At 35.7% G+C, this 72,089-nt stretch overlaps 4 protein-coding genes and 1 pseudogene across 4 annotated transcripts; 1 reads left to right on the top strand and 4 right to left on the bottom strand.

The window, feature by feature from the left end:
- Positions 1-22,253: 22,253 nt before the first annotated feature.
- On the bottom strand, positions 22,254-25,489 carry LOC134854504 (STE20-related kinase adapter protein alpha-like). The gene is made up of 4 exons (XM_063870782.1): positions 25,337-25,489; positions 24,251-24,993; positions 23,052-23,240; positions 22,254-22,859 (listed from the first exon to the last, which is right to left on the bottom strand). The coding sequence occupies exons 1-4, from the start codon at positions 25,480-25,482 to the stop codon at positions 22,585-22,587; spliced, it is 1,353 nt and encodes a 450-aa protein (XP_063726852.1). The 5' UTR covers positions 25,483-25,489; the 3' UTR covers positions 22,254-22,584.
- Positions 25,490-29,573: 4,084 nt separating this feature from the next.
- LOC134854503 (uncharacterized) lies at positions 29,574-32,568 on the bottom strand. Its single transcript, XM_063870781.1, has 3 exons — positions 32,383-32,568; positions 31,648-31,969; positions 29,574-29,706 (listed from the first exon to the last, which is right to left on the bottom strand). The coding sequence occupies exons 2-3, from the start codon at positions 31,913-31,915 to the stop codon at positions 29,582-29,584; spliced, it is 393 nt and encodes a 130-aa protein (XP_063726851.1). The 5' UTR covers positions 31,916-31,969; positions 32,383-32,568; the 3' UTR covers positions 29,574-29,581.
- Positions 32,569-35,508: 2,940 nt separating this feature from the next.
- Positions 35,509-36,705, bottom strand: LOC134854303 (uncharacterized). Its single transcript, XM_063870504.1, has one exon. It carries the CDS (start codon positions 36,644-36,646, stop codon positions 35,684-35,686), a length of 963 nt encoding a protein of 320 aa, XP_063726574.1. The 5' UTR covers positions 36,647-36,705; the 3' UTR covers positions 35,509-35,683.
- A 1,478-nt stretch (positions 36,706-38,183) lies between these two features.
- Positions 38,184-44,770, bottom strand: LOC134854495 (uncharacterized). The gene is made up of 3 exons (XM_063870768.1): positions 44,542-44,770; positions 42,087-42,278; positions 38,184-38,598 (listed from the first exon to the last, which is right to left on the bottom strand). Exons 1-3 carry the CDS (start codon positions 44,764-44,766, stop codon positions 38,326-38,328), a joined length of 690 nt encoding a protein of 229 aa, XP_063726838.1. The 5' UTR covers positions 44,767-44,770; the 3' UTR covers positions 38,184-38,325.
- On the top strand, positions 39,091-40,009 carry LOC134853878 (actin-like; annotated as a pseudogene).
- Positions 44,771-72,089: the final 27,319 nt, after the last annotated feature.

Raw genomic sequence — 72,089 nt, 5'->3', positions numbered from 1 at the left:
TACAGACACAAAACTGTGCGCCTATCCATTAGTGCGCAGTTTGGCCTCCTAATGCAATTGTGCTCTTCGATTCATTTAAAAGCGAAGTTGAAAACTTTTTCATAATTTAAATTATATTTAAGAAAAAAGCCAGAGGCTGCAACCTCCGACAAGAACTAGAACTTTTTATGATCTATATCAAAGATATTGAAAAAAGATCAATGCAGGAAGATTGTTTGGCAACTGGTGATTCAATCGGCTGTTCTTTTTAGATTAGATTCCACTTTCTTTTTGACTATAAAAAATTAAAAAATCAAACGGATTTGGTATTTTTGGTTGTTTGTTTTTGTTTTTAGATTGTATTTCTTTTTTGACCAATTTAATTTGATAAGCAATAACCATTTATGCTGAAGGTCAATTGATTGCTTACACTGAATATTTAAATCTGATATATCAACCTGAATATTTACTTATTATAAAAGTATTACAACATTATCTTAGCTGAAAAAAACCTTCTACCTGCTAAATCTTAATTAAAACACTTAAAAACCATTCTACAGCAAAAAATTGATATTGAAAAAGTTATTAGTCCTAAAATGGTCACCTGAAAAAACTACCTACCATTTTTCCATAGCCTATTGCATATACTCAAAAAAAGTGAAAGTCGAAAAGAAAACATTTCTTCTGACGTTTAACAAAAAACAATCTTATATAATAAAAGAATGTCGGAAAGCTCTATGGACGCAATGTTTAACTGAACGAAATGTTTTAGCTTTGTCGAATGCAATGCTTAAATTATTCTTTCTACTTAACGTTCAAGAGAAGGCCAAGAATATTCCTGAGCTCTCAAATTTTCTTAAGTCTGGAATACTCTAGAATATTATTTGAAAAAAAAAAATCGATTCTTTAGACTAGATGAACTGACTTTATTTTCAAGGAAAGACAGTGCCAGTCCATTATTTTCCCCCAAAATTTTGTCTTTTTTGATCAATTTTATTCTAAAAGTTCATCATCTGAATATTTCGCTGAGAAAAACTGAAACTCTCGCCAGTCGATTTGCTCTGTGAAACAACTTGACCAATTTCAAAGTTTCTTCGCATGACTAGCGTTCTCAGAAAACGTTAACTTTTTGCCAACTGATTCGTTCAATGAAGTAACTTGGAATATTTGAGTTTCAGAGATTGAATCGCTTGCTGAGAAAAACTTAAGTTTTTCGCAAAACAATTCGGTCTATGAAAAAGCTTGAAATTTTTCTTGAAAGTTTGGAAAAAAATTTGGTCTTATAAATAACATGCCATCTAACAAGTTTTCATAACTATAGAGTAGCTTGCTAAGAAAAGATTAAAATTTTCGCGAACCGATTCGGTCTATGAATTTACTTGTAAATTTTCTTAGCTTCAATAGCTTTCTTAATAAAAACTTTTTGCGAATTGATTTGATCTATAGAACAACTTGAAATAGTTTGAATTTTCATGGCTAACATTGCATGCTTGAAATGTTCAAATTTTAATAACTAACTTGAAATATTCAAACTTTCATAGCTGCATTAGCTGCAAACTGATTTTCTCTATGAAACTGTTTGAAATAATTCAACGTTTCATCAATTGAAAGGCTTCAATATCAAATTTTAAAGATATTGCAATCCAATTCGCTTCGTGAAGAAACTTTGCTCGAATAGCTTGCTTAGAAAAAAAAATTATTTTCAGCTAACTGTTTTGCTTCATGAAACTGCTTGAAAAGTTTGAGGTTTTTAATGCTGAAATAGCTGGCTTAGGAGAAGTTTTTGGCATCCGCTTCATGCAAAATTTTTCAAAGTTTCAATTAGCTTGCTGAGAAAATCTTGAACTATCGCCATCCGTTTCGCCTCACAAATTTACTTGAATTATTCCACAGTTACTTAACTAATAGCTTGCGGAGAGAAACTTAACTTCTTGTCATCCGACTAGCTCTATGAAATAACTTGAAATGTTCCAAAGTATCATAGCTTGGAGGGCTTCAATCGGAAATATTTTTTTTCAAAACGATTCGGTCTACGGAACAACTTGATATATTTCAATGATTCCTAGTTGGAATAGCTTGCTTATAAAAACTTGAATTTTTCGCTAACCAATTCAAAGGTTTTAAATAACTTGAAAGATTGCTTAGTTTCATAGCTGGAATAGCTTCCTCAAAAAAGGAGAACCGATTCAATCTATAGAATAAGTTGAAAATTTCAATCAAAAGTTCATCTGTTAAATGGTTCCAATAAAGAAAATCTAAATATACCATTTAATTCATGAAATATTTTGAAATATTTTAAGGAATCATATCTTGAATAGCTTGTTCAGAAAAAAAATTGAATTTTTTTTCGAAAACCGATTTGGTCTAGAAAATAACTTGAATTTTTCAAAGTTTCGTCGGTCAGATGGCTCCAATATAAAAACCTATTTTTCGCTATCCGATTTCAAAGTTTTATAGCTGAAACAGTTGAAATTAATTTTTTTTCAAACCCATTTATGATATTGGTTAACTTGAAATTGTTTTGAGTTTTATAGCTTGATAAAAGCAAGTACTACGTTTTGCGAGATAATTGATATGTATTTATGGAGGCAGAGAGAGAGAGAGAGAGAGAGAGAGAGAGCGCGAAAGAGAGAACGAGCTGGGCTCGGAATTTTGGAATTCATCTGGAGTTTCAATATCGGAATTGTTAAATTGTGAGATGGTATGAAAAACTGTGTGTGTGAAATTATCATCAGAAGCATGCGTGGTGAATTAATAGTGTATAATGGCATGGGAGAGGGAATGAGATCAGAGATTGGTATGTTAGGAGAGTGACGTTGGAGATTGGATAGGTAAGAAAGGGAACGGTTGAGGAATCCAATCTCGCGGCTCATCGTGGGCTAAAAAGATGGTTGCTCTAAGAACGGAAGTTAGTGGTATGTGGCTGTTCTGTGATTTGTTCGCATGTGTTTTTTTAATTTGGTTGATGAGCTACTAAATGAGTAACTGGACTTTGTGGGTAGCTATGACTTGTTGAGATGTGCTCTGTTATTGGTGTATTTCTAAAGTTTCGTGGTACTAAAAATAACGGATGGTTAATAAGTAAATTGTGTAATTGTGGTGCAGTAGGTGTTGTTGTTACTTGTGTATTGCGCATGTTTTATAGATTCCTTTCAATAATAGGACGAGAAATCCAAAAAAAAACATTGCGTATAATATAGTCAACCTTTCTAAGATGTAGTAGGACCATCCTAGAACGGCAAGAACTTCGTTTTTTTAAGTTTTCATAACTGAAAATATTAATAAATGAAATATCTTGTGGATGATGTTTTTCACCGTTTAAATAGATGTAATGTTTTATATCTTTAAAATATCCACTGTAGTCTTGTGCATAGATGTCTGAAAATCCTGCGGTGTCTGCAAGTTTTCTTAACTTTTGATCACTGAATTGTCTTTTTTTGTATCCATTTTTGTATGGAATTCTTGAAATTGTTGTGTGGAATATGATGTTTTACATCGAATCTGGAGTGTATACCTATTGATTGTAAATCTATATTTGGGTTTCTAGCAATAGCTCTGATACTTTCTCGTCAAATTTATTTAATGGTGGTAAAAGTGTAGGGTATGGTGTGAGGAGATAATATTTATCTTCATCTGGATTTACCTGTACAGCATTGTGGTTTTTTTAAGTCCACATGGAACGGCTGTATCCCAAAAGTATGTTCGTCTAGAAAGTGTGCCAACAAAATTTACTTTGTTTTTGTAGAAAATAGGGATTCTTTTATAACATCTTTTATCTTCAAAAACATATAAAGGTGATAATTTTTTCGTATATGTAATACCATAATTATTTCCTTTGTTATCTATAAAAATTGATATGTAGCTTGATTATAAATATCCCGCGAAAGTTATTTCGCGTAAACGTGTCAATTTGTTTTCTATTTTTTTGACATTGTTATAGCAATTTTTGTTTGTCGGATTTTTTCAGGGTTTACTTTATCATAAGGAATGGATTGCATAAATTTTTTTGGATGAAATTTCATCATTCTTGCGTGTATTCTTGCAACTTGAATAATGGTACATGTGTATTCGGGGAACCAAACAATAGTTGCTTGTGTTCTTGTTGTCGGATTGCAACAACCTTGGTAAATTTTGCAAAGTAATCGTATTCCTTGATAAATAATTATGTCGTCTTTTGAATCTCATGTTAGTTGTAATTTTTCTAATTGGATTTCCCAATCAAAAAACCTTATTTCGTGATATCCTTTGTTTTTTGTTTCTGTTTTTCAATCAGAATGTGTGTTTATTCCAATGTGTGCTATCCAATTTTTTCGTGGATATCATAAGTTAATTGTCCGTGTGCGCCGTGACACTAGTTTTTATTGTCTAATTTTATTTGACCTCGGTATCTTTCAAGTTCTGCTTTATGTACAGAAACTTGAAAAACTTGAAAACTTACCAATTTTTGGTTTCTGCCTTTATTTGTAGTTAAATTCAATCATCGTGATCGATTCTATTTTTGTTTCCATTTGAGACTCGGGAACAATGTACTTTTTTCTCTAAAAACGTTGCAGTGACTTTATATCCTGTTAAGGTTGTAGCTCGGGCTTTTGAATAAAGTGTTGCTACTATATTCGTTGTTTCTATTTCTTGTGGTTCGGATTCGCACTGAGTTACTTGGTTTATGACGTATTTATGTAGTGCATTTTCTTCACAATCATAGTCTGTGGCTACTAAAATTCGAGGTCCTGTTCGAGGGGAAGGGTTTTTATGGGTTGTTGGTTCTGAAAAAATAAGAGGAGGGAGGGTTTGGAGGAAAAAGATTAATAAAATATACATGTGTAGGATCGTCCCGAATATGGGTTATAGAATGTGATCTATCCAAGTGTCTTTTTTGTATATCTATCGTAATTATAGATAATTTCTGTGGTGATAAATGAGGGAGGTAATGATTGAGCTGTTTTTTTGGTGGAGGTAAGGGGAGAGGGTGATGTACTAAGTTATTTAATTTTACTGTTATTTCAAATTTAAGTGTTAAATTGTCTAGTGTAAGTATTTGTATGTTGTGTTCCTGTATGTTTTTGTGAATATCGTATCTGTATTGTAATCTGTTGAGTGCCCAAATATGTAATCTGTTGCTATCACGATGTTGAACAAATAAGGGAGCGGGTGCTACGAATGTATTCCAGATTAATCATAGGGGTATATTTTTGGTTGAATGTTCTCTATATCTATCGTCTAAATTTGTAGGTAAATTTAGAGGAAAGGTTGTTGTTGGGGTTTGACTTATTGCCGAAGGAGTTGAAGGTAGTGATAAGGTTTCTGGTACTGACAAAGATGTATCCGTTGAGATATCTGTAGGGTCGTTTACCAAGTTTGGTTCACCTTTAGTGAAAACTTGTGTCATCCAATGCGGGAGACGTTGTGTTGTCAAAGGAAGGTTAAAAGGATTTTCACGAGTTTGTTCGGATGTGGGGGTTGATCCTAAGTAATTCGATGATATGTTGGTAGCGTTTTGTTGTGAAGTAGATTTTAAGGGTGGAGGGGTACTTTTAATTATGTTACTGAAAGATCTAAAGGATTTGGGGTTGGTGATTAGGGTATATTATATTGAACTCTGAGAGTTGTTAAATTTCTATTTTGTCTTGGATGTTTGATTTGTCTTTTGGTTTTGGTTTTGACTAGGGTGTCTTGTTCTATTCACATCTTGTTGGAGAGAAGGGTATATATTGTATATTGGTTCGTATTGTAGTTCGCCTAGAGGTGCGTGGTGAACTACGGGTATCAAAGGTTCTGATAATAATGCGTGTCTTTCGTCAACTGTTAATTGGTTTTCTTGAAAAGAAATTCGTATTGATGATTGGGGATGATTTGTTTGACTAGACGTTGGTGTTGTTGGAGATTCCTGGGATGTCGTAGTCGGTGGGGACTGTTGTGTTGATTGTTGATTAGCATTTTTGAAAAATGATTTATTTTTTATTCATGAAGAAAATTTATGTTGATTAAAAAATACTTTATTATGAAAATGATTAAAAGTTTTGAGATTGTTATTTTGAGGAGTTGAACTGATCGAGAAAGAATCATTTGAGAAATGGTTCGTTTTTGCCGAATTAGTTTTTATTTTTTGAGGCCAAATTTGAGTGTGGTCGGATTATTTATTGATTTTTGACAAGTGGGTTGGATATAGGCAATTGGGGAGGGGGGAGTCTGAGCGTCTAGGAATGAGCTTTCTAGTTTTGTTTTCATTCATGGGATGATCGGGGGTAACTAGGGTTTGTTCGTACTTTAGGCTAATTTAATATTTTCGTTAAGGTAAATTTGGAGTGTAAGTTGGGACAATATTGTTGATTTTTGTACCAGTTGATAAGGGAGGGTTGTAATAAATAGATTTTGTTTATTCCGGTTGTCAAATACGAGCTTGCTGCTTATTTTTGACCTGAAGCTCTTTTAGTTATAGTTACATATATGTTTGAAGTTTGCAAAGTGTCGGCTAAAGAAGTGTGTCAGAATGAGGCGATGTTTAGATAGCTTCTGATTGGCTAAAATTGAACTAGTTGTTCAAGAGTGTCAGCATGAATTGAAGAAAAAAGCAGAAAAATTTATTACACTTTTTGAAAATGTAAAATGATTAATTATTTAAACTGGTTTTTGAAATTAAACGTTCTTGAATATTTTAGATTGAGGAATGAAAGTTTTATAATCTTTTCGTGGTTGTATTCTAAGTCGCGATGATTGTCGTTGTTGAGATTTTTCTTTTGTTTCTTGTGATAAAGTTTTTTCTTCTAATTTTCAATTTTTCTTTGTTTTTGAGGTAATTGTTTATTGCTTATTTATTGAGATTGTAGTCGGGTACTTTTTATTTCTTTAGTTTTTGGTTCTAATGATTGTGTTGAACAATTTACTTCATGTGTTTGTTGGTGATAATTGTCTGATTGTCGTTGACAACTTTGAGTCCTGTAAAGGAGTATAAATGTGTTAGTTCCCGAAGAGAGTGTTCTTTTGGGTAGTATGGTAAAAGGTTGTTTCCGTGTTGAACTATTTCTTTTTTATTTGAATCAATAAAATTATATGTTACATCAGTGGGTTTGTCTTTTTCGGATTGGTTTTATGTTTTGGATTTTTTTTTGTGTTACAAAATTTGGTATTAAGACATACGTTCTGATTTTAAAGTTTGTAGCTGGTGTGAATCGTGAATTTTTTTTAGGATTGAACATTCTGTTTTTGTAATAATTTTTTGTCTATTTTTTGATAAATTTTATTGTATTTTTTATCTCTTTTCAAAATTCATTCGGTATGTGTGCCGGAAGCTTGTTTTAAGATTTTTAGGTGATGAAAACGATCTTCATCGTGTGTGTGTAACGGTAAGTTATAACAAATTGATTCTTTTGTAGGTTGGCAAAATTCTTGTGTTTTTTTTGAGGAATTTGCTGTGAACATTATTGGTATAAATGGTTTTTTTGTTGAAAACCATTTCATGAGGTGATAGTCCTAAAGTTGTTGTTATCCGTGAATTATAAGCTAAACGGAATAATTTTACATCTGTTGACCATTCAGTGTATTTTGTATCATTTCCATTTATGATACATTTGAGGTAGTCCTTTAGTGAACGGTTCATTCCTTCGTCCAAACCATTAGTCCATGGTGCATGAGACGTTCGTGGTTTTTATTTAATGTTGTATAGATGGCATAATGTGATGATTTCATTATTTATGAAATCAGTGCCATTATCAATGACAAGGATGATTTCTGGTAATCCAAATTTTGCTATCCAGTGTTTGTAAAGTGTTGTGCATATGCATGATAGGCATTACAATGAGGTACTGGGTTGAGTGCTACATAGTGTGTAAATGCATCAACTAAAACCATAATATATGAGTTTCCTTCTGAAGAGCTTGATATCGGTCTTTTTGTATCAAATGAGATTCTGTTGTTGAAATATAAACTTTGTCCTTTAAAATCTTGTTTTTCTGCTATTTGTTACTGATGTGGGTATGGTTTATTTAACTGACAAATTATGCAATCGTTACATAATACTTTGATCTAAATTGATGTATTTGGAAATTTGAAAAAATTTGGATGAATTTTGGGTACGTTCTTTCTGATCCTTCATGTCCTTTCGTATTTGGGGAATGTGAAATTTGAAATGCTAGGAGTATCAAACTTAATGGTAAACAGGGTACTTTAATTTCAGGAGTTTGGTATTCTTAATTATTGGTTTTCTGGTTTATGGATGTATTATTGATGTAGTAAGTGTTTTGTTTCCTAGAATTGTGATATCTGTTTTTATGGGTTTTGTTTTATATCTGTGCCAAGACTTTAGTTGTTTAATGACTGGGTCAAGGGTTTGGTACTTTTGTAGTAGTTCAGGTGTCAATTTTTCTGTGGTTGGTAGAAATGTTTTTTCCATTTCTGTTTTCGAAAAAGGTTTGTTATCTAGGGGTTCATGTAGGTTAAAAACTTGATTTATTGTGTATTTGGAAACTTTATCTGGAGGTCCTGATAAATTTTTCTTATCAATTAAGTTTTCTTTTTCTATTAAGGGGAATAGGTCTGTCCTATACATTTTTTGTCTTAATGGTTTTTGTTGTGTAATGTTTTTGATCCATGATGAATATGGTCTCTGTTTAAATGTAGAGTTTCCAAATAAGTCTACTTCGTAGTGATTGTTTTGGCAATCTAGATATAATGGAAAGTACTGTAAATTAATGATTTGTGCATGATCAACTTAATATTTTGGGGTGTTTCTACTGTTGTTTTTTTGGTCAGTAATCTAGGTGGTGTATTTCGACTGAGTGTGTCTGGCAATGCAAGATTTTTTCCTGCAGTCCAAATTATATGTAGGTTTGGGATATTCATTAGAACTAATTGTAATCTATAAACTCTATGGTTTGGATGTGATTTTTGTGTAAATAGAAAAAATTTAGGTTTTTGATCTGTGAATAGAACTGTTGGATGTTTTGATCCAAGTATTAAAAATTCATGTTCTGTGAGAGTATATATTAAGGCTGCGCATTCGCTCATAAGTGTAGAGAGTCTAAGTTCAGATTGTGTAAATAGTCATGAGTTTGCTGGAATAAGTTTCTTTTTATTTGTACCACTGGGTGATTGCAACAATGCTGCGCCGATGCCGAAAATTGAGCCGTCGCACATGGCATAAAATGGTCGGTCTGGATCTGGAATGGTATTTGATATTTGTTCATTGAGAAGTGTTTTGATTTCTTCAAATCGTTTTTCATGTTCTGTTGTCCATTCTAAATTATTTTGTTGTCTGAGAATTTTATAAAATGGTTTAAATATAGTTGCTTTTTAAAGACGTATTTAATTTAAAAGTTTAGCATTCCAAGAAATCCATGGTTTTTTTTTGTTTGATCGAGGTTGAAGTTTCATGATTGCGCCTAAGCGAGATTTTATTGGAGTGATTGTATTTCCTTCAGTAAGATGTCCAAGGAATTTTACACGAGTGAGGCAAAATTGTGATTTGTCTGGGGCTGCTTTCATGTTTTGCATGAAAAAATCGTCTAATTTTGTTACATCATATTTCCTGAGAATGAGTGGTCAAAAAATTTTACTCATAAATGCTGAAAATGCTGCTGGTCCTATAGCAATTCCAGAAAAATCTATAAAAATCATATTGTTGATTTCCTATAACAAATTGTGTTAAGCGTCGTGATTGTTCATCTAGTGGCATTTGACTGTATGCGCTGTTCATGTCAGCTGATGTAAAGTATTTTCCATTTATTTTAGTGAGAGTTACTTGAATTGGTTCTACGGGCCAATTACATATAGAATCATTAATGAGGGAATTGAGGTATCTTGCTTCTAAATCGACTTTTAATCTAGAATAAAAACGGGATACATGAATGTGTTTCCTTTTGGTTGTTCTTCTTTATTTACTGGAGAAATGATTTCGTATTGCTCTAATATGTCTAATAATCCATTGACTTTATCTTGTAAGTGAATTGGAATTTTACTTGCTCGTTGTTTTTTGAAAACTGCGTCAGGTTTAAGAGGTAAATGTGGTGGTGAATTTACTTTTCCAACATCGAATTTAGATGTAACGTAAACCATTGGGTATTTATATAGTAGTAGTTCAGCTAGTTGTTCAAACTCTTTTTTTTATAATTTGAGAGTGTTGAAAATTGAAGATTCTAAGGAATTTTTGCTGTTCAATTGTATGTTTCGATATTTGAAATGTTGGTTTTAAAAAAGGTGTTTTTGTAAAGTAGGTAGTATGTGTTTCGTTTTTTATCATGTCTTATTTTATTAATTGATAATTGTTCATTGAGAATTGTTGATTGGCATATATCTGATAATTTCAAGATATTATTTACTCCATATGCTTTTTCTATTGTTAAAGAAATTGTTGCATTTATGTCACATTAACCTAAAAGTCCTAGAGGTAATGTTTTTATTTTATATGAGAATTATTGTAAACATGTAAGGAAATTATATCTGAGATTGCATTTTTTGTGTATTTGTTTAATGAGATTGTTACTCAAAAAAACTTATGAATTGGCTCGAATTCAAGGTCTGACATGTATAGTCCTTGCTTGTTTGTATCATGTTGTATTGGTGGACTTGATTTATTGAGAAGTTATATACATATCCTGCTAATGGTTTCAGGTGTTTTCGTTCTTGGTTATAAATAGGGTAAAATTTAGAGAAAAATGGAGGTTGTTTATTTAATCTCTAAAAGAATGTAAGTGATGTGTTTTTATTTTTTGTATTTTTGTCCTTTATGTGTGTTTTGCTATTTAGGATATTTATAGTGGGAATAATGGTAGTAATTTAGTAATTTAGTAAAATATTTAGTAATTAATGGTATTCTAACATTAATGTGTTTTATATCTGTGATATGGAATGTTTGTTTGAAAGGTTTAGTTAAGAATTTATTTTGTTCCATTGTTCGAGTGGGAACAAGGAGAATTTGAGTTTTTTCAAAATTTGTTAAAATTGATCCTTGTGCTGTAGCTAATTTGCTTGAGGTCTTTGAAGTTAATACATTCGGATGCAAAGTTTGTATTTCTTTCCATGTGGGATTATTTGTATTATATGATTCTGCTCCTGAGTTTATTAAACAATCAATTTCGAAGTCTGGTTATTGATAATCTTTGCTCTTTGGACTTTCTAAGCGAAGTGGATTGTCCAAATTTTTTCTTTTAGTAATTGTACTTCATTTGTTGTTTTTTGATATATATTGTTTGTACTTGAACTTCCTTAAAATTCTTGTTCGGTTTAGTTCGTTATATTTTGGGTATTATCAGAATTTTCAAAATTATTATTGTTTTTGTTTTGTTAATAATTCGAATCGAATGGTGTTTCGTATTCATTTTCAATTTGAAGCATGTTTATTGAAAGCGTGTTTTCTGTTTCGCTTTCATCATATGTGGATTCACTATTTATGTGATTTAGTTGTAATTCTGAATTTTCTGTGTTATCAATACCGGGAGAGTCTGATTGGGTTTCTTTAGTTGATTGTGCTTGGTTGATTTGTCTTTGATATTTAGTTGTGCTACTTTTATAGTTTTGTTGTGAATTTTGATAATGTGTATTATTTTTATGTGGTGACTGAGAATAATTTCTTTGTCAATTTGAATATTTAAAATTTCGGTTCTTGGAATTATCACGTGATCTTTTGTGATAATTGCTATAGTTTGATCTACTGTTTGAATAGTTTCGTGATCTATTATCTGGGTATTGTCTATTCTTATTGCTTGAGTAGTTTCTGTTTTGGTTATATGAGGAATTTCTTGAACGGTCGTTTGAATAATATCTATTTCGAGAGTTTGAAAGTGAACGATTCTTGTTGTAATTGGAGTAATTACTACAGTTTGAGTTTGAACTTGAATAGCTATTTCAATATTGATTGTTTTGACTGTTTGATTGACTATATCTCTTTTGTGAGAAATTTCTTTGATCTGGAGATCTTCCGCGGTAGTTGTTTCTGTAAAGTGATTGTTGTCTAGAGGTATTATCGTTATCTGAAAGTAGTTTTCTTGAACTGCTATTTTTGTGAATGTTTTTTTTTGGTAAATTTTGGTCTTTTTTCATGTATTGATAGAATGATTTATTTGGTTCTCTATTTTTCTGTGGTTTGTTCTGATTATCTTGTTAATTTTGTCCACATTCAGCAATGCTATGTCCATATCTACGGCAATATTTACACCATTTTTGAATGATGGTTGCCTTTTAAATTTGGATTTTTCTCGTAGATATTTAAAATTTGAGTGATTTTCTCAGTTAGTTCAGTGTAAGAGTCATGAATGTTATTTATTTGTGAATTAGGTGTTGTTTACGTAATGTAATTTTCAGTTTTCTGTTTCTTTCAGTTTCCTAGTGATTTCAGCTTGTTCTAGTTTATCTACTAGTTTTCGGAAAACTGTATCGGTTCTCGATTTGAAGATGGATGCGATGCTCTCTTTTTTATCGCAGTTTTCCGTAATTGTGGTGATAGAGTCATCATTAAAACTTCTGTCATTTTTGTGGTTTATAATCATGCGTATTAAAGGAATACGCTTTTCTTACCAATGTTTCGATTCTTGCTGCAAGTTGTTTAATTGATTCATTAGGGAGTCTACGAATTTCCTTGCATAGAACTCTTTGATGTTGCTTGTTTCTTTCAGAGTCTAACATTTTCGAAAATTTTTTGTGAATCTTTTCCAAAATGATTTAATATCTATAGGTAAAAGAGAAAACCATTTTTGGGCTGCGCCATCAAGTGTGGTTTGGATTAGTGCTGTGCGTCTATGTATCCAATTTTGATGAAGTGGCGTTTTTAATGGTTCAAGTCCTATATTCAAACTTAAATTGGCTGTAACTGCGTTAATCTTCTACTGAAAATTCAGGATCTAAATATAATCTTCTACTGAGTATTAAATAATCTTCTACTGAGTATTCAGGATCTGTTCTTGTGAGTATCATAAGGGGTTTATTTGAAGATATAGAAGATCCACCCATAAGGTATGGGTTCATAGTCATTTGTAGTGATTCTGCGGCATTTGGTATTTGAGAAAAATTTTCAAGTTGCGTTTTTGCTAATTCATGTTGTTGTAAACAGTTTGGTAGTGGGATTTCATTTTGCATTTGAGTTGGTTGATAATTTTGTGTATTTATAGGATTTTGTGATTGAAATTTACTATTATATGATGTTGTGTTATGTTTTGTTTGTCGTGTTTGTTCGTTTCCTGTATATGGTTCGAAAAGATCTGCTTGATAAAAAGAATCTGGTTGATCAATATTCCAATTATTGTTGTGTTGATTTGTACTGAATTGTTGTTGATTTTGACTATAGTAATCTTCATCTTCTGAGTAATGTGGTTGATTCCTTTTATGGTGTTTATTAGTCATGTTTTTATTTTGCTGCGAAAATGGATATTTTTTGCTACGATCCAATGTAGCTCGTAGTTGATCGTTAAGAAATACACTGTGAGAGGCTTGTTGTGGAACGTTTTGATTAAAGTTTTGTTCTTTTGATTGGTTTTGACTGATCATATAGGGGGTTTTGCTGTTTTGGATTTTTGCAAAAAAAATGTATTTATGATATGAGAAGTTGTTTCTTTTAGACGTTTTCTGTTTATTCAATTGTCTTGATGTCGTAACTGGTTTAATTGTTTGATAATCCAATGGTGAGTATTTTGGAATAACGGATGGTTTTACTGTGGATTGTATAGTTTTTTTGCGGAAATGCTGTATCTTTATTTTTTGGAGTTGTAAGTGTAGGATGAATGGGGGAAATGCTTTGTTGCGTTGTTGTTGGCATTGTTTCGACTATTTCCTCATTAACGAATTGTGATGGAGTTGAATATATATTTTGTGTACGATTCCTTGTTCCATTCCATTCAAATTTTTTTGTGTATAAATGATTGTAGAGTTTAAGCTATTATTTCCTGTTCTGTCAGTGAACATTGCATTATATTTTAAAGGTGCTGCATCAATAGTAAGTAGAATTTCTTGATAGTGCTACGAGATTAATGTTATGGACAGATTAATCAATTATAAACCTTGCTAGTATCTCTTGTAGATCATGTTTAACAATTTAGGAGATTTCGTTACTCCTTCACGAGGTTTTCACGGATTGTACGTAAAAATTTTGAGAAATTACAGATTTTTTGTCTTACAGTTGATTGTCAGGATGTTTGAAATGGTGACTCACTTTGTGTTTCTCGACATTCTAGTATTGATAGATAGCTATATTTAGTTGAAAAAACAACGTCTGTGAATATTGAATTTGCTCTTTGTGAATTTTGGTGTTGTATATTTTTTATGTAGTCTGTGAAAACTTTTGAGAAATCTATATCTATATCATCTGTTGGTATTTGATGAGTAATGTGATTTGGCTTTTGGTGATGCCATTTTGATTGTAAATGAACCATAATATGATGTGACATTACATATATCTTTGAGATAGTTGTAAAAGATTTGTCGTTTTATTTTTACTTCGGGAAGTTCTTGTTTACATGGGCTTTATCCTTTTTCGAATAGACTTGCAATTAAGTTGTGACAAAATTGTTTTTGTCCTCGGGAGGGATCATTTCGGGGTTTTATGAAAAATGGGAGTATCGAGTTGTTGTCGAAATTTTCGTTGTACTCGATCATGTTTTATATTGTAAAACTGTTAGTGTGTAAGATTCAATATGTCTTATTAGGTGATTCCAATTATATAGACGTATTGGTTTGTTGATATTTGATTTTTTGTTTTTGCGTTTTCCTTCTATTGATGATGATGTTGTGGTTCCTGAGTCGGAAAAATATATTTGGTCGTCTATCGGGTTAACTTTGTTTTTTGAATCTTTTAAGCCTTGAAGTTCCTGTTTTGTGTTTGTTTCTGATACTGAGACTTCGATTCGTCGTATGAACTCGTCTTTTGATCATTTGCTTTTGTTTTGTTATGATTGTTTTTTTTTCATGTTTGTCTTTTTGACCTAATTTATCCTATTCTTTGACTGTGAGGTGTGATTACAAGATCGTATCTTTGGATTTTAATTAAAAAATTATGTAGTACGATTGTTTGTTTACTGCTTAGATTATCTCTTGACATAAGGTTTAGGATGATGGATGCAATATTTGGGGTTAGAGTTTTTGTTTTCCTAAACTGTTAGTTCACACGGTTTTTGTGTAGTTATCTTATTTGGGGCATAGATTGTCGTGGTTGACGGGTTGGAGAGAGAGAGAGTATATCAATTCGTGGGAACTATTTTTTACTTTCTCGTGAATAGGTTTCAACCTAAGAGTTACCTACTTATTCTTAACTAGGGGTTGTGATTTGTGATCAAGGGTTGGAGAATAGTAAATCAATCGACAAGGTTCAGGAATATTTAGAACACAAATAGATCGTTAGATACTATTTTATGATTTAGTAATTTTTTAAGGGTTTTAGCCTGGGTCATCTAAGAGGAAGGGCTCAAGTGAAGGATGTGTAACCGAAATTAAAATGGTTAGTTTTTCAAAAATTTCTATTAGTCCTGGGTCGTTTATAAGTGTTGGGTAGAGAATCGACGTTTGAGATCGTTAGACACTTTTAAAATTATGGGAAGGTGAGAACAAAATTGTTCTGTTTTGATGCAAGGAAAGCCTTGATGATCAGTTATAAAATGAATCAAATTTAGGTTTAATTGAAATTAGAGATCCAAGGAAAGCCTTGATGATCTGTTTTTGAAAGAAAAAAGAAATATGGAAAGCAAGGATAAGTCTTGATACATTTTAATTTAAAAGCTTGAAGTTTAAGAGAATTTAAAAATTATGGTTTAGGTGATATTAGTTTTTTGAATTTTTGTTCTTATGTTTTAGGAGATGAAGCTGGGATGGGGAAAATCAGGCAAGTTAATACGAACTAATTTTTGTGTTTTTAATCAAAGAATTTTTTATTCAAAAGTTTTGATTTACTGCAGATTTTGGGGGAACGACTTGTGCTCTTTTTATCAGTCGTTATTGTATAGATAGTAAGTTTAGCACCAATAAGTTTGTTGAAGGATTTCTTCGAATTATTTTCATGTCAGTAATTGAAAATTTAAATTTACTGCATAAAGTATTCTAAAAACAAAAGTTTGTTCCGGTTTCCGTCTTACTATCATGTAGCAGAGTGGTCCGAGTCCTGATTGACTTTAGCGCCACGATCTTGGTCTTCTTCCAATACCTGGTAATTCTGGTATTGTTTGAAAATTTGGCCTAAATTTATTGAGATGTAGAGACATTTCTTTTAAATTACCTATTCGGTCTAGCGTTTTTGCAATTTTGCAATTGTCTAATTCTAAGATCTATTTTTCTAAATCTAAGTTAGTTAAGGTCTTGTTCGAGACTTTCGGTCCCACCATATGAGTTAAGTTATTTTGACTATACTCATAGAGTAATTTCACATAAGGTACATCGATTGCTGGTCACGCTATCTTATTTTCGGCCGGATAGATTCGTGCAACTTCTTAGTCTAATACCGATCTTAATTTTACTCTTATATCTCCTAGTCTCAGTAGATCTAGTGTATACTGGTTTATGCGAGTTAGTTCTTGGAGTTTACCCAGAAGGAGAACAACTGTATTCTAAGTTTTATTCAAATTGTTCTGGTGCTGAAATTACAAGTAGTTTCAGCACTTACAAAAAAGTGTATATGTTAGAGATGGCATATGATTGGTTAGTTATAAATATTGTATAGTGATTTTCCATCGTAAATATAAGTGGTCTATAAATACTAGTTTTGAACTGGTTCCACCAGGAACACTGAAAAATTTGGAATTTCCTAATTTTTTTGGCAACTCATTTTGCATTTTTCTTGTCGCAACTTGTTTTTGCACCTGTTTCCAATGGTTCGCGTTCAAATTTTACGGTTTTTTCTCAGATGACTTATTCATCACAATCAGTGTTGCCTTTATTCTTAAGGCCGCAACAGGCATTTGACGCCTCTTTTTATCTTGAGCTGAGATTCATCCTCCAATTTTCCTCAAACATTTCAATCAAGTAAAAACAACTCCGTTTCAAATATGCCACTGCGCAATATCCTTGTGCTGACCAGCTTCCAAAGTGGGTGCAGAATTAGCATGGCCTAGTCAACTTTTGTTAAGTAGTTTTTATGTCTTTTAGGCGCCTGAATCTTCTGTTGGCGGTTGAGGACGAAATAGCGATGCGAAAACCGAGGACAGACGAGGAGTTGGACACTAGTGTAGAGACAGTGGAATCCATGGTCATCGACTTCCGACAGTTACTCGCGGACACCTTCCGACGACCTGTGGATGACATTGCAGCACCTTCTTTAACTACTATTTGTTTGCGTTATTGTTTAGGTAGAGAATCTTTCCATTGTAGCAAAACCGAACAGATCTTAATGCATTAGAGTTAATTATGTTTTAAAATCAAAATATTTTCACAAAAATAATTATGAACCATCAATTTTGTATATTTGTGAAACTGGTATTAATACGCTTGAAGTTTTTTGCCAAAGTTTTCTGTATGTATAGTTTTAAGATTTTTTAGGCGAAAACTGCAAGTACCAAAAAGAAACCTCAACCAAGACGACAATCACTAGTATCCGCCCCCACTTCTAGTGAAAAACAGATCGGCGGGGGAGGAGCAGGGGGACTGACACTACCTGGAATCACTGGCTCCTCCTCCATTCTGCAAGAGAGGTCTCAGATGAGTCAGAGCAAACTGGGGGGCAAATTTTCCGCGCCTGGTGAGTCGGTTACTTGGATTTAAAAAGAATTCCTATTTTTACAGTTGTTCTACTTGTTATTATGGTTAAACGCGCTAAGTTACGATGAAAATTAATAACAAATCCGTTCATAAATCTATTCTGATTTTCGATAGGGGAATTTTTTTGTTAAAATTTTCAATGTTCTAAGAAGAATTCTTAATGTTTTTACTTGCAAAATGTCCCTTTCGCAATATTGCCGCTTTCGATATGAAAAAATGCTCAATGTAAAAATCCAAATTGCCAAAACCCCGATAATTTACCAGAAAAAGGTAATTTTTAATCATTCTGATGCAAGATACCATTAAGCTGTGGTAGTCGATACAACGGTGCGTCCAGTATTTTACGATATGAAAAGACTGATTAGATAACTTTTGTTTCAGCAAGGAAAGCTTCCTTTGCCTCTCAAAGAGAATCGTTTTCCACTAAAGGATCGAGCGAGAAAAGAAAGTCATGGTGAATATTTTTACTCTTCATCTCAATCGGAGGAGATTGAACAATTTTAGGTGAAGTTTTAATCTTTAAGGGAAGCTGGTCCAAAAGATATGACCCAGATAGACGAACTGAAGAAAAAGAGGATGCAGATAAAAACTGACATCTCTTCAGGTATATTTTTTGTTGATTGCTTCCGAACTGTTTCAAACTTAAATTGGAGACGAGTTTCATAAAAACTAATTTCACAGCTGAATTTTTGCGTTTTGTTTCAGATTGTCGAGCCTGAAACGCCGTCGAGAAGTTAGTTTCTTATTTTGCTTCCATCATTTTGGTGATTTTGGGAGAGAAAAAAATATAGTTCATTTTTCTGTGTTTTAGTTTGCAGAAAGTCTCCATTTACCAGTCAAATGTTAGATACTAAATTGAAAATCGAAGTTTGTTGGTTGCTGTTAATTTGAAAAAAAATTTTTTTTTTTAAAAAATTTAGGCAAGACAGGCGACATTCATTGCCAAAAGAGATTCTCAGAGGTAAACTTCGCAAAAGAACAATCCGCAGATCTTTAATTCTGTCATCAGCGAAAAGCAATTCGATCAATTACTCGATATTCTCATATGATTTGATCAGAAAAACATTCATTAAAAACCTTGAAAACTGCGAGTTTTTATGCTGCTGACAGTTTTTTTATGCTGCGAATTTTTATGCTGCTGAAAGAAAACTAGTTCTCAATTTGTAGAAAATTGATTCAGAAAAAAAGTTTGAAAGAATGCATCCACTTTCAGAGATGAAATCGACCCAATTTGTGACTCAGAAAAAATTATCAAGTCACCATTTGATAGACTCCCCCCTTCGCCAGCTGAAGGGACGAAGAGACAGTCTGAATGAGTCCCCGTCCACCTGTCCACTCTTTCCGACTACGAATGAGTTCGCGGCACAGCTGTTGAGGCTCCGACATCCCGGCAAACAGGAGTAACCATTGATAGAATTTTGGATCCACCCTGTCGACTTTCTTTAACTATCCCTTCCCTTGTAGATACCTGGTAACAAATACCACCCTCCCCCAGTGCAAAAAATGGGGGGATAGTTAAAGGGATCCACCATGTTCCAGCCCACTGAACTCTTTTGATGGCTCCAAGTTTCTACTAACCAGGCAGCAAAAAAGATTAAATAAACAGAAAAAAAAGCTTTTTTAACAAAAAATTGAGTACAAAAATTCACAGTTTATTAGAAATGTCTTTCAAAACTCGCAGAAACTTTTCAGGAAAACGGATTTATGTTTCGCGAAAAAAAAACATTTAATGGGAACTATCTCACAAATTACTGCTGATTTTCAGAGACCCTTCCGAATCAGCGAGAAGGGAAACCTATTTCATACCTATAGGGTTCAGCTGGAACCTCTTGAAGGTGATTTGTTGAAAACAAATTCATTATAAACTCATTCTAATACGATTTTAATAACCGTAATATCAACTTGAGAAGTTTTTTCATTAGTTGTTAACATTTCTGAAGCAACTTTTTTTCGTCAACGGCACAGCTCGATTAGTTTCGAACTCACTCAATCGTTGAGAATTAATCAATGAATTTTGAATTTTGCGGGCGAGCTCAAACTTTTCTTGCAAATGGTAATGGAAATTTTTCCAATGTTGTGCCATTTCGGATAACTTCGTATACGATTAATTGAAATTATGCTAGTAGACTAACTAATTTAAAATTTGTTTCAGAAGCCATGGACGCTCATGAGTATATGGACTACTCACTGGAGTTCGAATCAATTTTTAAGAAAACGGTAAAAACTAAATGAACTTTATCTAAGCAAGGGGCCCGTTACAAACAGAGCTCATGCGTAGAGTAGTATTTAGGCTGAATTTCACCCGCTCCGCTGCTATTCTGGCCCACATCAGAAGATCGGAAAGACACCATGTCCGATGAGTCGTTCATCATCAACGCCAAACGCAAGATCGAACTGTGCATGAAACAAAAATGTACGAAGTCTTTTAGTTTTATTTTTAACATCACGAGTGCTTTTTACTTTATGTTTTTATCGAATCGGAAATGTTGAACTTTTCATTTTGTGTCTGTAATCGGAAATCCTAACTTCTCTTATTAAATAAAAATATTAAATTTTTCCTTTTTTCTTTTGTTTCATCTTGATACTGGCTTCCAATATAACTTATTCCGCCCAGATGGTATGATGCCCCCTTCGAATGTGAGAGCAGTGGCCTGTCCCAATCATGGCCACGAGGTCCGACTGAGCTGGGCACCAATGGACCAGTGGCCATGATTGATCTGAGCGTACTGACCATACGATGTACTGACGATACGAGAGGAAGACCATACGACAGGAAGACCACACGAGAGGTATGATGTACTGACCATGCGAGAGGAAGACCATACAAGAGGTATGATGTACTGACCATACGTGAGGATGTTGAGGATTGCGATCTGCCTCAGGCTGTGAAGAACAGACAGATTGTCATTCTTCAACAGGTGCTGAAAATTATACTATCTGATTACCATTTTGAGACTTGGATGTTCCAGGTTGTTGATTTTTTGAATTCAAAATTATGACCCTGTCAAAAAATACAGTCGAATATAATGTTAATTTTTAATTTGTAAACTATAAATTCTTAAATAAACAGCGAGTGTTAAATGTTTTCTTCCAGTTTTTGGTCGGATATCTCAAGATACGCGCATTAACTGCCAGGGAAGAAACAAAACACTAAGTTGTGTTTAATTCCATTATCTGTGGACTCTGTTTTTTTATCTCGCGTGAATCTTCACAAAAAAAAGATAAAAATTCCGGAAATGATTTCAAACGAAGAGTCGATTTTTCTCGCTAAGCTTGACGTGCTATCAGAGTAGTTTATTTTGTTAGTGGAACGATCTGCAGTGTGATCTGAACAACCCCTGTACTAATCTTTTCGGCCCAGATGAGGACTTCATTCCTCTCCCTTATTCCGGCCAAGATGACTCATCCACAGTGTCTACCGGCACAGCACAGGTAACCCTTCTCCAGACAAAAACCTGGATAACCAAAAGAACCGAAAGTCAGAAAGTAATTCCAGCCAACCAAAATATATTTTTCGATGCGTGAAAAACTGCAAAGGTGTCAAGCTGTTTCGAAGCGTATCAAAGTTGATCTTCATACACCAAAAAAATCTCTTAGATATTTCCATACAATCTTCTATCATGAAGATTATTATGAAAATTGCATATGAAAAAAGAAAATTGTATAACCAGAAAATTTTTCAAAAAGTGCTTTGTTTTCTTTAAAACAAATAGATTTAAATTTAAATGAGGAAAATTCAATTTTCCTTTTTTTTGTTTTTTTTTTAAACTATCAAACATTTTCAGTTTATGTTGTATCGACTTAGTCAACCAATTTTGCGGAACTTTGAGGGCAAAATATATCCGTTTGGGATTGTGTTTCAGTTCGGATGGGTCGTAGAAAAATTTAAACTTTAAGAAGTTTTTTATGACAACAAAATTCCGCAAAATTGGTTGACTAAGTCGATAACACACAAACTGAAACTGTTTAATAGTTAAAAAAATGGCGTTTAAAAAAAATAGAGAATGAACCGACAGAAACTAGGACGAAAACGAAAAATTTTTTGAAAAAATAATTAGTACCTGAATCGGGTTTGAGCTGATTAGTACTTAGGTTCTTCAGGAGGATGATACTATTTAGGCATCTTCCTCTAGAAGTGAAGATCCTCTAAAAGTGCAGATCTTGTGGACAAAGTTATTTACAGTAAACAGTCTAGTACCCGATTGCAATTTCCTTGCTTATCGCAAGGGTAAACAAGTTAAATTTTGAGGAATATTTTTAAATTGATTATTTTCAAATAACTGTACTATAACTGGTTAAAGATTTCTTACACAGCTGAAGAAAATTTAAACACGGTTTCGAATTAATGCAATTGTATTAGTTTGCAATAAACTGACAGCTAGCAATATTTTAAGTTAGCAAAACATAGCCCTAGAAATACCTTATAGATCTGAGCCAGCGTCACAACATCGGTGCTCGGCGCAGAGCTGTGCAGCTCATATGCTGTTCCCTTCTCTTGTGGATAAATCGTCTTAGCTCTACCATTTCTTAACTCGCCTTTCGATGCTCTTGTCATAATTACCGATGGTAAATAAAATTTTCGACCTTTCCTAGAAATCTATTCGATCTTAAAATGCTTCTAAGTAACGATAAATTGCATTTCCTTTATCAAATATCAAGATTTCACCAATAAAAGTGAGCTCAAATCAAAATTTACATAAATAACCACAGTGAATATAATAACTGCTCAAACAAAATGCACCCTTTCGAGCTGTGGATAAGTTAATTTCTCATCGCACTCTATGATACTACGTGTATTAACCTATCTGAACTCTCCTGTGTATAAAATGATCTCCTTCATGTTGTTTTCTGCAATTGCAATCATTAATTTGTCCTTTTTTTGTACAGTTCTATCTTTTTCACGTTTCGAGAGATTGAAATAACGAGGCCAATCGGATGCTTCTGCTCTTAGAAGTTCCAAAAGGATCCCCACAATCCCTGAGGAGTGGCAGCACTCAACGCATTCAGAGAGGACAATCCATCCTCGGGTGGTAGGTGGGAACTGAGCTGGCTCTCGTTCTCTTCCTCGATCGTCTCGAATGTTCCGAGCTGTGTGCCTCCCCCAGTGGTGATTACGGAGGTGGTGGACTTGTTGTTCCCCCCACTCACCTCCCCCTCCCCTTCTTCGGTTGTTTTCTCGTCCACTGGCAAGTCTATGATGGGTAGTTCGCTCTCCAGTTCACCTATACACGCAAAGATATTTCAGTTTTCGAGCACATCAGATTTAGGACAGCATCTTGCATACTCATTTAAGCTCAAACCATAAAGCTGTGAGTTGAATTAGCGGAGCATATTGAAACGTTTAAAAACTATTTCAAGGACAACTTGGACCTGAAGATGTTCAAAAAGGACAACTAAGCACAATGACAGCTTGCCTGAGCCGGACATGCGCTTCTGTTCGATGGGGTTGGTGAATGGACAGGACTTGAGCAGTTGTTCGGCCGTGGGGCGTGTCCAGGGGCTGGTCCTGCAACAGGTGTTCACCAACTGGTGGTAGTCCTGAGAGAGAGTCCTCTGTTTGAACACTAACATGTCCATCTGGGCTGACTCGTCCGTCATTTGACCTTCACAAATGTATCACATTAAAATAATTAAGTTAAGTTAAGACCATTTATCCACGAGGGAAAGGACCAACATAAGAGCTCTAAGCTCATCATGGCGAACCGCTGTTTTGCCCCTGCTTAAGATGCCCCTGCCTAGGCTATTTTATTTTGCTTATTTTTCAGGGCTGGGTAATGTTTCCTCACCCTTAAGCACGGATCATGGTGGGCCTCGAACATCCGACCTTTTGATTGGGTGGCGGAGACGTAACTACTTCACCAGTGTTCCACATATAATAGCCATAAAAACTGTTTTCCCGCAGAATATATAAAAAAGTTCGAGATTTTCTAAAATGTCTTATATTGTGAACTTCATGTATTTTCTGCCTGAAAACAACTTTTACCTTTTGATCCAGTTTTCTCAAATTGGGTTAATTTTAACAAAAAAGTGCTAATCAAAAATTGTTCTACAAATTCAAAGAGCTATTGGTTATTTTCAAATCTTGGAACGTTCTGAAGAGATTCGCTTTAAATGAGATAAAAAATTGACTTTCACTGATGGGTCGGTCAAGTTGTTTTTAACCTTTAACTACCACTGCTTATATCTAATGTTCAGACTTCCTGAAATCAAATTTGAAAAGATACTTCACCTCAGATCATTTTTTGCAAAGTTTTGAGAGTTTGAAAATTACCAATTTGGCCATGCTCTGGACTAGTTTATGTGCACTTTGAAAATTTTATCCAGAATCTTGAAAGCGTAACGCAAATTATTTGTGTGCGGAAGTATCCGGCACAACAAAATCGTTCCAACAAATTGAATTGAAGCTAGCTAATCGATCGTATTAACTTCGTACGACTCAAATTTTTACACTTGATCTCTGATATTGTCCAAAAAGTAGAGTTTTTCAATATTTTCTTTTCCCAAAAAATGGTCGATATGAATTAAGGGGTAGTCGGAACATTCATGGCTTTGCCCTGATATACGAGCAGTCTTGTTGGCGTCTATTATTGTAACATGCAACATTTGGCCTCACCTTCTTCTAAGACAGTCAGAGTATCTTCATTTATCGTGGAGCTGTCCAACAATCGAGGCGTGAAGCCTTTCAACTTCTCCAACATAATCAACGACGGCGCCAGAGGATTCGTTGGATCTGTGAAGGGCGGGACTCCGTTGTTCAGTTCCACACCCAGAGCACCAACACTGTAGATGTCAGCTGGAAAACTGAACCCGCGGGTATCTTGGGCCAAAACTTCCGGTGCAGTCCAGGGCAAGTAATCTATGATATCTTTAGGCAGGTCAAACAACATGCCCGCTGTCTGGGCTACACTTTGAGCATATTCGAACCCAGTCAAGTAAACATGACCTTGTAAGGAAAGCAGCACATTTCGTGAACAAATTCTGGTGTGGATGATTGAATTGACATGAAGGTAAAACACAGCTGAGAGAACCGAGGTTAAAATATGCCGTACTAATTTTTCTTTGAAGCCGTATTCGAAGTGCTTTTCCAAAATGAACCGACAACACCCTCGTTCAGCGAAAGGCATCGCTATGAACAGATTACTTCCCTCGATTTCGGCCGAGTAAATTGGAAGAATGTTCGGATGGCATAACTTGCGAAGCGTGAGTACTTCGTGTTTCAGCTGTTCAAGTAAATCGTCTTCGATTTCCAGCAAATTGACCATTTTTCTGACCACCAACTTCTGGTTGTTTCTATCTGAAACTGTACTTCTTGTGCTTTTGTGGCTTTTCGGTTTACTATTGTTACTCTTGTATCCACTAAAATCAGGCTGCTCTCTATTCAAATTCACTATTGACACTTAATTAAACAAACCGCCAAAAAAAACTCTCAGAACATAGAGATCTTTTAGGATTTTTCCCCTCGAAAACAAGCAAAACCAAACGAATTAAATAGGTGCCTAAACTTACTTCATGGATATTTAGTATGCGCAATATTTATGCCGTCCCTGGTCATCATACGAAGCCATTATAAGCAACTTTAATTGAATTCTATGGTGCAAATGGCCATAATAAAAACTTTGCCATAATTTATTTTCCTCTGGAATATCTCCTGGGGAAGGGGTGCAAAAGGCGAACTGGAAAAGAGAAGAGCCTTGTGTACATATATTCCTCTTCGCTTTTGCTTCCCAGAAGAGGTGGGTGAAGATGATCTAGTTGGGAGTCCAGAATCATGGGTCCGAATCTTCCGCTGGGGAAGTAGTGTGGGGTAATTTGTATCGCCATGTGTTGAGGCAGAAACGAAATCATGCAACTGAAAAAACAAGTGGATGAATTTCCGTTTCAGCGACTATATTACAGTAAAAAAGAGGAAATTTACACTTTTCCGTTGTTACATTTAAAAATAATTTGATTTTGCTTTCAATCATTTATTGGTTTGTTGAACCCTCAAACTTGGGAACTAGTAGTGAAGCTTAAAAAATCCAGAGCAAATTATTCATTAAAGCTACTTTAGTGCTCCTCGGAAACTTTCCGGCTTGATTCGAAACAGGAAAGACCACAGTGAGTTCAGTCAATGATAGTCCTAGGCGTAGATGCGACCGAGTGCAGGTGCGATCAAGGGAATATCTCCTCTAAGTCAGAACCATAGTTTCCATCTGCGCAAAACTTTTACAATATTAACAAGTTAAGCATCAATGAAACAGAAATTTAAAGAATTAACAAAAATCTCCGTTCAGATAACTCAAATGTGTTGAACCTTTTTAAAATATTCTACAAAATAGATCACGAGTTTAAGAGCTAACAATTAAGCCCATTTCCATTTATCAATCGGCTCGCAAAAAGCATTAAAATTTACTTATTTTATACTGTGAATCGATTCGTAAGAGTTAAAAATTTTCTGAGCACGCGATGAAACTGAAATTTTATACCAGGAAATGATTAACAAACACTTAAGTTTTTCTAAGAAAGCCACTCAAGAAATTTTGAACTATTTGAAATTAAAGCTTGATCCTATTAGCGAGAAGCTCAGCTTTTTTCTAATCAAACTTATGAGCATGAGCAGAAAATTTGGAATGTTTTAATTGCAAGATTCGATTCGCGGAACCGATTGAGCGATTAAAATGAAAAAAAAAAAATCCATTTGTTTCATATCGTGAATCGGCTAGCGATTTTTAAAGGAAGCTGAGCAAGAATATAAATTTTGAATTTCCGGCTGATTCAATAGGTTAAATCCATCCAGAAAAGTTTAATCGTTTTCAGGCAAGCTTATGAGCAATAAAACTTTGAAACATTTCAGATTGTTTTCATATCTTTAAAAGGTCGGCAAATGTATTAAACTTTTTCGCCCCGGATATGTAGGCGAAAAGTATTGAGAAATTGAAAGATGTTTTGAGAGCGGAATCAGTCTGCAAAAAGTTAGCTTTATCAAGCAAGCTTTTGAGCAACAACACAGTTGTTTCATGGCGTAACAGAAAAAAAAGAAAGAAAAAACGTCTCCGGTCAATCACAAACAAATATTGAGCCATTCGTCGTTTGCAGTCAAAACAAATGAGAGTCGGATATAACAGACAACGGGCATAATGACCCCCAAATGCCAACCCTAAATATTTATGTATGTTTCTTAGTATCAGGAAAAGTAAAACCAAGTGATTTTTTTCTGAATCGACAAACCCAGAAAACTTGTTGGTGCACCTGTGACGGAAGATTTGTAGGGTTAAATGTGCACTGATAAATCAAGCCAGTATCATGTATTATCGGTCTCGCTTATTAAATAATAAAGAAATTAAAATATTATATTTTTTTCTTTTTCTTTCAAGTTTAAGCATTGAGATTCGTTAAAATGTCTATGTTTTCTAAAGTATGAAATCCTAGAGAGTGAAAATTTTGAAATGAAATTGCAACAAAAATTAAACTCCTGCAACCAAACAGCATGCAGGTTCGGGTACAAAAAAGAATTTAAAATTCTTTTGAATTTTTTTTCTTAATTTTAAGAATGTTCTGAATGAACCGTAAAATCTTCCAATTTTTTTTATATACGAGCATCTAAGTGTTGGTATTGGAAACCTTAGCCCAAATAAATTTCCCGAAAACATGCAAGAGAGGGTACAAAATTTTAAAAATTTAATTTTGAATTTGAAATTTTTCCAAGTTTCAAGATTTTTTGAAAGATTTGTAAAATCTTTCACGTCTTCTAATCAACAAGCTTCTGAAAGGTGGAATTTTGTCATAGAAATCCGAACCCTAAAGTACACCGCCAATAGCAGGCAACAACGGAATATTTTATGCAAAAAATTAGGTGTGGAACTTTATATTTGAAATTAATGTCTATTTTATATTCTTTAGAAATTTCGAATAATTCGTAAAATCGTCCACACCTCCTAACTACCCAATTTTGGAAGGTTAAGTTTTGGCAGAAGAAACCCACTCCTAATATAAAGCCACTTAAGCGAGCAAACTTGAAACAAAGTGTTTCGCATAACTTCCTAGACAATCTGTCTAGGCATCTGGCCTTGACCAAAATAAACAACTCAAGTTGAAAAATATCCAGACATTGGGGCAAAACGATTCTAGAACAGCCATGATGTGCCTTTCCTTTATGTGCTTTACACTACCCAGTCATGCCTTGCGCTGCCTTGCCACGCTGATTTGCCCCTCTTTGTTTCGCGCTTCCCTGCCCTGCCCCAACGCTTGTTCTGCGCTTCCCTTGCTCACAGCTGCCATGCCTCGCAAACCTCCTGGCTCTTCGTGCCCCTTCTTGCTCTCCCCTGCCCTGCACTGCCATGCTTTATACTGACCTGCCGCCTTGCCCCTCCTTGCCTTGTGCAGCACTGCACCTCCTAGCCCTGCCCTGATTATCCTTGCCTTAAGCTGCACTGCTTAACATTACGCGAGTGCCCTTTCCCCACCTCACCTTCCGCTGCCCTGCTAAGCGCTCAAAACTTTCAGACAATATTGAAAAACTATCGGATTGAAGAAAGCTTCTAGAACATTCAAGCCTTGCATTGGCTCTTCTTGCTCTACGCCTTGCGCTGCCTTACCTAACGCTGCCCTGCCTATCGCTGCGCATCCTCGCTGCCTTTTGTTTTCGCTGCCCCTTCTTGCTCTGCGCTGCCCTGCTTTACGCCGACCTGCCACTCCTTGTCTTGCGCTGCCCTGCCCTACAATTACCTGCCCCTCCTTGCGTTACGCTACGCTGCCTTGCCTTACTCAACACAGCGCTGCCTTGTCTTGTCCCTTCTCGCCTTGCGCTGACCTGCCAAGCGCTCAAAACTTCAAGCTAATATGTCTAGACATATTGACTTCAGTAAAGATCACAACTTGAAATTTATTCAGACTTTGGAATGAAAAAACTTCAAGGACATACATACAATTCGTTTACACATTATCCCTAACTCTTTTTAACCATTGTCACCTACAAAAATTGCTTGAGAACTGCGTCCATAAGAGTTTTTAGCGTTGCGTCTAAATAAAAGATAAAACTTATTAACAAGCTCATTTTTGGTAAGTTTTGGATAAATTCTTTCAACATGCTTCGGTACATCTACATTTCTCTCACTCCATATTATTGACACAGAGATAAAACTGTGCTTCGCAATCATTAGCGAGAACGTCAAAAAGCAGCTTTTTAAAGTGAAATAAAAAGCCACGAATTAGTAAAACTTTGCTACGTATTGGATTCAAACATGCAACCTCGAGATTTGGAGTCTCACGCCTTGCCCTCTGGGCCACGAACGCTTAACAATAGGCAAATACTACTCACATATAAAGCAGCTACGTAAGCTAACAAATTGCCAATGCGATGCAGCAAAATTGGCACCAAACAACTAGACTTCGCAAACAATAATTTGGAATACAACAAACTGAAGGCATCCACTCTAACTTTGCATGTACAAAATTGGAAAGCATAAAGACACATTATTTATAAACTTTGCTTTTCAAAAAATTGCGAGTTATACTGAGTTAGAAAACTTCTAAAATTGAGTTTTCATTATTGTTATGGTGGTTGAAACAAACAGCTTTTTTCGGTTCATTTGATGAATTACAAGCTATATGTTAACATTTCATGTGTTAACTTGTTACTATTCGAATTTCAAAGCATATGTTATCGAAAAGACGTAAAGGTGCCATCAGAATTGGCAGTAACATTTGCGACCTAGGTTAGAAGAAAAGAATAATCGTACTATTAATTACACTACGCTCACTAAATTTCGCGAGTGTAAAAAAAGTGTCCTACTATGATACTACGCTCACTAAAGTTAGCTAGCGTAAAGACACAGATAATGGAAAGTAACATGAAAATTGACTACAAGTTTGTGCTAGCTAGATTGGTAAAAAAGTAAACTCGTATTGAAACAAGCGTTTGCTTGGGTTATGAGATCAATTACAGTGAAAGACTCTCATGGCTGATTTACAGGTGGTTTGAATGTTTGCAGAAGTTTCCAGTGGTGAACTGGGGCTTCAATTCCTTGACCAAGCGCCTCAACTGCTTTGGAGTGTGGCTGCTGTTTCTGCTCATACTCTTCGAAGTGGTGGCTGTAGTTTAAGTGTGAGCACGACAGGACAAAGCACAATACAATCCATATTACTCTTTGTAATTCTTACGTCAGAGGAAAAATTTAAACCAATTAAAAAAGCAACTTAAATCAATTAATTTTGGTGAAAATACTCGCTTGAAAATAAGACCGTATATCTTAAAATGTAGTACTTAGCGGTGTAACAAAAATGTGCGAAAAATTGGACTTGTATGACAACACTCACACACTTTTTGCTAAGACTAGCGTAATTAAACCCAAAAAAAACGTAAAGGATTTAACCGTTTAAGCAGGGAAGAGCTTTGCATCAAGTTGTTTCAATTGAACCATAATCATCAGAATTGACGGTGCAGTTTTTGAAAAAAAACTTCCAAAAAATTATCAAATGAGGCATCAAATTAAGGTTTCGAGGCATCAAATAAAGAAGTAGCTGCTTCAGCAGGGAAGATTTCCACAATTCGTTTATTCCGATTGAACCCATAGTCTCGGAGCCACCTATACAGGGACAGTTCCTACACATTGTTTTTTCGATTGAACTCTAAATCTCAGATTTGGCAGGGTAGTTTTTGAGATTGAAAAAATTTGCAACAATAGCATTAAAACTGCAAAAAGTTCAGAAATTGGACTTTTCCCAAAGCCTCAACTTTTTTTCTCACAAAAACTAAGATGTCGCAGCTTCTGCGGGATAAATTTCCACAGCTTGTTCCTTAGACTGAGCCCTCAACCTCAGATTTGGTAGAGCCGTTCTAGAGAAAGGTCAAAAAGTTTCCAAAAATCAATCACAAAAAATAGCAAATTTGACTTTTTGGAAGGCTAATATTAATTACTAGGAATGGACCAAACTGATCTTGCAGCGAAAAAGCCCATATTCCATTATTTTTATAAACCCATTATTTTGAGCATTTGCAGGGTAGTTTTCGAGAAAACTTTAAGTTTCAAAAAACGGTCAAAAAATCAACAGTTTGACTTTTCCGAGGACCATAACCATAATTTTTGTGCAAAAAACATTTGGGCGTAACCTCTGATGCAGTTATGCAAAGAAGCTTCCCATAATCAGTTTTCTATTGAATACAAAATCACAGATTTGGGATGGTAGATAAAACTTTCAAAAAACTGTAAAAACCAAAAAAAATGACTTTTTTGACGACCATAACTTCTACTGTAAGAAAATGGGCACCAACGCTTTTGCAAGGGAGCTTCCCACAACCCGTTCTTTTCATTGAACCAAAAATCACAAATTTGTCAGGATAGTTCTTGAGAACATGAATAAAAATCCAAAACTATCAATCAAATATTCCCCCCAACAGACACTTTCGAAGACTGTACAAAGTGGAGTAAGGCGAAAATAGACTAGGATAAGGGGTATGCACACAAAAGAGTGCATGGTCTGTTCATTTTTGAAAACCGGTAAAAATCGTTAAGGAAATTTTTTTCACTTTTCGCAACAAATTTAAGCTTGTCTCAAAAAAAAATCCCATGCATTTCTATAGCCCCTGTTTTGATAAAAACAGGAGTTTGACAAACAAACTTAAAGACAACCAAACTTAATTTGGGACTTATACATACTAATTTTGAGGGAGTCCCAACGGAGAATACAAAAATTTTGTCAAACAAATCGGATATGAGCCCAAAAACGGCGACTTTGGCTGAATTTTGCAGAAACTGGTCTCCAGTGCAAAACATTAGGGCTTTTTAGCGTGAGCAGAGCTCGGAAAAAACTTTTACTCTACTTGAAACATTTTTGAATCTTCAAAGAGAAAATCCTATATCCGCCCTCTGCTCTTAACTCTTAATTACACCCAACAAAAATTCATTTACATTATAATTCAGTTATAACGCCTCACAGCATCTCTCGCTAACAGATTTTTTTACGCTGACAGACATATCATTTCGTAAACAGATTGTTGTGCTTTGTGTTTGAATGCATAAGAATTGTGTTGACCTGAACTGAAGCTACTGGTGTTGTTTGTAGGATCATCCGATTCATCTAACACAGCAGCCATTGTCAACTTCACAGCAGGGGGAGTAATGGAAGTAGTTGTAGGGGTGTTGCTGTAGTGGGAATGGGCGAGGGGGTGGGGAGGATGGGAGGAGACTGAGTTTGAGTGGGGGGAGTACTGCTGCACGGGGGAGGGGGAAGAGGAGGAGGAATGGGAAGCGGACTGGTTCTTCCTGTAGTAAAGTGTCTTCTTCACACTACTCGAAGGCATCACAACCACTTGTAATTCTACTGTTTTCCGCAATTCTCTTCAAACTAGACAAACCTACGGAAGAGCAAAAATAATAACTAAATCGCGATGGCACTGTTTCAATCTCTTTTTTCAGGAAAACCGAAGAAATTTCAATTGAGTTGAGTAAAACTACTTTCAAATCAGTTGAGAGATGTTGATATGATCTTTATCTTGGCAGAATTTTAATTTATTTCTATGCTGACGAAGGGATTTTTCTATCCAGAAATACCAGTTCTCTTCATTTTCAACTAGTTTTCCGAGGGCGCAAAATTTTTTTGATCATGAAACCGAAATAAAATGCTATTTTCTTTAACATAAATATAAACAAGCTAAGCAAAACGGGAACTTAAAAGTGTTATCTTTTCCAAATTAAGCTTTCGTAATTTTTTCATGACACTTGAAAACTTACAAAAAGAGGCAAAAAAAATTTAAAATGAGCAATTTACCGGATTTAACTCGAATACTTCGATAGATACTATTTGCGATAAGATATTTCAACCTTAACATTTGTGAGATAACAAAATGAAATTTGAGACCAAGCTTCCAAACGAAAACGAAGCACTTAATTCGGTGATCAAAGATATCAACAAAAATCAAAAGAATTGCTCACAAGTCCTCAAAGTTCGTAAATATTGATGATGAAGTTGGTAAACCAATAATGACAAACAAATCAATTTCTTCAAAGGTATCACAAAGCGCTATATATCTTGTTAGCCGTCAATACTCGGGCACCAAAATAGCTCTCAACTTAGTTTCAAAGTCACAAGTCAAACTGAACTCATTTGATTTTCAGCACAACAATCACCTGTTCTGACAACTTTACTACAATTTAGACAAACATCGAGCGAGCAGTCAAATTACTCTACAAGTAGTATAATTGAGTGTGCTAGCTTAGTTTTCCATGAGTTTTGTTATCGTTACGTGAGCTTACGCTTATTAACAGTAAAATTATGAAAAGTAGTGACATTTTGTGCAATCGACAGGATGGGACATCCTAAAAATTACAGATAGTACAATAATTATTCCGTAAAAACTGTTATTTAGAAGTATTGAAAATAAGCAAACATTTGATTGAACTCAAATATATTCAAAAGAACAAAACTCGGTCGTGGTTGTTGGTCTGTAAATGACGCCATCTTGCTCACACGCAAACCAACAAATTAATTTTCCAATAGTCACTGAAAAAGGAAATTAAACTAGATTTTTCAATTTTTGTACCAGTAATTGTGCTCTAAAATAGATGGACAGTTTGCCAGTTTGCCTTTTTCAATTTTGAAAACAAAAATTTCACAACCAATTTGTTTAATTTACTCCATACACGACAAATTGCAACACTCACTTTTTGACGTTATTAGACTAAAATTCATAGTTTTCAAAATTTTATTTACAGGATTATCTGAGACCGACTAAAGGCCAGTTGGAAAAATCAGGGCTTTGCCATGATATGAACAGTCTCTTTGAGTACTCTGCGGTTTTTGCCGTAAACCGAAAGTCTACCCAGGACAATGAACCATAAGTCATAATAGTTAGATTTAAATTTGCCTAGAAAATGAGTTTTTTGACTGTGCAATATCCAGGAAATGATTTTTTTACTGCAATTTCCAAAAATTTAGATTTATATCGTGGCGCAATTTGAAATTAACAAGAGCGCAAATTCTTCGTTATACAATAAGTGAAGATTCTAAATTTTATTTGTTCCTAGTGCAAGTACCTTTTTACTTTCCAAAAACGTGATTGGAACTTTAGGTCGAAGAGTTTTTTACGGAGTACAATTGCTTCAAGTTTTATTCAGTTGCCGAACCAAAATTGGGTCGATTACATCAGACTTTAATGCCTCCATTTCTTTTTTTCAACTGAGATTACAAGTTTATTTGTTATCCTTTTCACAAAGACTGCTGTGTAGTGTTGTTTGGAAAGGGTAGGTAGCTTTCCTCAAGTTTAACGATTTGATTCTACAGGCCATTTAAAGTAGCACTGCTTTTACACAATCTTGTATGTCAGGTTTCCATCTATTAAAATGTCCTGTTTTAAGCTTCCAGATGAAAAAGTTTTGACTAATAAAATTAAAGACTTTTTTCGGCATTTCATTGTTGGATTAGTAATTCAGAACAAAAAAAAACGTTTAGGCTACATTTGAAAGCACTTAGATGAAGCTGCAACTTGGAAAACACGAGTTAGAAAGCGGCACAGATTCATGAGCCTTAACATGCACAAAAACTCAAGTTTTGCATGTAATAATTTGGAATGTAATAAACTAAACGCAAGGATAACAAGACTGCTCGTATCAGGGCGAAGCCCTGAAAGTTCTAATTGCCTTTTAACGTTTATGGAGCAGTAATTAACATAAAAAAATTAAATGAAATAAAATAAAATGAAAAACCTTTTTTCTAAAATTTGAAAATTTTTCTTTGCAAATCATCCCCCCAAATTGGTTGAAAGTAACCGCCTTGTTAATTTCCATATAAAGTACAAAACAAAAGATTTCGCTCCTTGCAACAAATCAATTATGGCGAATAAGCTTCTTTCAACCAATTTGGAACGATTTATAAGACGGATTAAATCTCCGTTTACGCGTTAATAGCGCGAAATATATTGCGCGTTAATTGTCCCAAATTGGTCAAAATGGCAAATTTTAAACCCTCATAACTTTACGAAAAATGATCACAGGTGAAATATCTTTTCAAATTTAGGCTCAGGACAACAATACCTTTCGAATGATATAAAAAAAATTCCGTCAAAAATGGCTAGTTAAAAAGTCGAAATTTGTCTGAAGAAAAAAAAAACCCACCCCGAGCACAAATATGCCGTCACTTTCGTATCGAAAGTCGGAACAATAAATTAGAATGTATGAAAACAAATTGGGTATAGATTATGCATTTCAAAAATCTCGCAAAATTCATAGAGTTAAAAAATTTTTGAAACCGAAAATTCATTATTTTACTGTTCTATCAAACAAATAACTTTCTTCAGTTCAATTGATGAATTGGAAAAGCATCAAATCTGTTAAATTGTTAACTAGTCAAATGTCAAAACCCATTATACTATAATGACCAATGCAGCCTACTCAATCAAAAGTGCCACCAAAAGTAGCACTTACATTTGCGACCTATATGAGAAAAAATTGCATGGTACTATCACACTACGCTACTTCGTGTAATGAAAGTCAAGCTCTATTCTAAGAGCAATTTTCGAAAATGGCGAGAGTAATTTTCCTTCTACTTAGCTTACCAATTTGACGTGAAACCATAAGAAAAACCAAAATCAAACCGCCAAAATATTAATCTGAGCGGTAAGAAAAATCATCAAATGAAAATCTTCTTTGTTCATTAATACTTCTAATGCGGTTCAAATAATTACTAATGAGGCTTCCAATCAATTTATCAGCAGCTTTCAAATCTGAGAACTGCTTTATTTGAATCAATTTTAAAAAGCATGGATGGAATTCTTAGTTCGTTAGCAACATTGTTAGCAACTAATACAAAGCAATCAACCCACGTTTCATTGCTTCAAAAATTCATAGGCGTTTCATTTGATAATGCTCGTCCAAGTGGTTGCATATATTATATATAGTCAATTAATAGAATGCTTGATCGAAAACGGTACACCTCAAACCGGCTGCAGCGATTAAAAGTCAGATATTTGTCACAATATATTTCATTAAAAAAATGTCGATGATTTTAAAAAATTTATTATCAGTCTCTACAGAAGATCGAAATTTTTATACCAATTTCCAAATTAAGGCGATAACTAACTACTTGTTACTGAGCTGTTTAGGCCAAATAACTGATCAAAAATGTTTTCACAACCATGTTCACTCAAAAACAGTCGAAATTTCGTCATATCTTGCTTCGTATGAGAAGCATTTTCAAAAACCAACTCCTCGAAGTCGTCGAATTTCAACACACAATCGCAATTAATCTGTTTCGGAAGATCACAATCACATTGCAGAGAGTCAGAGACAACCAACTGTAATCTCTGCCAATTCCATTTTCGGATCCGACTCCAAAATGCTTCAGTCGAGTCCGGCTCCCCTTCGACGCAAATGACTCCGGGCTTTCCAGGAAGACAAAATCCTCGCAGATTATATTCCTTCGCCCAGAATAGCATATCTTTCCGCTTCACTTTGCTATAAATATGGTGCGATACTATCCAGTATCTGGACTTATTCTTTTCTAATAATTGTGGGATTATTTGTTCCGATTTTTTGCTCGCGAATTCATCCAACAGATTTTTCAAATCCGGAAGAAACGATGCAATTTCTGATATGCTCCAAGCTTCATTCTCCGAGATTATTTCTTTAAAACTTGATCGAATAGCGTCTAATTCTGCTTTTACCAATCCTGGAGCTATAATAGCAAAATCGATTTCATTTTTGGTAGACAATCCGTAATTACCATCAAGGTACAACTTCAAAGAAGCGTTCGAAACTTTCTCAGTGTCTGCATAGAAAGTTACTACGAAAGATGAGAGCCCAGAAATGGAGTCCGAAACTTCATCTTCAGATTCGGATGCAACTATATCATTTTGAATCAGTCTATATTCTGGGTTTTTGTGAAGTTTTGAAATAGGAGCTCCTATTTGATGACAAATTAAAATGGCGCATCTAAATGCTTCGATCGGCTCAACAAAAATTTCACTGTTTAACTCATATTGACTTAGAATGCACTGGAGGTCGTTGTGAATAATAGAATGGCGTTCATTCAGCTCCATGACTGTCCATTACTGTAGCCCATTAGTCAACTGAAAGTCTTCACGTAACGCATCACATACAGCGACACAACTCAGAAAACAAATAATAGCAACTTGGTTCAAAAAAAATTAACAAGTCTCAATAAAATTGTTGCTGATCTTGGAAACCGTCAACCGAATTCACAGATTGATCCAGAAATGTCTGCCAACTAAAAAATTCATCTCAGATCAAGTTAATACAGTGCTGATTTAAATTAACCTGACAAAACGAGCAGCATGGGGAAATTCAAAAGCGTTTTTGTCAAATTGGGTTTTGATTAGACAAAAAATTACGTGAAGAAAAGTTGGTTAGAATTTCACCAGAATTAATAAGGTATAATTTTTTCAAAATTCTCCCAACAAAATTTTACCCCAAAAATGGGTAATTTTTTATATCAAGAATAACACTGAAACTACAGTGTTCCTTGATGAAAAATTAATATCAGAAGCCTCTTACACAGCCCAACAAAGTTCTAGAAAGGTAAACTTTTCAAAAATATTTGAACTGTTTTTAAGCAAAGATTTTGATTCAAACAATTACTAAGGAGGCTTATTTCAATTTAACCATTGCAAGCAAGTACAAGCCGTTTTTTCTTTTCTAAGGCTTCCAATTGGTTTAATGTTTTGCCTGAAAAACTAAAAGACAACATCCTATACTCTGTTCGAAAACAACTGAACAAACATCATTTAGAGTTCTTTGGTAACTCTAAGCAGCTGCCAATATTCGATAACACCTGGAAAGGTTGTAAGATCAAGGTTACAGCTAATTAACTAAATTTTACCGTAGTAATTCTTACTATTTAGATCGTTTAACCTAACTGGATCATTACCTTAAACTTTTATTTCGCTGGGAAATCTGATAATTAATTTCAATTTTCGAAATCAGAAGTCGATCGCGTTTCTTGCGATTTTACACTTTTGCTGTTTGGTAGTGGAGTTTGCTTTACTTTTAACAATGGAAATGCAGTGAACTTAAAAAGAAATCACAAGTCAAACCGCGAAAAATCACAATTGAGCGTGAACAGATTTTAAGAATTTTTCCTGAAAAAACTTTAAAAAATCAGGAATACCAATAAAAGAGTACTCTCTACGTTCATTGCTCTTAATCCCTATGATTTGTCTGACAAATAATAATTTGGGTAGGAACATCGAAGTAACACTTGGAAAAGTTGTAAGATTAAGGCTGCAGCTAACTTGCTAATTATTTCCTCGTAATTGTTACCATCTTGAAATCACCTAACCCAAAACAAGAGTTTAAACTCGATGTCCCTGTTATCGGCTCACTGTTGGGTCTGACAAAAACAAATACTTTTTTGTTTATTTATTATTGTACACCTGATTAAATGCGTTCTGCTTTATGACCATCTTATCAACTCAGTGTTTCTCTTTCTCAGTATGAATGCACTTCTTTAGCTATCAGAGCATTCTAAGACAGTTTCCTTTACAAAAATTACTAAGTCATATATAAGCTCTTCACTAAGTTCCTCGGGACTCAAGTAAAACGGGTTAAAAAACTGCTTTTTATCAAAAATATCTTTATTTGCTCACTATTTTGTCAGAAAAGCTAACATACTGTATGAAAATGTGTACTAAATAAAATATAATGATAAGTAAAGATTAAATAAATAGTAATTTATAGACACCGATTGAGCTTCTTCTATTTATGATGAGTTGTTATTGTGTGCAGTACTATTGAGGGTGTTGTTGTTGCGTGTAGCTGTGAGGTCTTCTCTCATGAGTCTCTCAAACTGCTGCTGTTTGGCTCTCCTCAGATGATAAATTCTCCTCTTCTCTCTATATTTCTCTATAAATTGCTCCACACTCATCCCCCCACTCTCCTCTTGCTCCCCCTTTTTCCTCTGATTGCCCCCTCCCCCAGAGAACATGTCTCGGTTCAGTTTCTCACACTCCTCGTCTGCTTGCAACACTGCCACCTGACAATACGTGAATACGAGTAACTATTTTGACAATATTGCGAAAAAAACAACAGAAGCTAAAATTGAAAAAAAAAATCAAAAATAACTTAATTTATTTGATCGAGTGATGAACTTTTCGTTGCAATTTGCGACTCGTTTTAAAAACAATTTGAGTCGATGCAAGAAAACAACAATAGAAAAAGATGAGAACATAATTTAAGCTCCAAAACCAAACAACATTGTCACACTACAAATATCGAATTCAGAGTGCCAGTCTTCAGGCGTAAAAATTGCCGTACAAAACCTGCTTGCGCTTACAAAAAAAGCACAAAACTATTAGTGAAAAACGGGACAAATCCGATTTGTTTTTCAAATTAATGCATTAATAAGAAAACTTCAAGACCCGGCTTTATTCATTGCTTCGTATAATAAAAAGAATAAAAAGACAAACTATTAAACTTGAAAATAATCCCAAGATTGAAAAAATTCAAAAAACACTTCAGTCGAACGTGGAATCATGACCAACTGGGACGACATGGAGAAGATCTGGCATCATACACTCTATAACAAACTCCGAGTGGTTCCTCAGGAACACCCGGTGCTCTTCACTTAAGCACCTCTGAACCCAAAAGCGAACCGAATAAAAATGACTGAGATCATGTCCGAGACTTTCTATGTTCCAGCGATGTATATCGGAGTCCAAGCGATACTATCTCTTCACGCTTCTGGAAGAACTACAGGTTGTGTTTTAGACATCGGCGATGGTGTTGCACATACAGTACCAATCTACGAAGGGTGCTCTCTTCACCATGCCATCCGAAGAATGAACCTCGCAGGTCAAGACTTGACCGGATACCTTGCTCGGATCCGACGCGAGAGGGATTACAACTTTGCAGCTTCTGGCGAAATGGATATAGTTAAAGACATCAAAGATAAAATGTGCTATACTGCATTTGACTTCAATCTAGAAATGTCAGAGTCCGAAAAGCCATGTAGTATTTAAAAAAGATACGAGCTCCCTGACGGAAAATCCATCGTGTTAGGCAACGAAAGATTCCGATGTCCCGAAGTTCTGTTCAAAGCTGACCTGACAGACTTGGCGTCAGTTTCAGGAATACACGAGATGACTTATAAAGCTATCCAAAAAAGCTAGGCCGATATCCGCCGAGATCTTTTCTCAAACATTGTGCAATCGGGAGGCACTACAATGTTTACTGGAATAGCAGAACGACTCGAGAAAGAATTGATTGAGATGGGAGGGGTCCCAGTGAATGTGGTTGCGTCTCCTGAGAGGAAATACAGTGTCTGGATCGGAGGTTCAGTTTTGGCCTCTCTGTCTACTTTTCAAGACTTGTGGATATCAAAAGAAGAGTACGACGAGAGTGGACCCTGCATTGCTAAAAATCAAAAACAGTTCCGTCAACTCTAAAATCACGATTATTAAGAGAAGACAATACGCATTATACAAGCATCTAGTATCAGACAGTTATATCACGCTAAACGTTTGGTAGGACTTTTTATTGTGAGCTTGTGAGCTAAAAACAAATGTCGAAGCCTCAAAAAATAGTTAGGTTGCTAATAAATAAAAACATTTCTGCATGTTTTTTTTTGTTTGTAAGAAACTTTAAAGTTTTCTGAAAAGTAAATCTGAGGAACGCTATAAATCACCTTACAACTGTTTTAAACAGAGGCGAAGCTTCGCTTCGCAAACACAAGCGAGGAAAATACAAAAAAGCTCTAAACAGGCAAAACAAAGTTAAATAAGGAAAAAATTAAAATACACCTTGGGAAAAAATATTAGTCAAATTAGGAGTATCAACTTCTCACATCTCCTCCACGGCCGCTTTTAATTTCACCAACACTAATCAGCAATAAAGCAGCTACAGTTTCTATCAAACTGCCAATGCTACGCAGCAAAAATTCGACAAAAAACTATATCAGTGTTCCGGATTTGAATCTCCGACCCGTTGATTAGAAGTCTCACGTCCTCGCATTAGGAGTCTCACGTATCCTCGCATTTGGAGTCTCATGTCCTCGCAAAAAACGGACTTTACTCAAAACCATAGAAATTTCTCTGCTAAAATAGAAGATAAGCCGCTTAATTAAAAGATAAAAACTGCTACTCGCTCTTTCAATAGTTCTATCTCAGATTTGGCTGGGTAGTTTTGGAAAAAAGTGAAAAAGATTCTGAAAGATCGAAAATTCAAAACTTGACTTTTCCTAAATCCATAAACTTTTTTCAACTAAAGCATGAGAATAGCCTCTTATGCAGGGAAGAAGTCCATATCCTAATTTTTGAAATTTATCCATGATATCAGATTTAGCTAGTAGTCTTCGAGAATTGTGATAAAATTGCTTTAAAAAACGGCTTTTCTATAGGTAAATAGGGTAAAGCAGATTGTGCAGGTAAAATTTAAGCAACATGTCAGTTTGAATGAATCATCAACCTCAGAAGCAGCAAGTTAGTTTTTGAAAAAAAGTTCCCAAAAAACGGGCAAAAATTCAAAAATTTGACATTTTCAAAGGCATAGCCGCTTACGCAGGAAAAATTCACATAAGTGTTTGTTTTTTGTTTTTATTCAGTTAAACTCTTTATCTCCGATTTGGCCGGGTTGGAAGAAGTCAAAAAATTTTAAAAATTAGCAAAAAGTCAAAAAATGGGCTTTTTTGAGTCCATTATTTTTCTTTTACCAAATTTAGGGAATAGCCACTTGAGATAGAGATCTCCATATTTCTTTTGAAATATACCACCAATTGAGCACTTTTATTTGCGACTTAGGTTAGAAAAAAAAATTCTTCGTAATAATACACTACGCTTGTGTAAAAAGAAACAATACACGAGAGCAAAAAACGATTCAAAGTAATGTTTAGCAAAAACTCTTGGAGCGATTTTTCCTGCACCATCACCGGAATACATCGAAATGTTTTTTAAATTATAATAATAAATGCTCAAGTCATAGGAAAACTCATAGCAATTAAGCCGACCAAAATGAGCACACAAACGATACAACGATATTTAATTTTTGTCAAGCGAAAGAAAATTCAGCGGAGAAAAACCTTAATTTAAGGACACCTTCATCTAAAAATTCGCCTGTGGCTCAAAATGCTTCGGCAAGAAGCTATCAAGTATTTAAAGGAAACTTAGAATTTCAATTTGGCCAAACTAAAACTAGGTTTCAAAGTTACTTGAATACTCCCTCGTAAGCTTAAAAAAACTCTGATGACTCCGATACGCGAATTTTTGAACTAACCCCAAGTTTTATGCTGATTGGCGATGACCACAAAAAATCGAACTTTTTTAGTTCATGAAACCGTGGCTGTAAAGGTTTCAACATGATATATCACGCAATTTCTGTTAGCTGATTTTTTTAAACAATTGGTTCAAAAAATTGCGTACAAAATTTCCTGCACTGCGGGTTCGGAATAAAATAAAAAAGCTTTTTGATTTTTGGAGAGATTAGAAAAACCACAAAACAAGTCATTCAGAAAAAACAAGGGCAACTTACTTGCAAATTGTAGTACTGAGATTCGGGTCCACAAGATTCGATTGCACTCTGCAGCTTCTCTTGCAGCTCAGATACTTCTCTGGATAGCTTCTCGATGCTCTTAACTGAAGACAGCAGCTGGGCTCCTCTTTCTGATAAAGTACCCTCCATTCTCAAATTGTAGCTGGCCGCTTCTTTCGTATGGTCTATCAGCTAAAAAAAAGAAGGATTCTAAATATTATAAAAGCCAGAGAGACTACTTTTAATCTCCGCACACACAATATCGTATCTGTGTTATAGCTGATTACAAGTTTTTGTCCATGAAACTCCTAAACAAAACTTAACCAAAATCATCTAAAAGAAAAAATCGACCAATATAAAAGACAATCACTTCGTTCTTTTACAATGAGAAATTGTTTACAGAGCAGAATCTTTCGCGATAAAGCTACAAAGCGTACAATAAAAGAACAATGGGCTAATTCTTGAAACGGATTTTTTTCAGTTTGAAACAAGAAGCACAGAATGTTCCGAACACATTAATAAAAAACTAGAAAAATTTCTAACTTTTTTCTTCAAATAAGTGACAACTATTGTGCGCTGCATGAGACATCTATACAACTTATAGTGAAAAAGGCATAAATAGTTGTTCTAAGTCATGAAAGTTTGAAAGAAAATTTTGCTGTCATAAGAACTAATCGCTCTCTTCACTCGCTCGAAACTAAACTTCAAAACTATCGAAATTTCAAAAACTGTTTTTCTCGATACTCGGAAAATTTTTTCAATGTGTCCCAAATCACGAAAACAGGGCTCAAATATGAAAGATCACTGGGCTCATTCCGCTCAAACACACAAACAAAGAAGAATAAGAAAAGCCTGTTGCTGAGCAAGTAGCACAGAATGTTCCGACCAGAATAATATTTAAAAAAAAAACAAGCTAGCGTTTTTTTTATTCCTGGTGATGAAAGGACCTGAACGAAAAGCGAGAACTTAAATATATTCATTAAAAAATAATACTAAATTAGGTATAATTGATATCAGTTTTCCTGGAAAAATGAAAAGAAATATAAAAAATAAAAGATTTTTTTGCCAAACTTAGTTAAAAAAAGCGATGAAAGAAACTTCAATAATTAATTTTTACTGGAAAAGAATTAAATTTTCACGAATTAGGTTAATTAGTATAATTAGACTAGTTTGAGCCCAGTATGACACCTCGCTCGCTTGTCTAATTGCTCGAAATTAGACAACAAAATAACAACATTCGAATCCGTTTTCATTCGACTGAGATTGTTTTGAAATTTTGTTAAAATGTTGGGATCACGACTGAATTTATTTATTCTGAATTCATTCTGGCGACTATTTATAGCCCCTGATTTTGAGTAGAAAACAAAAAACTTAAACACACCCGAAAACAAAAGTTCCTCTCCAACTTCAATGGTTGTAACAAAATCCGGTTGAAACAAGATTTGAACCTAATACCTTTGTCGTCTCAGGCGTTTCCGTTACCTCTAGGCCACGTGTGCCGGAAGAGACAATATATTTGAACTTATTATAAATCACGCTATCAAATGATTCAGGTAATTTTGTTTACCAAGTTGTGAACCTGAAAAGTCTATATTCCGATTTGAAAACGCTTGCGCATCACAAGCGTAAAAAAATAACCGGCCCAAATCAGTGTCTTAACTTCGTTTTGTGGTATTTAATGAACTAGGAAAACAATAAAAGATAATCAATAACAATCATAATAATAATGAGTTCATTTGAGTTTATGTTGGTGTCTACAGTTTTGACAGATACATGTCAGTCTCCATGATCAAACGTTATTGATAGTTATAATTTTTCTACACTTCAGCAATTATATTGTTCGGATGTTCTTTCACCTTGATAATGAGCCCAATCGTTTGTGCTGCTGTATTTGCAAAGAATGTACCTCTTGTTAAATATCGCTTTTGTTTTTGCTTCAAATTTTGCGCTTTAAAAACTTTCAATTCTTGCGCTTTCGTGTTTTGTTCCGACTTGTATTGGATTTGAACAAAAAATTCCCACTCGAAGGTTATCTCCTCTACATTATGTCCACAAACATCAAAAAAAACGTCCATTTCATGGCATAAGGATAGTGGCAAAAGTGAAAGTCAACAAAATGATTCAAAACAATTCCGAATAGTTCAATTTCTTGTCTTTTTGTAGGGATACTATGGAAGCTTTAGCTGTGACATTTCGCCAGATATTAAACGCCGTAAATTAATAATAAACTAGTCTTTTTAACTCTCTTCTGTTTACTCTAAATGTACTGCTTAATCAATATCAAAATACTGGTCCATTATAGCAGTCCAAGCAAAATGCTTCAACGGACCAGATCACAACTTTAAACTCATCGAAAGTCATGTACCATAATTGGGCAACACTTCGAAGCCTTGTCAGTTCAAAGCAACGGTGCGTGCACAAAATCAACTAAGTCGTAATATAAAATGGTATTTACCGTCTGTATATTCTGATTCATATTAATAGTTTTTGGAGCCCTCATTTGAAGTTCCAGCATCTCTTCTTCCTTTGAGAGGATATATTGCAGCTCGCTGACGTCTTTTTGTGCAAAATTCGGCGAAAGGCACTGTTCCATTTTGGAACACAGAACTCTGATATTGTCGCCCGAGTACAATCGGTGGTTGCCATCGGGAGCATCTGGCGCAGTCGGCAGAAGGTCCATGTTCTAATCTGTAATCAAAACACAATCAGACACAGATGTTATTGTTTTCCCGTTTAACGTCCTCCCCTCCCAGTTACAAAAATTAAAGCCCAACCCTTACACTTTGGTTTTACTATTTACTTTGGTGATAATTTGCTGCGAGAATTAAAATTGAAAAGAACCGAGATGTTTTCAGCTGTTTTGTAATAATTTGAGTGATATCACGATGTCCATGAATCACGATGATTGGCAGCGACAGTAACGTAGTCGAGATGTCTCTGGCCTTTAGCGGTACTCATTTAGCAGAATGGTCCCATACAAAAAATTCCATTGTTCTAGGAAAAATTTGTACCAGATATTCATTAAAACTATATAAATAAGTATTTAAACTGAAAAACAATCAGAAACACTTACAAATAGGTTATTGAAGCCAGTTTCTTAAATAACTGAGGCGAGTTTCTTAAACTTTACCATGCGTTTTTCGCTTCTCCAAGTTTTTACCGGCTATTTATCAAACAAAGAAAAAATGTTCACTAACTGCCCTCTTTTTTCATCCAATTGAGTACTTCAAGCATTAGCAAGCCAGATTTTTCAATATGACTAATTTAAAGTGGTCGAAAACCTACTTCTTAACAAATTCCCACTAAGCCCATGGCCATAGAGTTCTATGTTCCAAAATCAGTGCATCTGGAGCTCATAGAGAAAACCCAAAAATTAACACAGGCCAAGCGGAGCTTCGTACCACTTGCGATACAACACAAGCATAAAAAATACATAAGTCGAAAATAAATGAAAAATGTTGAAAAAAAAAAACTAAGTGACCCAAAACTTTCGTATGTATTGATAAAGGACAGCGCGCAGCTTAAGCTGGAGGTACGTTTTTAACATTTTTCGAATTTGTTACGCGAGATGTTATGCGTAATGCCAAAAATTGGACTTTGCCCACAACCGTAACTGTTTCTCTACTAAAATGAGTGCGAAAGAAAAATTTTGAGATACTGGAATTTCCCCAAAGACATACCATTTCTCTTACAAAAAATTAAAGAGTCGCCGCTTCTGAAGTAACAATTCTAGCAACAAGTTCTTCCGATTGGTCTCTTCATCTCAGATTTTATAGGGTAGCTTTCAAGAACATTCAAGGAGTGTCTATAAACCGGTCAAAATTTCAAAAACTTGATTCTCCGAAAAGTTGCAAAAAATAGGTAGAGGTCGCTGAAGTCAAAAAGCTGCAAAAAACGGTCAAATTTTCAAAACTTTGACTTGTTTGAAGAACAACTTATTTGAAAAAAAAGGACGTAGCTTATGAAGACTTTCAAATAGACTTTTAACAACTTGTTGTTTCGATTAAACCTATGATCTGATTTGGCAGGATAGTTATTAGTTATAACGAAAAGTTCAAAAACTGTCAGCAAATCAAAAACTCGACAATTCCTAGAATCTTTGCTTCGTTAAAAAAAATTTGGCGTAGCCACTGATGCAGAAGAAATTCACGCAACCTTTAATGCCGGTTGAACCTAATAACTCATTTTTGGGAGTCTAATTCGAGAAAATCACTAGGTTTCAAAAAACTTCATGAAAAAATCACAATTTTTAATTGTCCGAGGGCCATAACTTTTATGTCAAAAAAACTTGGGCGTAGTCACGAATGCAAAAGGGGTTTCTACAATCCGTTTTTTAGATTGAACCCAAAATTGGAGAAATGGGAGGTTAGTTTTTGAGACAATTCAAAAATTCAGAAAAATGGTGAAATAATCCGAAAATTGACTTCTCCGAGGGCGATAACTTGTGTAAAAAATTTTGTGAGTTGCCGCTGACACAACTTGAGTGAACAGATAGACGAAAGTCAAACAAATTCATTTTTACAGGATCATTTTTTTCAATTGCATACATACTGGAAAAAACAAGGTCCTTCCGGGATTTAATTTCAGCACCTTAGGGTGCAAAGGCAACGAACGGCGTTACCTCTAGGCCAAGTGCAAAGCAACCTGTAAGTTGTTAAGATTTAATAATAAAGCAAGCTCAAAATTTGTAAAAAAGAGTTGTTTACGGGGAAAAACCAATAAGAATACACTTGCTTCCACAAGTGTAATTAAGGATAGCCGGTTGTAGTGCAAGGACCACAGAAAGTTCCGATCACAATCATAGCAAAATACACAAAATAGTCAACCCGGGTTTATTCCGTTCGACAATCGAACTGACTGTCAAACGGGCTTAATTTTTAGCGACCACAGTAAACAAAACAAGCATACTTATATCTAGTTCAACAATTTCTCCTTGGCGTAAACAATATATTCCCATGTCATATCTTAACGTGATTGTTTTTTTTCTGCAAATCGTTATCATTGGAAAAAACAGAAAAAAAAATTATATATTTTTAAATCATTGCAGTAAATTAATTTGTATTCTCAATTAATTTGTTTTTTGTATTCTCAATGGCAATCTAAAAATCAGATAAATATCGTTTTCCAATTTTATAGGGGGATATCTTGTCAAATTTTTTTGCTTTCTTTTCTGTTAACCCAGTATTGCGCAGATTCTGACAGTCCTAATGTCTCTCTCCACTGGTATATTGTTGTTCTGGTTTGCCACGAAACTCGACGTTCGATATCTGTTTTGCTACAATTTAGGATTACTTCTTTAAAAGAATTCAAACTGTTTAAACAAATGAAAGTTACATAGGTACCGCCCAAGCCATCTTTTATTCCGATCCAACCATCCCCCTACTCTTCCCATAAACCAAAAAAATAGCAGTAACTGACATCAAATTTGATTTGATTTCGCTGCAATCAAACCGGCTTGAATCTAATCTACCAAAAACTTGAAAGCTAAAGACAAACTTTAAAAAATTTTTGTTTCTACAGTCATGGGACATCGAAGTTATAACTTTTCAATTTCAACGAGCAAATGAACGATTTTTTCTTCATATTTTTGTCGTTTTCTCTGCAACTATTTAAGATATAGAGTTCAATTTGTGAAACATGCCAGGTTAAATTATTTGGAAACTCCTAACCGGGTCACAGTTTGAAATATCTTCTTTTGAAGTTGCGAATTACCCAATACCTCATATATACTTTGAGAGCTGTTCTTGTGGAAACATTGCAAACAATACAAGGAATGTAAAATATTGGGCTTAAGTTAGTTCTTTGTGAAGCTGATGAGCTTGATGTACACAATATTCCATCTAAAAACGACCAATAACAGAACTGAAAAATTACTTGGCCCGACATTGTTTCAATAATTAGTTTAACAATTTTCATCAGAGTCAATTAATTCAGTTTTTTAAATCAGTTATTTTTAGGCGGAACTTGATAGACACTTAATTCTCATGTTTTGTCTATCAATTTGGGAAGGGGTTCACGCGTTGTCTGGAGCAGTGTCATTATAAAGCTGAAGATGCAAGTCACATGTGGGAAAACCAACAACTCGCCACTTTCCTTCACTTGTTGTTCCGAATTTTGAGGAATACACTTGTGATGAAAAGATAAGCTCGGAGTGATTTTTTTATATTCAGACCTATTTTCAAAAAATCTTGTCGGGCTTGGATCCCTGGGCCTTCGTGGGCCCTTTCGAGTTCGCTCACCACTATATTAACCTGCAACCAGTCTTACTTAACTGCTAACCTTGGGGGAGGGGGAGATGTCATTAAATTTCGCCGCAGCCGGTCCCACTTTGAGGAGGCGGATGACACTGGGACCCCTCCAGCCGTGATCGAAGCGGGATTCGAACGCATGACCCTCGTATGGAGAGACATGTGCCTAACCCACTGGAACACGACTTTGCAGGCCGGGGGCTAATAAAAAAAAAACTTAACTGCTCATTTTTAATTTTGATGCTGAAAGTGTATTGTGCATAATTTACGCGAGGCGAAATTTCACACATTGTAAATCGTTCCAATTTTACTTGAGGTGAGCTGGTTGTTTTTACTAATTCCATAAACAGCTCAAATCCTAACACCTGAAATTGGGTCCCAAAAACCTAACATTCACAGTCTCTCAATATTTGCAATTCGATATTTTTATATCTCTACTGACTGCCCTCAAAAAAAAAACTTTGGAGAAAATGATATCAATAATGTTAAAGTCTTTTATTAAAGAAATAATTTATTTTTGTGCAATTCTTTAATTAACTTTTAAAAAAACGCCTATCAATACCAGCTGATCTACACTTGACTGAATCAATTTAGAAGAATATTGACAATGGGTACAAAGTTTGCAGTCAAATTCATTAGAAAATTAAAGCCAAAATATGGTTTTGCGGTAGCTGAAGTCAGTGATATGAATTATTTGGCGGCGTCATCTGACAACCGAAAGAAAATTCAGAAGCACTTCAATTTTATCTGCAACAAAATTTCAAAGTTGAACGAAGATTTATGCTTTTAAAAAATTTTTCAAACCAACTTCAGAGACTTTCATATACCTCATACCTTGATTCTATTTTATAGGATTGTATATTTTTGGCTGTGTTCCAAAAAAATGCCGGAACTTGGGAAGAAAATTTTCTTGTTTCCTCAATGTTTCAACAATTAAAAATATACATCATTTAAGAGACTTAAGCGAAGAATTTATTAGAATATACCGCAGAATTTTTGGTGCTGAAAATTTTTTTTGAAAAATTGTTTCAGCAGACAATGAGAATCAAATAAGCATCTACTTTATTCTGTAATACTGAATTCGGACGAATAGTGAATGCGTATGAAAAAGCTCATTGTGTTCGACAAATTTCATAGCTAAGAAATTCAGCTTTAGAGAACTCATCTTTTTTCAGAAAACGTTAAATCAAAATAATTCAGATTAAAAAGGAATGCGTATAACGCTCCTAGAGTGCTGAACAAGCTCCACAGATTTTGACTTTTAGAGTTGACGAATTCTTCAAATTTTATCAGAACACGTACTATCAATATGGCTTCGGATAACTAGAGATAAGGCTCGGATTACCTTTTGAGTAATTTAGAAGTTAAAGTCAAAATCTTACACAGAAGCGAAGCTGAGCTTCGCGCCACTTGTGATACAAATATGAATGACTATGAAAATCAAACCAAAAAAAAAATTCAAAAAAATCGTTATTGTCGATGAAAATTGCAACAAAATCCAAAATATCCGGAACAAAAATGTCTGTTTCATAAGAAACTCTACGAAGAGCTTCGGGAAGGCTATAGAGAATTCATGTTTTCAAAAAATTCCCTTCTGCGGAACAGAGCAGACAGACGATAATAATAACCGAGCAGAAACCCTTTATGCCGAAAAGAAATTCAAAAAATTCCTAACGTATTAAAAATCTCAAGTCTTTTTTCTCGTTAGAGCACACATACGCGCACAAAAAAAAAATTTCGGACGTAACGACGCAATAAGAGGCCACTAAGTCGATATTAATAGAGCCAACATTTATTAAGACGATAAAAAGGACAAAAATAATTGAAAAAAAAAACGAGAAATTTTAAAGAAATCGAACTGGTAAAATTCGAACTGGTAAAATTACAACAAGGTGAAATTAAAATTTGATTCAGCCGGCTTTTTAAAATGCTGAAAACAACTGCAGTGAAAACTGTTTACAGCTAATATAAACGATTGCTAGATAAATCAACTAAGCAGACAAACTGGTGCCGTTTGAAAAAAAAAACTGGTCCTGGTCAGATTCAAACCCATGACCTTTGCCGTCCTAGGCGTATTCGATAGCAGCAGGCTAGGTGTGCAAGAGACACTGCTAAAAATGGAATTCATTATAAACCAAGTAAGGTACCACCAGGTGTCCAATAAGTCTGTGGACAAAGTTATTTACGGGAAAAAAGTCTAGTACCCGATTGCAATACCCTTGTAGACATTCTAAGATTTCATTTGCAGTCTGATTTTTTGAAGGTCTTCAATTAACTCTTTTCTTCTCCTATTTCATTAAACGAGAAATTTTTGAGACCAGCTAATGGGCAACCGGTACATTCGGGGCTTTGACCTGAAACGAGAACTCTTGTTTGACATATACAAGGCTTGTCTGCTATATCTGATTTTGAAAATACGCCATTTTGAGTCAAATTTGGACGTACTTTGTTACTAATGGAAAAAACATGGGTGATAAAAGTTTGAGGCTTTTGATGAACTTAGTCAATGCCGTGATGACTATTTCATCTCTGAACATTGTACTAATTCATCCCATGGTTTGTTTCTGCGATCAAGTATTTTGAGAATTTTTATTATTCAAACTACACCCAATTTCAGAGTCACAATTTAACGTGTCATAATTTTTTTCTGACTTGCAACAGAACAAAACTTTTTCGAACTTGCTAAAATTAGTTTAAGATTTAACGTAGATAACTGGCTCGATCTGTTGCTCGTACAAATTGCACTGATTCTTTGCTTTGCATATCTTCGATGAAAAACTTACGAATGTAAACTCAATTTTAAATTTGGATTTTTTTCATTCGATGGAATTCAAGATCACCGCTGGATCCGCCAACACAAACGCGTCCTTCTTGTGTTTTGTAAAATGACGTTTTCACTTTGCTATTGCAATTTCTTTTGACGCCAATTTTTATGAACACCGCGTTTTCTTCTCCCTCGGCAATCAAATCGGAATCATTATCTATTTCAAATTTTTTCTGGGAGTTCTCTTTGAGCAGGTGTACTTTTTGTCTTTAGATATGTACGGATACTCAACATTAAAAATTCTGTTTCATTACCAGACCAAACTCTGCAATTTCTGATTTTTAAGCGGATTCCGCAATATGCCGAAATCAGGTTTGTCGTGGAATTTGCAACATTGCTTACTTTCTTTGATCTTCTTTGCTGTTTTGGATTCCGTAAACAAATAACTAAAACATTGAACCGCTCAAAATCTCTGAAAGCAGGCAATTTTTTGGAATCAGGAGCAGTTTGTAGAATCAACAAAAAGCACAGAGGCGCAGCCGAGCTTCACACCACTAGCAATACACTACAGAACAGCCACTAAATCGAAAAAAATCAAAAAAACAGATTCCGAATTCTATCAAAACGCACATGAGTATAAAAAATTCACACCAAAAACAATAGGAAGTGAAAAGAAAATCGGAAAAAAAATTACCAAGCTGAAAAAGTCGAAAATACCTTAGAAAACCCTCTAAGCCGAAAAAATTCAATCGGACCAAACTCTGCCATTTCTGATTTTTAAGCGGATTCCGCAATATGCCGAAATCAGGTTTGTCGTGGAATTTGCAACATTGCTTACTTTCTTTGATCTTCTTTGCTGTTTTGGATTCCATAAACAAATAACTAAAACATTGAACCGCTCAAAATCTCTGAAAGCAGGCGATTTTTTGGAATCAGTAGCAGTTTGTAGAATCAACAAAAAGCACAGAGGCGCAGCCGAACTTCACACCACTTGCAATACACTACAGAACAGCCACTAAATCGGAAAAAAAAGATTCCGAATTCTATCAAAACGCACAAGAGTATAAAAAATTCACACCAAAAACAATAGGAAGTGAAAAGAAAATCGGAAAAAAAATTACCAAGCTTAAAAAGTCAAAAATACCTGAGAAAACCCTCTAAGCCGAAAAAATTCAATCAGACCAAACTCTGCAATTACCAGACCAAACTCTACCATTTCTGATTTTTAAGCGGATTCCGCAATATGCCGAAATCAGGTTTGTCGTGGAATTTGCAACATTGCTCACTTTCTTTGATCTTCTTTGCTGTTTTGGATTCCATAAACAAATAACTAAAACATTGAACCGCTCAAAATCTCTGAAAGCAGGTGATTTTTTAGAATCAGGAGCAGTTTGTAGAATCAACAAAAAGCACAGAGGCGCAGCCGAGCTTCACACCACTTGCAATACACTACAAAACAGCCACTAAATCGGAAAAAATCAAAAAAATTGAGATTCCGAATTCTATCAAAACGCACAAGAGTATAAAAAATTCACACCAAAAACAATAGGAAAGGAAAAGAAAATCGGAAAAAAAATTACCAAGCTGAAAAAATCGAAAATACCTGAGGAAACCCTCTAAGCCGAAAAAATTCAATCATCTTAAATAACAACAAAAAGTTTTTATCCCCCATTCCCCTCAATACACTCAAGCACACAAAAAATATTTTCCCTCATCAAACGACGAAATACAATTTAAAATAAAAGACTTAAAAGCTAATAAAAAATTGTAAAAGCCCCATCCCCTTCAATATACACACACGCACGCAATTTTTTTTCGCTCACTAAAGGAAAAATGTGAGGCCAATAAGCCGATATAAAATATGTCAAACTTAGTAAACCGAGAAGAGGAAAAGAAAAAAAAAATGACTTAAGCACTGATAAAAAGATGTTTAAACCACATCCCCTCCATTACACAAGCACACCAATATATCTTTTTGCTTATCAAAGGACGCAATATGAGGCCAAGAAGCCGAAATAAATTAGGCCGAAACTTAATTAACCGAGAAAAAAAGGAATAAAAATTAAAACATAGGCGCTACGCGCAATACACCGAAGGCATAGAAACTGAAGCAAAAACCAAACAACTTGAACAACTAATAATTGAAGAATAACAGTTCTAGAACAAAAAATCGTACTAATACATGTATACACCAAAATTTTGCTATATCGAGAAAGAGCCTGAAATAACAGTTCTAGAACTAAAAATCGTACTAACACATGTATAGGTTAAATTTTTGATATATCAACGAAGATCATAAAATAACACTTCTAGAACTAAAAATCGTACTAACACATGTATACACCAAAATTTTACTATATTGACAAAGGGCCTGAAATAACAGTTCGTGAGCTAAAAATCGTACGAACACATGTATAGGTTAAATTTTTGATATATCAACGAAGATCATAAAATAACACTTCTAGAACTAAAAATCGTACTAACACATGTATACACCAAAATTTTACTATATTGACAAAGGGCCTGAAATAACAGTTCGTGAGCTAAAAATCGTACGAACACATGTATACACCAAAATTTTGCTATATTGGCAAAGATCATGAAATAACAGTTCGAGAGCTAAAAATCGTACTAACACATGTATACGTCAAATTTTTGCTATATTGACAAAGATCATGGAATAACAGTTCTAGAGCTAAAAATCGTACGAACACATGTATACACCAAAATTTTGCTATATTGACAAAGATCATGGAATAACAGTTCGAGAACTAAAAATGGTACTAACACATGTATACAATAAAATTTTGATATATTGACAAAGATCATGAAATAACAGTTCGAGAACTAAAAATCGTAATAACACATGTATACACTAAAATTTTGATATATTGACATAGATCATAAAATAACAGTTCGAGAACTAAAAATGGTACTAACACATGTATACGCTAAAATATTGCTATATTGACGAAGAGCCTGAAATAACAATTCTAGAGCTAAAATCGTACTAACACATGTATACACCAATATTTTGCTATATAAAATAAAATATCCTAAACAGAACAATAAATTGAAAATCATTTTTTGCTTTTAACTACATAGCTAAGAAGTAAAACATCAAATTTCACAATCAAACAACAAAGACGCTAACTAAATAAATAAATAAATGAACGAACAAACCAACAAATGAACGAACAAACCAAAAATAAATAAACATAAATAAATAAATGAATAAATAAATACATACATGAATAATAAATAAAAGCAAAACTAAATGAAAGAAAATAATTAAATAAATATAGCAATAAATATCAACGAATAAACAAAACACACCTGATAAATAAATAAACAATAGAAAAATAAATCAATACATAAATAAATAAATACATACATAAATAAATAAATAAATAAATAAATAAACGCAAAACTGAAATGTACAAATAATTAAATTAACATGAAAAAATATATATCTCATGAACAAATAACCAAACAAACAGACCCATAATATAAATAAATGAAAGTAAATGAATTAAATAAATACACATACATAAATAATAAAAGCAAAACTAAATGAAAGAAAGAATAATTAAATAAATATAGAAATAAATATCAACAAATAAACAAAACACACCTGACAAATAAATAAGCAATAAAAAAATAAATCAATACATAAATAAATAAATAAATACATAAATGAAAACATAAATAAATAAATAAATATATAAATAAATAAAAGCAAAAGTGAAATGTACAAATAATTAAATAGACATGAAAAAAAATATATGAACAAATAACCAAACAAACAGACCCATAATATAAATAAATGAAAATAAATAAATTAAATAAATACACACGCAGAAATAATAAAAGCAAAACTAAATGAAAGAAAGAATAATTAAATAAATAAACAAAACACGTGATATAAACAAAAATAAATATGTACATACATAAATTATAAATAAATATAAGCAAACTAAACATAATTAAATAAATAGAAGAACAGATAATTAAATAAATAAAGATGAACAAATAAAGAAACAAACATACGCAATCACGTGACATAGCGCGATATAGTCCAGCCCACATGATAATTGATAACTGTGGACGTTATTTGTCGACACTTGACAACAGACAACATTTAAAAAAAAAACCCCGTTACACGATACCATAACACCTTGACTAAAGTCTTCGGTGTAAAAATGAAATTAAAAAAAACAATATGGTAAAATTACCACCAATCTAAAAACTAATTGCGAATGAAAAATATACCCAAAATGCTAGCGTGCTCAAAATATGTCTGTTGCAGTTTGCAATAGAGGGACGACTGCTGCAGTTCAACGTGCTGAAAATGGAGATTTTGAAATTGGAGATCATCCTGTTGACTACGGGAAAGAAAGTCCGGTACCCGATTGCAAAACCCTTGAATTTTAAGTTTTTCACTCAGGTTTTTCAGCTCTTTTCCTTAATTTTGCGAGTAAGTGGAGGCCGAAAGCGCATCTGTTTCAGCTTTTATGAACTTTCCAATTACTTCGTCAGTTTGCTGATTTTGTTAAAGATCTTTTTGCATCAAGGTTCTGTTTTAGATCAACTATACAATCCCGCAGCCAACTAGAATTCTGAAACAACGTTAAGCTCCGCCTCATTTATTGAGTAAGTGAAGACAATCAGTCTGAAACGTGACAACATCACTCGTTCTGTCATTTGGTTACTTTGTCCCGTAACTGTAAAAGCATGCGTTTTTAGTGCTAGCACAAACATTGAAACAAATATTTTTTACATAGTCAAAAACAGTAACTGTTTTTTTTGTTAAGTTAGTTTCAAAAACTTTTTCTTACATCAACAAGAAGCTTCACAAGCGAAGATTTTTAGCTGATGTCCTCTGGAATTGATACCGAGAATAAGCTGGTGGCCTGGTGATAAACGATCCAAAAAAAATATAGGTTATTTATTTTCTTCAAAAGGAAAAAGTGTGTAAGCTTTGAAAAGCTTTTCTTGTTATTAGGAGAAACAACGCAAAAAATGGGATACGCTCTCAGCTACCTTGCAATGATGGAGTTTGCCTATCATGTGATCGGTATCGGAGGTGCTGTACAATCAATGGATTTGACAGCAATAACCTTAATGCAAATCAAAAGATCTCTAGAAGACCTGAAAAAAATGGTTCAAATAGTGTTGGATACACCATTGCTAACTGCATTGGATAAACTAATTACAGCAATGAATCTACTACAAAATCACCCAATTGACGAAGCAATTGAAAAATTCAGAAGAGCTGAAGACGATGCACATACGGCTTTTCATTATTCGCAAAACCAAGGAAAACAGCTGAACAACTTGAGGGATGTGTTCACCGCTAAGAAAATAATTCTCCTCGCGAAATTATGCATTTTGTCGTACGATAAAAACAATCAGATTATCGAGCCATTCTACGTTCTTGGCGAGAACAAGCAAAGAGCAATTGCAATCGATCTGGAGCGCGATTGCCAAGAATTCCTCGATCATCACAGTATTGTTAAAATGAGATTCTTCAGCCTCGGAAAGGGCGCGAAAAACTATGAAATGCAATCAATGAAAAACACAAAGTTGTGTATCCGTACATATCTGAAGGAAAAAAGTACACCTGCTGAAAAAGAAAACTCTTGTTTGAAAAATGTTTGAAATAGAGTTTGATTCAATTTGGCTCCCGAGGGAAAAGAAAACGCTGTGTCCATCAACTTTGGCGTCAGAAGAAATTGCAATAGCAAAGTGAAGCCAACATTTTACAAAACACAAGAAAGTCGCGTTTGTGTTTGCGGATCCAGCGGTGAACTTGAATTCCATCGAATAAAAAAGTCCAACAACAATATGAAATTTACATTTCGTAAGTTTGTCTTCGAACATATGGAAAGCATAGAATCAATACAATTTGTACGAGCAACAGATCTGGTGCCAATTTTCTACCTTAGATCTAAAACTAACTTGAGAAAACCTTGATGTGCCAGGCAGACAAGTGAAGCAGCCCAATGGTTCAGAAAGCTAAACTCCTTGAGTTGAAACTACTAATTACCAAAAACTTCTAGAGTTGCTTTACTTGTATTATTTACCTAATTCTAGAGTCGCGTCAATATGTGAGATATAATTTATTTTCTTGTGTGCATGGTATAAAATTATAAACTTTTTCAAGTGAAATGTATAAAATCTTGTGTGGAAGGCCTCCAATGGGGGATTTTACAGACAAGATTTCAATGAGATATCACCTGTTTAAAACATCCCCAAAGAGAGCTCTCCTGATTGCAGACTCCCAAGCCGGGTACCTGACATTTAGGAATATCAACATTCTATCGCTACCAGGAGCAACTGTAAACAATGTATATCTATTTGTCCCTCCACAAGGTAAATACTAAATCATTGTTTTATTTGTCGGCGGAAACGACTTATAGTGAATACGAACCCTCTGTGACTACTCCACAGGAAGTATTTGAGCGAATCGAAAGTCTTGCAAACACGTTGATAACAGTTGCGAAAAAGATGTAAGTAATCGGTATACCCCCCCCCCCCCCGAGTCCCACCCGAAACTGACAACGAAAATTTTGAAGACCACGAGTTGATTCGCCATCTAGTAGTAAACCAGAGACTAGCAAACGCATCAAAATAAGCTCGTTGGATTTTCCGAGGTATAGCCGAACACGTGTAATCAGAAACGCATATTTCCGATCGTGACTGCGTGCACCTCAGTGAGAAGGGAATAAGTCAAATTCGAGTGATACTAAAAACGAAAGTTTTTTACGAACATTACTCGATCGAACTCGAACAGCAAGGACACCCAAACGTGTACGAGTGCTCCTCAATTTTGATTGCAAGTGCAGATCATTCCTCGGCAGCCGATAAAGTAAGCACATACTCCCCTTGTAGTAAATCAAAAACCAAAGGCCTCCTTTCGAGGAATCAACTGGTTTTTCTTTTTGCTGCAGTTTAAAAGTAGAATATACTAAACCAAAGGGCTTTTAGCGAGGAGCCACCTGGCTGAGTGTATTCTATCATTCCCCTAGTTAAGACACTACAAATAAGTTGAAGTAACAATCTGATTAAACCAAATTCAGTAAAGCAAAATCAGAATGGCGAATCGAGGAAACAAGTGTTACACTTGTCAAGAAAAAATCAAGAAAGAAAATTTGGTGTGATTTTTGTTAAAAAGTTTTACACATGACACCGGAATGCACTGATTTTGATCAAAATAGTCTAGACGTTTTCATCAAGTGTAAAGCAAACATCCTCAATGCTTGCAACCAATGTGTAAACAAAAAAGAGCAAGACCCAAAAACTGACCAAAAAAACGATTTGACCAAAATCGATATCCAACTAGTTGAAATCAAAGACCAACTGAAGAAACTAACAGAGAACATTACCAAATCAAACGCCCTGATTGAAACTGTGAAACTAGAACTCAATGAGGTGAAAAAAACTAAGCCGCAGAACTTCGCCTCATCACTCGGTGCAGTGAAAATGGGCAAAAAGATCGATACGCCACCACCAGTTCGATCTTCAAGCAACCTTGGAGTTCGCATGAGAGGTGTACCCGAAAACACTACGGGGACTTCCGACGAGCGATTCCAAGCTGACATCAAAGCAATTGAAAAAATAATTGTTTTCCTCAATATTGATGACAAAAAATGAGCAAAATCCAGCGCATAGGCAGAAATGATCCAGACCGGACAACCCCTCGCACGCTTGTTGTAAACATGGAAAACATGCTCAGCAAAGAACTCGTGATGAAATCTGCTTTCCGGCTGAAAGATTATGACCACGATGTCAACATCAGACACCAAACTTGAAAACGATTGCCTACGCAAAAGGCGATTCTTAATCGAAGATAAACAGATAGACCGAAAAAATATCAGAATCCGTAGCTCGAAACTGGAAACCAAATACGATGATAAATGGGTCGAGTATAGTGAAAACAAGGACACAGCTACAGAAAGCGAGTCCGAATGACTAAGTCAAATCAATCTTCTATCCTTCAATGTGAGAAGCATTCTGAATCCCCAAAGACGAATGGTCTTCTCTAACTCTATATTTAAAACCAACTATGGCCTAATTTGTCTATCAGAAATATGGCTCACCTCCGAAATTCCTAACAGCACTCTCTTTGTTCCGGCCTACACAATATACCGGAAAGATTGTGTATGTGAAAACTTCCGATCAAAAAACGGAGGAGTCCTCATAGCGATAAAAAATCAAATCCCTCATGAAGAAGTAGTTCTTCACAACTGTAAAAATGATTTAATGGTATTAAGACTTTGTTTAACCCTCAAGCCTACACTAAAACCCACCGACAAATAACCCTTACCAATGATCTTTCCACGACTTTGTGCAGTTTTTTAATAGCCTCGAAAGTCATACCAGTGAAATAAGTTGCGATCAAATCATCATAGCTGGGGATATCAACTTTTCGAAAACAAATTGGAGCAACATGAGCTCAACTGACGAATACAAAAACGGTATATTAGAAATTCTAATTGAACATAATTTTTCCAATATATCAGAATCTCAGTTAGATGTCATCCTGACGAACAACCCCGACCCAATTACAGACTGCAAAAAGGACCTAGACGTCCTAAGCAATTTTAGTATCAATAACAAACCTTGCTCTGACCACAAGCCAATAAACACAAGCTTTATTGCTAGTAAAATTTCTATCGTTATTCCATCCATAACAAAATATGCCTTTAAGAAAGCAATTTGGGATGAAATTAACAATGTTTTCTTTAATTTTCCTTTTGACCCCTACTATTATAGCAATATCGACTTTCTAGTCAAACAATGGTATAAGTGGATAGAAGACATAATAAACAACAACATACACAAATTCACGAAACATCGATCGTCACTTCCACCCTGGATCTCAAAACAATCTTCTTTTCTAATAAAGAAAATAGCAACGAAAAAGCGTCAATGGCCAAACCCAAACATACAAAGATCTATAAAAGTCAAACGATTGGAACAACAGTTAAGCTCCTTTATCGATTCTGATCTATGTTGTTTCGAGGCTGATGTATTCCAAACACGACGTTTTAGCAACATACAGAAATATCTGTCGTCAATAAGAAAAATCCATCAATACACCCAATAATAAAGCTCAATGAAACGATTGCTGAGTCAAGCGAAGACAGACAAATCTTTTAACTCATTTTTTTAAAAGTGTTTTTACAAAAAAAAACAATCAATAACGCCAGATCATAACAAAAGAGAATTTAACGATATACAAATTACGGAAAAGAAAATCGAAACCATGCTTGAAAGTATACTGCTGAACAAGTCAACAGGACCCGATAATATTGGTAATATCGTCCTCAAAAATTGTTATAAATCCCTGCTGAAATCACTCCTTCTGCTTTATAAAACAGTAATGAAAAAAAGTGTATACCCCAGTTACTGGATGATAAGCCAGATGTCGCCTGTATTCAAGGAAGGAAACAAAGCAGATGTTAGCTGTTATCGTCCGATAAGCCTATTGTGTTGTATTTCAAAAGTGTTCAAAAAATTTCTTTTTGATCAATTGTATGAACATAGTCGCCACAAACTGCACGAAAACCAATTTGGTTTTCGCAGACAAAGGTCAGCTGTAGTCCAACTAGTTCTCTTTTTAGACTCTGTATACAAAAAGTTCGACGACAAAAACATCAAAGAATTGGCAGTCATATATCTAGACTTTGCAAAAGCATTTGGCAAAGTTGCGCATCATTTGCTTATCGATAAACTTAAAAAATTTGGAAAATTACTTAATATCTTAATTTCATATCTCGATAAACGCAAACAATTCGTTAAAATTGAAAACGCCTCGTCTAATCTGATACAAGTCAGCAGTGGAGTACCCCAAGGCTCTATCATAGGTCCGTTACTCTTCTTAATTTTCATCAATGATCTACCCAACGCAAGCCCTCACCTTGAAATTTATGGTTTTGCTGATGATTTTAAACTAAATGCTCTGAATGAAATCGACCTAAGGAATGGCGCTCGGGGACTTGAAAACTGGTGTTATGAACACTTAATGACGACAAATACGAGTAAATGTAAATTACTAAATTTAAGACGAAATCTATCCACCAAACTGAACGACACCGAACTGCATCCCACGAATGTTCAAAAGGATTTGGGCCTCTTAATAACCCAAATCTTACATGGAACGAAAACTGTAAAATGCGTGCCCCAAAGGCAACAAGGGCCTTTTTCCAATTAAAACGAAACATATCCGCTACGTGCTCATGGGTTAACAAACTCCACTCGTATACTGGCTACATCGTCCCGATTATAACTTACTGTTCACAAGCTTAGTCACCAAGTACAGCCAACTTAGTAAGTTTCGTACGAGTACAAGTATTGGCCACAAAGTGTATTCTTAATTGCAATCTTGACTACAAAGGAAGACTAGTCAAACTTAAACTACTGCCATTTTGCCTCTACGTTGAAATGCACGATCTGCTCATGTATTTATCCTTAGTAAATTCCAAATATGACATCTTTAAGGAAGAAAAAACTCGCGAACACAGCAGAGGAGAACATGCAGTCGACAAAAACAGGCTGAACAAATCAGACGAAAACTTTTTTCACAGATCGAAACTCTTACACAACATCGTCATCAAACACTACGAAGAATATGGGAACCAACTTGACAAAAAATCAATAAGCAAACTTTATTGGGGTTACTTTGTCAGAAAATTCAATGATCTAAACAGATGCACTTGGAGAGTTATCTGCAAATGCATTCACTGTAACAACTGGAAAAAACTCAAAACTCAAACTTAACTTGATGAAAACAAGTAAATGACGGGACTCATAAACCCTTGGGAAGCGTGACTTCCCAGAAGCCTCAACTACTATTACTACTAATAGATGATGCGAGTTTTAGGTTGATCCATCTGAAATGAATCAAAGTTCCACTGACTAATAAAAACTAATGGTATACTAGAGCTTCCAACCCTGATTTTAGTGGCGCTCGCGTGTTTTAGGTATTTAGAGACCTAGCCATAGGGATGTCCTTATTTCTAGAGTGTGGGGTATTTTGGTAGTGGCCTCTAAGCGGCTACACAATTATGCAGTCTCATGTCTTCCGCGAACCGAATTGGCTCCAACTGAATGAGGTATAAAAGCACAAGAGATAGTGTTCCTGACCCTTAAGCCAATGGTTTTAGGGCCTTTTTTTCTTAACCTCAAATATGACATAAGCAGAAACTGTTGCAGTTTATAAAATAGTCTCTGAATGACGTGCCTCCAACTTAAAACTCTCCCAGAAAAAAAAGTAGCTATTTCCTAACTTCCTTTGCCCGGAGGGCTCGGATTTGCCCCGAAATTCTAATTGACCTTCCAATTCCACTCGTTCTCACGATGAAGCTTCTTATCACGTCTGCGTGTTGCGTCCGACTGCTTCAAATATGTCTGTTTGTTTCAAATTTAACTTTGTTTTCTCCTTAGTTTCTCTCCACTCGATCTTTTTTCGCGTGTAATCCGGCTGTTTTGTGTGTGTATGACAGGTTGTCACATTAAAATATAATGATTTTTTGTGTTTCAAATTAAAACTCCGGCTCCAATAGAGTTTTTGGAAAAACTAAATTCCAAAATAGTTCGACCATCTTTTGGTTACGAATTCGCCCAAAAGGCCTTTAACTTCTTCTTCGTGCGATGGGAAGTTCCGGGGGAATGCAACATATTCCTCGGACAGCTCCTTCAAGGTCCCCATTGAACGCATAACTCAGGGTTATCTTCAAGTGGTGATCCATCGTCGTTCTATGAACTTAGAAAAACATCAGAAATTTTTTTTATCCACATTACCTCAACTCACCCAGTTTCAAAAATGGCATCGTCCTAAGGTTTGTCCTATGCTGATTAAAAGTTTTCAGTCAGGTTGAAATCGGTAACAACTAAATTTTGTGTTATTCGATCAGAATGACCGAAAATTCATGTCATCAACGAAATTTTTTTTGAGGCAGTTTGGTGAGAAAATTGACTGTTTTGAACGATTAATATTGTTATTCGTACAATTGAACTTATTCTGAGGGCTCAACTTGTATTGATGGAAAAATTTATAAATTTTTTATTTGGGCGTGCAAGACACGTAGCAATTCTGATTATCGCTGCATATGAAAGTGCGAAAATTAGAGCAAAGATTTTTGCTGATATAACACAGACGTGCGATTAGCAAAAGATACCTTCCAATTCCACTCTCTCTCACGATGAAGCTTCTTATCACGTCTGCGTGTTGCGTCCGGCTGCTTCAAATATGTCTGTTTGTTTCAAAATTTAACTTTGTTTTCTCCTTAGTTTCTCTCCACTCGATCTTTTTTCGCGTGTAATCCGGCTGTTTTGTGTGTGTATGACAGGTTGTCACATTAAAAATGGCCCATTTTTTGTATTTCAAATTAAAATTCTGGCTCCAACAGATTTTTTAGAAAAATTAAATTTCAAAATAGTTCGACCATCTTTTGGTTACGAATTCGCCCAAAAGGCCTTTAACTTCTTCTTCGTGCGATGGGAAGTTCCGGGGAATGCAACATATTCCTCGGACAGCTCCTTCAAGGTCCCCATTGAACGCATAACTCAGGGTTATCTTCAAGTGGTGATCCATCGTCGTTCTATGAACTTACAAAAAACATCAGAAAACTTTTTTATCCACGTTACCTCAACTCACCGAGTTTCACAAATGGCATCGTTCTAAGGTTTGTCCTATGCTGATTAAAAGTTTTCAGTCAGGTTGAAATCGGTAACAACTAAATTTTGTGTTATTCGATCAGAATGACCAAAAATTCATGTCATCAACGAAATTTTATTTGAGGCAGTTTGGTGAGGAAATTGACTGTTTTGAACGATTAATATTGTTATTCGTACAATTGAACGTATTCTGAGGGCTCAATTTGTATTGATGGAAAAATTTATAACTTTTTTATTTGGGCGTGCACGACACGTAGCAATTCTGATTATCGCTGCATATGAAACTGTGAAAATGAGAGCAACGATTTTGCTGATATAACACAGACAGGCGATTAGCAAAAGAGACTAGAGAAATTATAATCGACAAAATTAAAACAAAGAGCACTCTGAATTGTAGCGATTGTACAGTTACAATCGTTACGGAGCAATTCCCGAGAATCAAGAGGGCTACTGGGAGGTTTTTACTACCCTTCCTGGTCATCAGGAAGACAGCTGTTTGCCTGGATTCAACAATTTGTAAGGGCTCGGAGAAGAACTGAAAACATCGGGTTTAACAATTTTAAATTAAATTCAAAATCATTTTCAGAGTACGAGAAGCTAGGAGTTGAGGGAAAGGGTTGATCTATCTCCGATGGATATGATGATTTTTATCTACTGAACAAAACGAATCGTAATAAAAAATAAATAAGCAGTAGCATTGCTTTTAAGATTGACCTCGCGGGCTGGGGATACTTAGACCAAGCCATGAGCTCACTATTTCTGCATGTAACTAAGTTATTTTGCGCGGTTTCACCGATAGCCTTTAAATTGTGAGGATTTTGTCGACCCGATAATAATGAACCACAATTTGTACTCGCTTTGTTAGAATCGGCCAAAAGCATGTAAAGCTGTGTTTAGACGCTAGCCAGTCGTTTTATAACCTAGCTTCATTTTGCGTTAGTATGTACTTCCGGTCGAATGCTACATATATGTTTTATGGCGCTCCTGGATGTCATTTTTTAACATCATGATCGGTAGACCAGTTAACGAAGCACTACCCGCCGAGCAGATGCTCTAAATAAGTCCCTTAACCAAGAGACGGAAGGGTGGTTTGGAACGCGGAAGCATTCTGGATTCACCGATTTAGATTTTAAACTTAGTTAAGACCAAAAAACCCTTCACCACGTATCGTGAAGGGTGGGGGATCGACCGTCCCGTCTTGGGGTGATATACCGTCTCTGTACTGCATATGACCAAAATCATGAAAACATGTACCAGAAATCAAACAGAAAATACTAACGAACTTAAGAATAAATAAAAAAAAAACTAAAAATAACCAAAAAAACCAAGAAGATGAAAAAAAAATCAGTAGAAATCATCCCCATAAGACGAGCTGAGATCCAAACCTCCCGTTTGCTGTTGTTAGTTATTTTGATTTTAGAGGCATTTATATCAAACCGGATCGCTTCGATCAAAAGTGTAGTCTTTTTCTGGTGCTTGTACTGTAGGGTTGTTTGAGTATTTAAACACATTAAGGCTTGGTTGCGCTCATGTGGTAGGGTCGTTTTATGATTAGAGTGGAAAATTGATCCGACAAGCAGTGCAACGAGCAGCAAGAAGTGTCTCGAGGACAACAAAAATCGACTGTTAGTATCGCTAACGAATTTTGTATCTCTTCTGGTACAGAAAGTACGATATCAATCTGCGGTGGGCTCCACAGTGACTGCATTGTAGTCACCCCCCACCGACTTGAAATCTTCCGAGCTAAGAACCCTAATTCAGACACTGAACGGATGCGGAGGGTATATCCTGTACCGTTTTTCAGTCAAATAGACCGTTAACAGACCGGTTTTTAGGGTCAAAATAGTCATTTTTTGATTCCCCCACAAATCACAATTTTTTAGATGTCCATGTTGTTTTACAAAGCATATCTCAAAAGACCCTAAAAACCGGAAAATGCGCTTAATTAGTGGGTTACATCGTAGTTTGACTAATATCACTAGAGGATCAGGTTGAACTTAGTTCGGACATGATTAGAACTAGCTGGACACCGAAATCAGATTTCTTGTGATTTTTGGAAAAACGAAACGCTGAAAGAGAAAATTTTTTGAAATTTATGAGTTACTGTGATAAAAATTGCTGTTCGGAAAACATACAATAGTGATTCGAAAAGTTTTAGAAATAGTTTGCCGATAACCTTCCTGGTCCCAGTGAAATCGGACTTTTTTTTTTTCGGCGCAATTTTTGAACTGAAATAGCGTTGTTTTACCATAGTAAGAGCGAAACAGGTCTAAGACCGGATATTCGCAACTCTAGGTATAACCGAAAACACAACTAAATCCTGATTTAATTCGGATTGGATTTTGACTTTTCTTTGAACAGTGGTTGACTGAGAGTTTTAGTAATTTTAGCTTGGGCCATTCGAAGGCAGATAGGTAAAACTCAATGGGTGAAATAGTCGCCCGCTTGAGAGAAACATACTGCCTATAAGTTTTGTCAGTTTGGAGCTTCACAAAACAGGAAAAGCTCTTTCTTTAGAAATAAGTGCAATTTTGTAATTATTTATAAGTGTAATCTATTGGGAAGTGAGGGCACTATCTTTTAAAATTATTGACATTATCAGAATGTGCTAGCATTTCTTCCAATAACCAAAATTTCATTGCTGTGCATAAAAAATCGCATAATAACTTAAAACGAATGACGGTCACTTGTTAGATGATTGAGCCCTAAAAAGCATTAGATTAGGTTGAGTCTAGAAAAGAAGAGGATACCTGAGTTAAGTGATTGCTCTAGAAAATTTACACCGAAAGAGCAGAGAAAATCAATGAATAATTTTTGTGTGGAAAGAACAAAGAAGAACCGGAACAAGAAGGGGAAAAAATTCAGGCGGTATGGTTGAAACAAGGATTCAAAAATTCTCGCGAAACAAAGGGACAAAGTTTGAAGAAGAGATCCATCGGAGCCCTGCTCAGAATGAGAATCAGGCGGGACGTGGAACCGAAGGAAAGGGGACCAGGAGATTGACGAGTGAATCTACTCTCGTAGAACACGGCCACGAGTTGGCTACTTCGACCGGGACTCTTGATCGAGAAGAAATTTCGGAAGACCCGGCAGGACGAGGCTCACCTACTGATAAAAATATGATGCATGGGATGAAAGAGGAAGCGGAAACGTCTTCCTCGTTTTCGGAACGAGTCAAGATCACTTTGGTAAACTTCTTTCCGTTCACCATGAGAACGGGAACTTCCAGAGCCTCATCTTCTTTATCTTGCTCCAGGTCACTTTTCAATCTTTTCTCTCTTTCCGCGGCCTCCCGCATCATTACCGACAAGCTTCTGGCCAGGTACTTATCTGTTTATTCCTTTAATAACCTTTCGCATCTTGTCTATTGCAATTTATCTCCTTCCGCAGGCTTTCTCTCTCAACCTGAACTGCTTTCTCTCTCTCTCTCTCTTGTTCACTCAAGTGATTGCTCTAGGAAATGAAGGCACGCCCAAGAAGAAAATAAAGACAATTTCGAAATTGAAGACTCTGAGTCTCAATTGAGCTTCAGCGGTTCAACTCATCAAAACAAGGCACCCGTAAACATGGATAAGGGCTATTCGGATTGAATTGCTGCGGTCAGAACCGTAAACACGGTTATGGATGGAATACAATAGTCGAGAGGGTTCATGAAAATGGCCAACTTGGATAAGCGATCAGGAGCGACTAGGGTCACCGGGTCAGGGACCACACTAGGGGAACTAGACGCGGAGTATGAAAGACCATCGAGACAGAGTGGTACACCGAGAGTTTCGACCAGCACTAAACTGCCTGCCACGACCAAGGTGACACCACCACTAGTGACTCCGTTGGTGGACATTAGAGCATCAGTGGAAAAGGCCTTGAACATGAATTTGGATGAGCAAAATGAACAGGTTTTAAGTAGATTGAGTGAACAAGAGAGAGAGAGAGAGAGAGAGAGAGAGAGACAGAGAGAGAGAGAGAGAGAGAGAGAGCAGTTCACGTTGAGAGAGAAAGCCTGCGGAGGAGATAAACCGCAGTAGACAAGAGGTCAACCAAAGCGAAAGGTTATTTAAGGAACAAACAGATGAGTACTTGGCCACAAGCTTGTCGATGATGGAAACAGAAGCCGAGGAAAGAGAGAAAAGATTGAGAAGTGACCTGGAGCAACTTCGGATTCAACAGGAGCAGACTTTTGGGACTCTCGATACCAGGATAGATGCAACGACGGAAAAGCACAACAAGGCCATAATGTTTAGATTAGAGGGTGTTTTGGGAAACAGGCGTGAATTGAAAAAAGGGAGCCCACTCGAGGGAGGCTAGCAGAGAGCAGAGAGTAAACTTCAATGAGCACTCAAACAGAGGAAGGATGTATGGATCTACAAGAGGAAGGGGTAACACATTCAGCAACCTCACTGGTTGTCACCAGCCTATGAATCCCACGAACGTCAGAGGAGGCTCTACTGGCTGCAGACCAAACTCTAACAAATGACCTACACGAGACGCACATGCAAGTGGAAGAGGTGATTCCTCAGGTTGGAATCAGTCGAGCCAGGAAAGAAACCATCCCAATGATTCTCGCAGGGAGCGAAGTTCCAAGGCCTCAAAAAACAGATATTAACAATCCAACGGGTTAATTTTGGGATGCAATAGCGATTGCCACAGCGCTCGAACCTCTGAACAGATCCCTGGAGTCTTTCCTCAAAAGATTTTCCAGGACCAATGAGCGAAAATGTCTATAAGGGTGTTTAAGAAACCGAGGTGTACTAGGATGAATCCGACGGTTGTATAGATATCTGGATAGAAGTCATGAAATTGTATTTCGAAGAGGAGGACTTGACAGAAATACATGAATGCAGAGCACTCACCGGCAAATTGGAAGGAACAGCCCTGAATTGCGTGATGGCGAAAAAACAAAATCAGAGGGATACTGCCGAGAAAGTTTTCGACATACTGTTGAACCGTTTTGGCTCGGGATTGCAAGGGTTACCAAGCGATGACGCGCTCCAAGAAACGCAGGCAACGTGAAGGTCAAACCAAAGATAAGTTCTTAGACGATTCAGAAACGCTGAGGAGGCGTAGTCAGCCGGAGAGTCAAACAGCAGGATGAATTTGGCAATAGCTTAAAAGTTCATTGATGTTTGTGAAGACCGATGAGCTCAGAACAAAATTAGCGTTACACTACACACCTTTTTATATCAATGCACCTGCACAGAAAAACTGCGACAGAAGTCCAAGGAAAAATTTTGCTGAAGCTTCCGAGCATTGATCAAGAAGATTTTATGAGAGGGGTGCTTGCAAAATTCGGCCCTAGGTGTTTCTTTTGCAATCTGGAGATTCGTTTTAAATCAGCTTGTCCACAATTTTGGATTGCTGTGGCGGACAATAGGCACTCAAGGCAAGAAGAGGCTTCGTCAGGCGTTAGGGTCAGCGTTAAGGCCAATCAGGCGTTACGGCTTTGTCAGGCGTTAACTGCAGCTAACGGCTTCAACATTGACTTTAAAGCAGCGGCAAGAGATGCCCTGAACAGAGTTCAACAGGAGTTGGCAAAAAGGTAAATTGAACAAAAGTTCAAGCTCGAACAGGAAAACGAGAGAACTCAAGATCAACTCAATGCCTTCGAAGCATCCGCGGTGGAAGAAACGAAGACACCGAGCAGTTTGAACAAGAAGTTGAATCTCGAGGCAGACATTTAGAATGGTGCCTCAAAGCAGCCAGATACAGTCGATCTTCTCTCGAGCGAGGCATCTAGCAGGTTATCAGGAATTTGAGTGAGCCTTCGGAGCTCACCATGATACATATGGACAATTGTGCTGATTATCTGAGACAAGGCGAACCATGCACTGAGTCGAGGGCCGTGCCAGCATCTTTAACGACAGGTGGCACTCGAACCATGAGACTTCACGGGCGTTACGTGGAAGTCTACGGACCATTTCAAGTGATGCTCATCGTGAACGGGATTAAAATATGTTTCAAGACCTACGTTACGACAGACAATGACCAAACAGAACAGATATGTTTGGATCAAGAAGAGTTGTAGGTCCGCAGAGTTTGTCTTGACGCCATGATAGAACAAGATGCTGTACACATTGGATACGAAGCATATGTGATTGCACATCTACTAGACACCAATAGAAAGAAGTTAGAGGTATCAGAACTTCTAGACACACGAGCGATATCAGTGTAATACCGAGAAAAACATGGGAAAAATTGGGTTTCACCAGGGAGGACCTGATGACTACGAACTTAAGATTGGCTGCCGCCCATCGCGGAGCCATCTACGTGGCCGGAAAAAACCCAATAACAGTCCTTCAGATGGGAGGACGGAACCTCTGGATGAGTTTACTGGTGGTGGAAAACCTCGATGATTCGGATCAAATGATCTTGTGGCATGACTTTGTCAGAAATTTCGACTCAAGAATTGTCCCGAATAAAGGACTAATAACAATCAGGAACCCAGACAGGATTATGTAATATGACCAGTAAATAGGATAATAACTGATGCAAACACGATGCAGGTTAGCCTCGTATCGGGACCAAACATTCAAAATTCAGTGGTTTTAGGCCGGAGCTTTTCCGTCACACGAAAAAGGCGAGCGCTCCCTTTAAACTGCGAGTAGACAACCGAGCCCTATCCTGCTTGAAAAAAATTCGATGGAACAGAGTTACATTGGATAGTCAGGTGGGATGGCTACCACATAATAATCGAACACAGGGTGTGTGACAAGCACCAGAAGGCTGAGAGCCTCAGCAATAAAACTGAATTTTACGAAAGATTGTAACAGAAGCAGGCCAATCAGGCAAGAATAAGGGAAAGTTTTTAATTTTTAGACAAAAAAACTTACGAGGCATTTCCTTTGATGAGATGGTTTGATTAGTCAGGACATCCGATACCGGGACATCCTGAATTGCCGGTAAAAAAGCGGTAGAAATTAAGATTTGATCCAAAAAGGACACAGTGCCCTTGGATCTGTTGCTACGTTCAAATCTGGTTCAGCAGTAGCTGTCTCGCATGAATATAAAAGTCTCTCATTTCTGGAGAAAACGGTGCAGGTCACACCAGGGGTGATACGGATGCTGCGTGGATTGTTAGAGAAAGAAAGAAAGAATTGACTAGAGAGGATCCCGAACGGGTAGCAGCCATGGCATCAAGGATAAAGTACGGATAAAACAATCAGGACGTCAGCGGAAAAAAACTGGAAGGACTGTAGGACAGTAGATCAGCAACTAGTCTCCTCAATCCTTCAAAGTGTTTTATTGAGAACATCGTACAAGTTGAAGGAGCACGAGACCGGTACTCAGAAGAAAGCAGTCATTTTGGAGACGCCTGACCAACGACTGATAGAAGTGGAGTCGAAACACTCGGAGCAAAAAAACTTGTCCGATGAGTCGAACACTGAACGAAGCGGAGATGTAGATGGACAAGACCAGGTGGACAAAGTTTTGTCCGAGGAGTTTAGATGGAAGAGTAGATCAATCAAAACAGAATCTGCCGTGGAGACATGCTCCACTGTAGACTCATCTGTCGAAGACATCTCGAGGAATTCGGAGATTGACAAGTATTTAGACAGGAACTTGAGTACGGGAGCTGAATTATCAGAGTTGGCGATACACACATTGCTAGTGGAGACTCGAACAAGAGACTTGGACAGGGAGGTGTATCAAGACCCTGACAGTGATCGCTACCTGTTACCGAGTGATAAAATCTTTGATAACGCGGCAGATGACTTGGAGACGATATCAGTATCAAAATGTTCGATGAGTCTATTACCACAGAAATAAGCAGTCACGATTGACCTAGAACAATTCAAACGGGAGACAAAGCCATTGACAAAGATTTATTGTGTTAAAATGGAAGATGACGCACATCAACCCGATGAGCTGAACTGTCACTATATGGTCATGAAGACATATTTGTAGACAAGATACAGACTCTCGGACGTACTAAGAGTGCAGGAAATTGACCGCATGGCAAGTAGATTAAAAAAATGGATCGATAATGGGGCACGAGACAAAAGGGATCTGGATGAAGATAGTTACCAGATCTTGAGACAGTACTATATGCAGAAAGAGGGACGGCTGTATCTGAATAAGGATGGGATCGTTATCTGCAAAAGGAGAAAAGATGACAAATTCCTGTACAAATATAACGCGATAGTGTTGCTGCAACTCTATCAGACGGAACTAGTCTTCAGGTCACATTATCAGATGGGCGATCAATGATTTGATAAAGTGGACCAGAGAATCTTGAAACGCTTTGAATGGCCTGGGTTGGAGAAGGCATTTCTTTCATGACAGCAGGAGAGAGATTCTAAGAAATTACGA

This window comes from Symsagittifera roscoffensis, chromosome 9, assembly GCF_963678635.1.
Source record: "Symsagittifera roscoffensis chromosome 9, txSymRosc1.1, whole genome shotgun sequence".
Classification (NCBI taxonomy): domain Eukaryota; kingdom Metazoa; phylum Xenacoelomorpha; order Acoela; family Convolutidae; genus Symsagittifera; species Symsagittifera roscoffensis.
Note: the sequence above shows the minus strand (reverse complement) of the source record. Positions and strands in the feature narration are given on the sequence as shown.

Coding starts and splice junctions, on each gene's coding strand:
- LOC134854303 (XM_063870504.1), bottom strand. CDS start 36,646: ATGGAGCTGAATGAACGCCATTCTATTATTCACAACGACCTCCAGTGC.
- LOC134854495 (XM_063870768.1), bottom strand. CDS start 44,766: ATGGACCTTCTGCCGACTGCGCCAGATGCTCCCGATGGCAACCACCGA. Junction 42,279..44,541: donor TGAATCAGAATATACAGACG/GTAAATACCATT, acceptor TCTTTTTTTTAG/CTGATAGACCATACGAAAGA. Junction 38,599..42,086: donor CTCAGTACTACAATTTGCAA/GTAAGTTGCCCT, acceptor ACGTATTGTCAG/GTGGCAGTGTTGCAAGCAGA.
- LOC134854503 (XM_063870781.1), bottom strand. CDS start 31,915: ATGCCTTCGAGTAGTGTGAAGAAGACACTTTACTACAGGAAGAACCAG. Junction 29,707..31,647: donor CACCAGTAGCTTCAGTTCAG/GTCAACACAATT, acceptor CTTAAACTACAG/CCACCACTTCGAAGAGTATG.
- LOC134854504 (XM_063870782.1), bottom strand. CDS start 25,482: ATGATTTCGTTTCTGCCTCAACACATGGCGATACAAATTACCCCACAC. Junction 23,241..24,250: donor TCTGACTGTCTTAGAAGAAG/GTGAGGCCAAAT, acceptor ACATTTGTGAAG/GTCAAATGACGGACGAGTCA. Junction 22,860..23,051: donor GAAGCGCATGTCCGGCTCAG/GCAAGCTGTCAT, acceptor TTGCGTGTATAG/GTGAACTGGAGAGCGAACTA.